At 43.1% G+C, this 72089-nt stretch overlaps 2 protein-coding genes and 1 long non-coding RNA gene across 6 annotated transcripts in view; 1 reads left to right on the forward strand and 2 right to left on the reverse strand.

Annotated features, from left to right (window-relative positions):
• LOC309701024 (myosin IXB) overlaps positions 1 to 12020 on the reverse strand; it is a 56964-nt gene extending 44944 nt beyond the window's left edge. For 2 of the 3 annotated variants that reach the window (XM_082524982.1, XM_082524981.1), the window contains exon 1: positions 11577 to 12019. The gene's annotated coding sequence lies outside the window, so the exon portion shown is untranslated. Of the gene's footprint in view, positions 1 to 11576 lie in introns of all 3 variants that reach the window. The other variant, XM_082524980.1, reaches the window with a different exon arrangement.
• Positions 12021 to 20600: 8580 nt separating this feature from the next.
• On the forward strand, positions 20601 to 23211 carry s1pr4 (sphingosine-1-phosphate receptor 4). Its single transcript, XM_082523494.1, has 2 exons — positions 20601 to 20812; positions 21467 to 23211. The coding sequence occupies exon 2, from the start codon at positions 21619 to 21621 to the stop codon at positions 22861 to 22863; it is 1245 nt and encodes a 414-aa protein (XP_082379620.1). The 5' UTR covers positions 20601 to 20812; positions 21467 to 21618; the 3' UTR covers positions 22864 to 23211.
• Positions 23212 to 32454: 9243 nt separating this feature from the next.
• Positions 32455 to 48817, reverse strand: LOC309700649. Of its 2 annotated transcripts, XR_014274709.1 has the most exons (3): positions 47559 to 48204; positions 32857 to 35340; positions 32455 to 32751 (listed from the first exon to the last, which is right to left on the reverse strand). It is a non-coding gene; the product is annotated as an uncharacterized lncRNA (long non-coding RNA). The 2 variants fall into 2 exon arrangements; XR_014274708.1 differs by having other exon boundaries at positions 32455 to 35340; positions 47559 to 48817.
• Positions 48818 to 72089: the final 23272 nt, after the last annotated feature.

Here is a 72089-nt window from a genome sequence, read left to right on the forward strand (position 1 = left end):
CTTGGCACTTGTGCTGTACGTAGCAAGTCACGCGACGTGACGCTGCGGCTGTGATTGGTTCGGCTCTGCGCTACTGAATTTGGATTGGCTGACCTTTTTTTTTTTTTTTTTTTTTTTTTTTTAAGAGGACAAGAGCGGCGAGGTCTATCGCGATAGCTTAATTTCTCTATCGAGTAAAACTTATATCGCGATACATATCGTTATCGTTCTATCGCCCAGCTCTAGTTGAACTTAAATGTAATCATTAGTTTTACGATGATTTTCTAATGACTTTATCTTCTCGAGTCTACGTGCAGCCGTTACGGGGAGCATCTGCACGGCTGGCCTCCATGCTGTCGAGAAAAGTGCCTTTGCTGTCCCGAGGGAAAGCGGAGCTGGGGCCGCCGAGGTATCCATCACCGCTACGCTGTCTCTGCATGACCTAACGGGGATGAGAGGATATGGCTCTTTGCCAAAGCGAGGCAGCATTGTGCTCTGTGACACCGACGAAAAGGAAGCTCAGATTCACTGTGTGTGTGTGCGTTTGTAACTTTGAATGTGGTTTCTGGCTAATGCTCACAGACGCACTCAGAAAGACAGACAGAGATTGCTCCTGCTGCTGCTGAGTGGTGGTAAATCAGCCTCAGGGCTGAGGCTCTATAGGAGGTGCAGTTGCACCCAAAATGGCAGTGAATGGCTCCTATTAGAGCCATGTGGTCTATTCAAAGACACAGCCTTTTGTTTAAAGGGACCAAAAACCTCAATCAGGGAATTAACTCATCCAACAGTCACCAACTGGGCTGAATAAGACAAGCACAGATATAGAGAGAGAACTGTGGAGAGAGTGGAGGAAGAAGAAGAAAAGGGCACTGAAAGCTCATCTCCTCCCCCTCCGTCTTTAAGCTCCCAGGCTGGCCAGCCACAAACAATAAAACCAGAGCCGAGGAGCATCTGCTGCTCCGTCTAAAGAGGAGGATAAAGGAGAGAGGAGCCACAGGGATCCAGTCTTTGACTTGATGATATTATCCCATTCATTCAACAGAGCTCACGGTCACAGTCATCTTCCCCGCTACATGGAAGAGAAGAGGAAGACATTATTAGAGATGATAAACTCAAACTCCGCTGAGAGATGATAAATATTTAACATGACAGCGAGCACCCAGTTCTTCAAAACCATAACCAAATGAGAGTTAGCCAGCAGTCCACAGCTGTGATGGACGGTGCTAATCAATTATAACATGGTCATCTGAGTGCACCGCATTGATCTGCTACTCCCAATATCATGTGTCTGAGTCATGTATTGACAAACGGGCAGCTGTTCATTTGACATCCCTCGGAGGAAGGTATGACCCCAAATCCCCCACAGAGGTTTAAAAACAACGTTACAGTCTTTGCTGTGTTCCTCGTCTCTCGTCCTGTGCTGTGGAGGAGAGCTGACATTTGTAAACTATTACTTCATGTACATTTCACAGCGCCGCAATAATCCAGGAGGCCCAGGCCACGGCCTTACACTCCCCCTCGTCTCACCAACCGTCAGCCTGATCTGCACTGCTGGGTTTGTAACCGCTCCCTTTGCTGTGCCCCTTTGCCTCCGTCCTATCATTGTCTGTCAGAGAGTTACCTCCAGCTCCTCCCATTCGACCCCCTGCTGGTCACCCCCTCTGCTCCCCACCGTCTAACATTTGGTGCTGCTGGTTTAACTCGGTCCAGATGCAAAGTCTCCTCGAGTAGAGGAGAGCGGACGAGCTTGAGGAAGCGCTCCGGACTATAAAAAGCCCGTGTTCAGGTGTTTCTGATTTACATGTAATGCCTCTTTACTAGTCTGTAACCCGGGCGGGTCAGACCAGAGGGCAAGCACCAGCGAGTGAAGCAGAAAGGTCAACAAAACAGTTACGAATGTAACACAAAATATTAGGAGTGTTTTTTATTTTTCAAACCTCGGGCATTGAGTTGCAACAGCGAAAACGTGATCTTAATGCAAATAAACATGCAAAGAGTATCCCAGCTTTCGACGTGTGCACTGCAATGAGGCTGTTGCATGTCTGACATAATGCAACCCAGGAGCTGCTGCTCGGTGCGATTGGCTTGCTGTGGGAACCACGCTGGCTGGTGGCGACACGTTACTCCGGAGGGCTTTCCGGACAAGTCATTGGAGCCACGTACGACTAATAAACCAGTTTTGGTCGGCAGTGAACTCTTCCAGGATGCTGGCTGTTTCTCCTTCCTAGACTAAAAAAGTTTATTACGGTGAACAGAACAACAAATACCAGCATAACCTCCTTTAATCCTTGAATATATTCTACATTTGACAAAATGGTCAATAACTAATAATGAAGTAAGATCGCGCTAAAATGTTTCCACTCTGTTACATTTTTAGTGATTTATTAAAAAACAAACACTCGCTTCATTTGATCAGATGCAACTTTGATTTCAGAAGCTATTATTCACCATTTGCTGACATTTGAATCACCAAGTGATTAATAATCTGATTACTCCGAATCATTCATGAAAATATCTGCTGACCTCCATGAATTTACTGTACTGTGTCCCATGTCATGGACCGGTTTATAAGGTTTGAGCATTTAATGAGATTTACTTGGAAAAACCCCGAGTTCACCAGAGTTCACAATAAAAGTTTCTATTTGGACTTTTTCCGCATTTAAAATAGGAAGTCATCATTAGCATCTTTCTGAGGGGCTTTCTGGTGTGAAATATGCTGCTTTGTGTTGCTGTGTCCACCTTCTGGATGCAACCTGGTTTACACAAGCCCATTTCGCTTGTGTTTATTAGATAGGAAACGCTTCGCCCCTTCTTAGCGCAATAAACTGCTATCGCAAGCACAAACCTACAGTATGTCATCTGGAGATGTGGGGCAGCTGCAGACAGAAATCAGGAAGGAGAGAAAAGGAAGCAAAGGGAAGGCGGCAAACAGAGGGGATTATTGTACACGCTCACTCATGTGGGCTACCAGCACTAAAAACACCTCCCAAACACATGACTCCATTGTAACACCAGAATAGTCGCTGCTCTGCACCAACTATATGTACAATCCCTTACTCCCACAGCCAGTTCACATGCCACACTCAAGACGCATGCCTTTGTTCATCAGGTGAAATTTAAACAGCCAGACAGGTGGGAACAATGCCACGTACTACAAAGCTGATCATAGTAGAAACAACACAGCAGGAAAGAAAGTGAGATGTAGTGTCTGTGGTTCACAACAGCATGTTTAAACCATTTGGATGCACCTTAAAGCCACTAACAGTACTCATCCAGTGTCTCGTACACGCTTTGACCTCAGTTTCAACTTCGAGAATCGTGTTGTTCAAACACAACCCACGTACATTTCCGCAAAGCTTAACGAACACAAACGTAAGAGCAAAACGACATAAATTTATGACCACTGCCACAAGAACCCCGGATTACACTCAACTGACGAGACACTAAAGCTATTTTCCAAACAGCACATGTTCTTCTCCAGTCCTCGTCTTCCATCCTTAATGGACCGCATCATGTCTCCTAACACTCCCACCTGAGCCAGACATCCTGAATGATTTCTGTGAGATGAAATGCAACTTACATATAGAGCCATTCATCAGTGACCAGTGTCAGACTGCACGGTAAAAATAGAGCAAAAACAAACACGGCAGACTGGAGTTCAGCCAATAGCGTAGCCGAGGTCTACTGTTCCTGCCCTCGGCTCGGCTCTTTCTTTCCATCTCTTGGCTCTTCTATGCCTCCCTCGTCTGTGCTCTTCTGTCTTTGGTTTTTTCTCTTTCCCCTCTCTTGTTACTCTCCACAGCCCTTCAGGCATCCAGTGGTGAGACTAAGCTGCAGTCGGCACAATGGGACACACAGTTCAACCCTTAAACTACAAAGCTGTGCCAACACGTCCACGCTACACACACGAAAATGAAATAAAAAGCTAACAAACGTAAGAAAAGCTGTACCAAAAAATAAATGCAGTTCTGATATGTGGTATTGCATTTTCCAAAGATCAAACTACGTCATGTTTAAATGGACATCTGCTCAAACTGAACAAACGGGATTTTACTTGTGTAAAATTCCCCGTGCTTCACCTGGTGCTGTAAGGAAAGCTGTAAGCAAAAGTCTCAATCTGTGCCACTTTTCCCAATGTCCTCTGTAACACTGGCTTCTTTCTACCCTGGCACAGGCAACAGGAATGATTTGTCACCTAGACTGCCCAGCCTGGATGAAATAATCCTTTTCTTTTTCCCCTCAGGTCATTCCAAAAGGAATGACTAAGGAATGATGCTAACGTCCTCTTCCACCAACATATAAACAAGTCCAACCCAGTTTCTGCTTTTTGCTCTTTGAAACTTGAAGAATCTGAGTGAAGTTGTTTAAAATGAGCTTTTTTTAAAATGGTAAACTAAAAGAAAAACAATTTAAACTGACCTTTCGTGGTAGCTAAACTACAGAGGTGCCTTCAGTACAACAGGGGCAATAGACACACATTTAGCACTTGAGATAAGGGACAAACGTGCTTTTTGGAAACAGCAATTAAAAATAATACTTAAATAATCTTAAGTCAAATGTATCTGTGACAAAGGTGATCCTGCTGGTGAGCATACAGGAGAACCAAACGGGTAGAAAAACTAAGATTTCACCTTGTGAACTAGGGCTGCCACGATTAGTCGACTAGTCACGATTACGTCGACTATCAAAATCGTCGACGACTGATTTAATAGTCGACGCGTCGTTTGAAGCTTTGTAAGATCACAAAAGACGCAGGAATAAGTAGCAGGATTTAAGAGTGTAATAACGGACTGAAACAGAAGATGGCAGCACTGCAAGTACAAGGATGCCAGCTGCCGTTAAACCCCGAAGAAGAAGAAGCTGTGTCCCAGAATTCATAGCGCAGCCCAGCTCAGTTTCCAACAATGGCGGCAGCTAGTTAGTTTTAATATTACTCTTATTATTCTTTCTGGGTCACAAAATAAACATTTAACATATTTTCAGGCGAGAATGTAGCTGTGCAAACCTCAAATATCTGCTCAGTTTATCAGGACACCGCATATTTTCAAAAGCGCTCCGACGTTTTCGGAGACGTCTGTTACCCACTAGCTCGATAGCTAGCCGGGGGCTAGGTCACTAGCACCGTGAGAACACCGGACTCCCGGCTAATCGTTTTCAAACCCACCGCCGTCTTTCGCTATTCAGGTTAAACATGACATATGAGTCACTTAGATAACTTTAAAATGTTGTTGTTTGGCTTTTTTTAAAATTTTATTTGTTCCTGAGTAAATCGGTTTGGCTGAGATTAAAGTTATAGTTTTTACACAGCTGAATAAACGTCAAACAGACAGCTGATTATCAGAAGTGTGAGATGCTTGAGAATTTACTCCGGTGTCCTGTTATAGTTTAGATAGCAAGGAGTTTATTAAACTTCACCGAAACAATCTGCAAATTTCATTAAAATTTAATAAACTATCATCTTGTCTTTATTGTTAGTTAGCACCGTAAACACTTAAAGCTGTAAGCTAATGATAGTTAGATAAGAGCAGATGCTGCTGGTGTATGCTGTACGTCCAATGGATGATGATCTGATTAGTCGAATAATCGGTGACTAGTCGACTATCAGAATAATCGTTTGTGGCGGCCCTACTGTGAACACACCATAGATTCACTCAACACAGAATGCGACTGGCTTTTATTAACCGTGCTTAACCATAACATTTGACACTCAGGCGCAGAGCAACAGCAAATAAAGCCTCAGGGTGTGTCCCTGTCGCCCATAATCCAGAGCCAAGGGACGGGATCAGTGACCACGCAGAGGATGGAGGGAGAGGTTACAGCTCGCCGCAGCCATCAACCAGTCAGGCTGACAGTAACCTCCTACACAGGAAGGAGTGACAGAAAGACTCCAGCCAGACATGTCAGACTGGAAATCAGAAAGCCGGCTAATATAACAAAACAGCCTCACAGCAGTTTGTGAGAGAAACACAGCCTCTAATCTATTGATTTGTATGTTTTCTACTCAGAGAGTGAAAAGATCCACATTTGATGGCATGAATCATTTCTCTGCTCACACCAGAAGCCACAGGGTTTTATTTTCCTTAGTTGCATCACTTTTATCACCTTATGAACTTAACAAATTGTCATTAAAATTTACGAAGTTTGTTAAGACAACGATCCGGGTTTGGGCTAAAAAGCTGCCGCGTCTCTAAAAGCCTGTTCGCATGGTTGCCATGGTGACGCAAACAGTCTCTGAATGTAAACAATCGTGATGCAGCACGTTGACTTGAACCCAATGGCATACGAAATCACTGTACTTGAACTGCTGGAGGTTTAAGTGCACCTTTTAGATCAATTTGCACTTTTACTATGGAAAATTATTGATTTGTATATTTTGGATAAACCAACAGATTATTACTGCGCCTACACTTAGAACATAAACTGGCACATTCGTCATAATCATAATAATCCAAATTAGACTTCTCATCTTGACGTGATGTGTTTGACAGCTGCAGTGATGACTGAGAGAAGAATAAGTCGCAGCAAACAAATGCACTGTAAGTAGGCCATCCATAAACGATCAGCCTGCCTTTTCCTCACTTGTACCCTATCATTACAGCTGGGACTATTTATAAAGCCCATAAATTGAGCTTACCACATTGAAAGAGCAGACTAGGAGAGTTACCAAGGACTTTTTGGAATTGAAACACTCCACCACTCGCCTTCATTTTGCGTCTCTTCGGCTGCTTACATAAACCAACTTGTTCACTCACTCCCTAGTTCAGTCTCAACAAAACCATGACTGCATGCTACAAATGTCAGCTAACAGTTTCTGCAGAAAGCAAAGCTTTTTGCCTGATGTTTGCCACAGAGAGGCCGGAGCTTTTCTGTAACAGACTGCAATGCACAGAAAGCACAAACATGGGCGCATGCTGGTGTCCCAGTTCTTCTTTCTGCATGGATTTGTACTCCCAGTTTGCTTTACCAAGTGAAAAAGTAACACTAAAGGGAATCAGAAAGTCGGACTCATCACAATCAGCTGATTGGTATGTCATCTTTGAGTGATGATGCTATAAAACTGCCTGAGCCCACAAAGAGTCAGAGTGAAGCCCGTCCTCTTCAGTAGCATTGTATGTGCACGCACGCACGCACGCCCGCGCACGCACGTCTCTACATGTCAGGCTCTCCTGGCCAAGCCCTTACCAGTGCCTTCTACACCTCACGCAGTATAAAACATTCAGGTTTTATACTGCGTGACTATGCTGCAGTATGTAGACCGGGTGACAACACACAGCACGAGCATGTTCAACAGCTAGAGAATAAGAGTGATTGTGTGAGCGCATTTAACAGAAATCTGTGCATTTTCCTTTTATTCATGACCTGTTGATGAACAGATATTATACTCAAACAAATCAAATCCCTGCTAACAAAACCAGTAATGAGATTTGATTACGACTTATGAGGAGAGAGTAAGGGATTTTCCTGTGAGGAACATCTGCTGTGGGTGCAACAACTTCCTCTATATATAATCACAGTTTGTACAGTACAGTTTTATTATCCACAGTAAAAGTCCCCAAAATAAATCTGTGATTCTTTCGGTTCAATTCAAGTTTGCCCACTGCTTACAGGATATAGAGATCGCCGCGGTGGCTGATCTAGTCGACCTACTGAGGCTGCTCTGCAGTGTCACGGGACTGCAGGTGTCTGCATCATTTCACAGGTAGCCTGTATATGCCAGTACACCAGCTGCATGTACAGACGACGCATGCTGCAACAGTGACTTGTTAGCAAACACAGCGGTACCACAGCCCGCTATAGCTCAACCTGTTCTCCTGTCCTCATTCTGTCAGAAAACTTTAAAAGTAAAAGAAGGATGCAGACACACTCTGAAAAACTGAAAACGCAGTGGATGCAGTGGCCATTTTAACCCAATTTCTCACTCTGATCATGAGTAGTGTGAGAAACCAAATAGCTTCTGAGTAATTCACTTTTAGAAACCCTCCCCCAAAACATGTGACCATGAAAACAGTTGAGATAAGATATACTAGGCAGAGGTGCTGGCCGATCCTCTGCAAGCTACACTGCCGCTTTAGCCGAGTGCCAAGAGAAAATAGCCTCACACGTCTCAAGTCACCAGTTCAAAATAAGATGATTATGAGTAACTAGCTAACCACAAGTAATCTTACATCACATCAATGTAAAAATATACCAGTATATTTGTATTTGCTTTCTACCCCTTCGTAACCTTGAAAAACAACTTCCTGGCTGTGGTGTCGCTGCAGAAAACAGCTTGATAAGCGCAGCGTTTAGAAACAACAAAAGTTCCTGTAATGTGGTTCACTTTAATGATCCCAATCAGCCACAGCTCTGCATTTATTTTACATACATTTAAAATAAGTAGGCCAATGGCTTTGTACAGCTCTATCGGTTTACAAACTGATATCTGTGGGAAGAACTAACACACCGAGTGACATTTAATCAGTCAAAGCCGAATATGAAAGCTAGCTCTCCCGCAGTCCGTGAGAAATAACAGCTCAGCGATATAGAAGCAAATCTTTTACATTCACAATTTTACGCAATTACATCCAACAGGATGTTTAGACAATTAAAATTGAAGGCTGATCTGGAGATGTGGCTGGCTTTAGGTCCCCTCCCCCATCTTTGAACCACTGTCAGATCTGCAGCGGGGTTTGGAGACAACAAACCATTAGTGGGGGCCATATGGCTCTTTTCTTTCAAAGGATGGCAGAGGGCCATTCTGTGGACTGGCTGAACGTTTACATGCATTTTAAGGAGGTCTGTATAATTTTGGGGGGTTTGGCCGTTTGCAAAAATTTAAGTTGGTGGGAATTTGGGTAAAGTGGGGGAAGAGTCCGAGTAATACTGCATCTCTGCTTTGGATTTATGTGAGAATAAAGAGCACGGTGTGTTCACATCTGAGTCACAGTGGCATTCATCCCATTTCTGGAAATAGCCAACATTTCTATGAATAGCTATAAAACAGGAAGCATTTTTAATAAATGCAAATCGAATCTTTGAGCTTTCTCTCGGGGATCGGGGGGTTCATTTAATTTTGAACGCGACAGACGGGGACACCGACGATATCCTGATGTTTAACTGGCATCGCTGCGCGGTCAGCAGGTCCCATATAATCAGATCTGCTGTACACACCCACAAAAGCTTCCCATTACAGCTGGAGAATGTGGTTAACACCTTGTTTCAGCAAAATATTACACATGCAGTGACTGTGCACAGAATAAAATTATGAGGTGATGTTTATCGGCTGAGCGGCACAATAAACAACATTAAATCTAATGAAGTCGTGCACATTGTTGTAATCTTACTCTGAAAACTGGTTACAGGCTGTCACTAAAGCATTTTTGTGGCCTCGTAAAGGACCTAACCAGATGAAATTTACAGGGTTAAAAAACTGCACTGTAATCAATTTTGAGCTTCAATATTATAGTTTATATTTTCAGCTAACCAGGTGATGCAGACTAACACAAACAAGCACTAGTCCCCTGCATGTTGGACCTGTTTTAATAATTCACTGGAGATAATGTCACAGGTCTATGTGGGATCAGCCAATACGAGATAAAGAAAGGGCTCCATTTCTCTTTTTAAATCCACATGTTCATACAAAGCTCATCTTCCAGTCATGATTCCTTCTATCCCCAAATAATTTTCAAATATAATGATCCAAGACCCCGCAGTTCCCACACAGTCTGTACTTCAGACAGATATTTATCTAAATAATAAAACTAATAATAAATATAAAGTCTATTCTTAAAGGGTCCAAGAGCTGTTCTGACACTTTCTTTTTGCATGCAGAAGCTTCATAATTCTATACTAATGATACTATACAAGCGAGTAAAAGCTACTCACACATGTCATTGGGACCATTTCCAAATGTGTCATTTAACACGTACAGCAACATTATTAATATTTCTATACTAAACCTTTTAATTAACAACATGTGAAAATTGTGACACACCTGCTCATGCAATGAAAACACTGAAAGCCTCCTGTCAACAAGTTTTTCCCCCACCCACTTCTATAACGCCTGGGTCACAAGGTAACAACTTGAAGCTGCGCACCCCTACACCAGCTGACAGCTATAATTTTCCACTTTCTGGTCTGTCCCCTTATTTCAACCCATTCCTGAGCATGTGATTACCAGCGTGTCAAAAGGAAGTGTGAATGCAAAATTGCAGCAAAGGACTTTCTAGTTAAACCACAATTCAGTAAATGAGAAATGGAAAGACAGAAACAAGGAGGGAGTAAATACTGCGCTGTATGATTACTTTTTCCCACCACTGAGACGGTAGCAGTCGTCACAGAGGCAGTGATCTGAAAGGATTCATTAAGGTTCTGCACACATTTGGACATGACTATACTTAAACAATACTGGGAAACCTCTTTATAAATGTTACCCAGATAACACCACCAGGCATTTCCTTTAAACTGAGTTAACAGTAGTTCCCCAAAGCAGATGCAAATGAGAGGTGGGAAAGTTATGCAGGGGTTGTGATTAGTGATATTACTAAGCCAGACAGTCAGTTAACTGTTTGAATCTTGGCTCGCTGCAATGCAGTCCTGAGATAAAGGCAATATTTAAGCTTGATATGAAAATAAAAGTACCACAGAATACTTTAATACTACAGAAAAAGTATGCGGTCATCTCCCATTTCTTTATATTTTGTCTCCAAGGAGCTAGACTTTCAATTTCTAAATAAATAAATAAATAAATAAAAGTTTTCTGGAGCTGCCTGCAGCCTTCATACCAGACCATCTTCTTATTGTTTCTTTGTTGTGTCACTGACCTATGAATCACTAAAGCATAAAAAAGGTACATAACTCAAAAGATGAATCAGTATCATCCCCACACAGCAAACCTGGCAAAGAAGCCGTTTGTGTCTTTAGGCACATAAATCGCTGCAACTTTTCCTTCGTTTTCCTACCAAAATACAAGAAACGAGGGTCGACTCGAGCTTTAGCACAGCTCTGTGTACGAGTAGACGTCACCTTTGATTGTGCAACAATAATGAATTAGGGCTACAATCTCTCATGTCTTCATGTGCCACATGCACGACAGTTTGCAACAACAGCTGACACTTCCTGGATAATTCTGGCTGGATTTATGTCACCCAACACAAAACAAGTGGGATCCTTTCATTGTGAGAAGCCCGGTGACAGAAACCTAACCGGGCCCGCGGACACTGCACTGCAACGAGTCTGCCTCGATTCTCGGACGTTCACACAACGGATGCAGCTCCGCTACTGGGTGTCACTGACATGCTTTGACAAACAGACATGCTGCTATCACCACAACCGGTCCAAAAACTGGGAATACTGCCTGATAGCGTGTCTTAAAATGGGGCTTTGAAGGGGGACGGTGAAAGGGTTAACGCATTATGAGCCGCCTCACATTAACTTCCTATAACAGCTCCGTCAATGATGTTCCTGGTAACCCTAAAAATAAAACACATAGCAACAGCAACTAAAGTAAAAACACTACAACACATTTAGGACTTTACTGTAAAAACGTTCTCATTAAACAAAATGAAAGAAGGAGCTCGTAAAAAGCTACGAGCTCAAGCAAACTGACTTTAACGTACCTTTGCCGTCTGTTTTTCTCATCGTCGCGGTGTAATCCTCAAAAGCATTCCCCGCGATTCAACCAACTGCTGACAAATAATAATAATAAAACAAAATAATAATCTACTCTTCTTCCCCCTCTCCTTTCTCCTCTGGTGAAAATAAGGCTGATTTACAGCACGCAGGCTAAGAACGGTGAAGTCCCAAACAGACAAAGCTCAATCAGTTTGAAGGTTTCAATCCGAGGAGAAAAGAACCTGAAATGAAAGAGAGGGGAACGCGAAGACCACTTAAACGCGCTCATTAAACAGCAAAGAATCGTTTGGGGGGATAAAAATTCCTCCTTCCTCGCAGGCGGTGTGATTTCAGACCGGCTAACCAGCTAGCCTGTCGCTACTTCCTTTCTCTGTGCCTAAATAACAGCAGCGGCAGGCTGAGCTGAAAAAGTTGAGGGAAAAGGCACACACACCAGATTCTATACAATAAAGACACCCTGTTGCTCACAGGGGTTTGTAGGAGAGCAGCGCCCCCTGCTGGGTTAGCGGTGGTACTACAGGTGTCACACAAAGGCTTTGTGTTTCACCCGCGTTTTCTTGTTGTTTGTTTGTTTTTTCCGCCTCAGTGGGAGGAGGCACAATTGACTAGTTCACGTAAGCTACATAAAATAGCAGCTATATAGCAAATAGCAGCTAAATAGCAGCTAAAATAGCTAATCTCCACTTTGTTTTGTATTATTTGTATTCTGACACCACTAGTTTTAGTGGAGCGTTCCGTTGTCCTAGCAACAGCGTCTGATTTTTTTTACCCAATAAATATACTCGGGATTCTTTGGACGTCATCTCTGTACAGTCCGTATGTATCTGCTGCTGGGTGATCTTTCGTTTACTATTATTCCAAAACCTTTACACCTGGCCTCACATACAGTAGCGGGTTTTGATAGGGGCGACACGGTCGTGGTGGGGGGCGGCATCACGGCTTCTCTGACGTTCATCACTAACCGTAAATTTCAGACTCACCACTGTGAGTTATACTCTCAGGTAGGACGGTCTGCTTTGGTAAGTCGGAGGAACTCTCATTTATACAGTTTTAAATATAAGGCGATTCTTGGGTCGCTGCCTTCTTATCTATGTTCCCTGCTTGTAATGAAACATGCTGGTCGGTATTCTCTTCGTCCGCATGGTTACTTGTTGCTTTCTGTTCCATTTGGTAAAAGAGCTTTTGTCCATTTAGCACACTCGGCTTGGAACAAACTGCAGAAGGAAAATGACTGAATTTATTTCATTAAGTGCTTTTAAATCTAAACTACGAATCCTTGAGGCCAAGTCCATAACATGCAACTGTTTCAATTAGATTGATTGTCATTTTAACTGATTTTTAAAAAAAATTTATTTATTTATTTTTATTTGAATTTTATTGAATTTTATTTTATTTTATTTGCCCGGGGCGCCAAACAGGCTAGGACCGCCACTGCTCACATAGCAGAACCTTTCAAGGATCAAGAGGACAATTTAGGCTTCAAAAATTTTATTAAATAAATAAATAATAGTAATACAATTGAACTGAGCCTCTATTTTATAATTTTAATGATAAATCCATCAAACATATATATAAACATATATGGAGAGAGATAGGATAATATCAATGTTAAATAATAATAATAATAATAATAATAATAATAATAATAATAATAATAATAATAATAATAATAATAATGGATTGCATTTATATAGCGCTTTTTGAGACCCTCAAAGCGCTTTACAATTCCACTATTCATCCACTCTCACATTCACACACTGGTGGAGGCAGCTACAGTTGTAGCCACAGCTGCCCTGGGGCAGACTGACAGAAGCGAAGCTGCCATATCGCGCCATCGGCCCCTCTGGCCATCACCAGTAGGTGGTAGGTGAAGTGTCTTGCCCAAGGACACAACGACCAGGACAGAGAGCCGGGGGATCGAACCGGCGACCTTCCGGTTACAAAATGAGAAAATAAAAATAAAACATAAATAATACAATTTCTTTATTCTATATTACATTTTACTTTAAATATTAAACTCTATCTTTTCAATAACCACACACTTTAGTTTTAAAAAATTATTTTCATATATTTGCCCAAATACACTATTCATATAATAATTCACACTTATGCAAAGGTGCTGTATTCAATTCTTGTGAGTTAAGAAAAACTTTTATGACTATTTAATTAAAAGTGATAAGAGGGCTGAACAGGACAACATGGCTAAGTGGCTATAATAAATTTATTTTTAGATTATCACATGTAGGTTATTGTACCTACTCTGTGTTCAGTCCACTTAAATGATCTTTAATAAACTGTTATGCTATATTTGTTTCAGTTCCTGCTGCTCTCTTGGCCAGATATCTCTTGAAAAACACATTTTGAGTCTAATGACACAGGCTCCCAGGCCTAATGTTTGAGAGCCCAGGTTCACTGTATTCTGCATAGGACCCGAGCTAAGACGGATGTGGCTCAGTTCTCAGCACAGAAAGGAATTTGCAGGAATACCAGAGGGGCCAAAACCAGCTGCTGGTAGAGCAATTGTTCAGACTTCAAGCCAATAGCAGACGTCACCATCAAGTGTGGGATCTACCAAGGTGCAGCTATACCAAGTGATAGCAACATCAGGAAGAAGGAACACCAGAAGCTGGAGAAGACTTAGAGAAGAGCTTGAAAACCCAACTCACAACAGACTGACATTAAACACAGTGTTGTGTACGTTCTGTTCTGCTTGCTACTTCCTGGTAGGAGGGACAACAAAACTCATTTATTTTTATTTTCCTTTATTCATTGCTTTAGCTTACTTGGCAGGCACCTCATTCTTATTAGCACAGAGATTTTCCAGATTAAGGAAAATCACCAGAATAAAAATGCACACGAGAAAAAAAAAGCACAAAATACACGTTTTCCTCACTTAAATGACAAAATGAAAAATGCACAGACTTCGTTTGAGTAAGGTAAAGCAGATGTATTGTCCCCGTTCCACAGGCCCATTTTGAACTTGTTCAAACTTGTGACCATCCTTTCTTTTACCATTTTATCGCTGTCTCTAACAAAGATTTTAAACACAAACCTTAAGTCTTTATGGGGGAATATGCTTAGCATAGCTCTATTGTGCATTTGTTTTAATTGTTTTTTTGTTTTATTTGTCAGAGTGTGGCGGTTTGTGGGGGGATTTTCCCACAGTGTGATAGAAAGTGTGCTGAGTTTACTATGAAACCACTGCTCCAAATATACAGATGTGAAACTGTGAGTTAAAATTGACATTTTTAAAAAACAAAACCAAATCTGCCATCCACAGCTTAAATAACTCCAGCATCCTAAAACAGTCCAGTGCCAACCTGCTTCTGTCAACAACAAAAAGCCAAATTTGTGGCTCATTATCTGAAAATTTGAACTTGGTAATTCAAACTTTTCTGTTATTTTCTCAGTTTTGAGTTTTTTTTCTCAGATGTTTGAGTAAGTAAGTCAAAATTCTGAGATGATAAAATTAGATTTTAAGATAAGAGTTCTTCACACAGTCCAGCCGTTTCCTGGATTCTTTTATTCTTAGCAGGAACATTGCTTTTCCACCACCAGATGTTGCTCTCTCAACACCAAACAGTCATGTTCACCTTCTGAAACATCTGTTGTGACACCAGCTGGTGTCACCTTCATAATCTATGGTGACAAATAAAGGCCATGAGTCATTACACTCACCGTTCTGCTCCTTCAGGCTCTTTGCACCATCAAGCTGTTTCTACGTTTATCTCGTAGATGTCAAAGGTGACATCAAAGACCCAACAATTAGAAGGATGGCAGGTCTCAGTCAGTTTGTAGAGTCTAAAAATGATTCAAGTATGTGATCTGAACTAGCTGGTGGAGTGCTACAGGTTACAGGCAAGTGTTAACCAATATCTAAGCTAATCCAAATTTGCAGTACGGTGTGAAGTTTTCGTGTTCAAGTCACTTCAATTTAATTTACACAGCGCCAAATCACAACAGCAGTCGCCTCAAGGCGCTTTATCTTGTGCAGATTTACACTAATGTGCAAAAGTCTTGAGCCACCCAATGTCTTTATATTTTGCTAATCTTTTTACAGTGCTCTTCAGCTTTCTGGAGAAGTTTTCTTTAGACAGTCTTTGGACCTGACTATCTTCAAAGAAATGTTTGCCGTGAGTAACTGTGAATACCTAACTGAAGGGATAAATCAGTGTTGTGAGTGCACATAACAGACAACTTTGCAAAGAACACATTTTAAAATGTTTAGACTGTTTATTGCAAAAACACATGATGTGTCTCCATTTCTCTGGCTGAATCTATGGAAAATGCCAAAACAGTCTGACAGGCGCAAAATGGTATTTTTGCACCAACAAGGTGATTCCCAATCAGCTGTTTGCTGAAAACTCAGCATATGTTGATGCAGTGTGTTCTTACAGAAACTGAGGAAACAGGACAAGTGGAGAAGAAAAGAGGTGTCAGCCCTAAAAATGATCAACAGCAGATAAAGTAAAAGTGAAGTAAAATTGTATTTATATAGCACCTTTCAAGATAAAACCACAAAGTGCTTTACAGAGGCAGAAAACAGCACATGAGAGTCGTGTTCCAAGGAAGTATGAAAAAGACCTGACGCGGGACCTGAGACTAGAGATGGCACGATACCACTTTTTTATGTCCGATACCGATATCATAAATTTTGATATCTGCCGATACCGATATGATATGGTGTTTTTTAATCAATAAAACTGTTTTTTTTATATCTTGCTGCATTTTGTATAAGTTCATACTCAAGTTTAAATAAACAACAACACTAAAGCTATTCTGTCATACCTGTATGCAAAAAATACAACAAAATATTTCATAGTTCAGCAAAACTGATCAATCTAATAAACTTAAACCTGCTCCATCCTCCCTATTCTGGTATTTTAAAGAGTACTTAGCAGAAATATTAAGCAACCTAACTAATAGGGTTGCAAACTCCCAGCAAAAAAAATAGGGAACCACCCTCCACCTCATGATGCTTACTCGACGTAATCAACTTTAATTTGATGCAGTGTGAAAAAAATGCACAGAAATAAATTATTTTTCAAGAATAATTAAATAGATTCAACATCTTTTTTCAACAGAACTGCAGACTGCACAGATGGTTCCCAAAGGAAAAAGTACTACAGCTTACTAGGGTATATTAGACTTATATACAGTAATGGACTTCTATACATCAGATTAAAACTTTGGGTGTAAGATTCGGATAATTATTTATTAAAAGCTCGACATTTTAAATGAGAATAAGAAAGAAAAGTATGTCTTTGTGCCCCCTTTTCCCTGTTAATGCCCTATCAGCCCCCCTGGCTAAACTTTGCTAGATCCGCCCCTGCACAGTTACAGCCGTCAGCTGTAGAAAAAGATCCTGGTGTAGAAAGTAATATTAAATAAATTCTAACAACAGCTGATCAAGCTTAAACGTGCTGCTGTTGTTCAGCCGCTGGTTTCCTCTTTCTGGCGCAAAGTGGGCCAAAAACAAAGAAGAGAGACTTTACAAACATTCAGAGATGAACTTGCACACTTGCTTTATTTCTCTCTGGGATCACGTCCTCAGAGATGAAATGCTGGTTTGGTTTGGACTACAAATACACACAGCCGCTCTATCACGTGACCACACTGCTCCAACGTGCTACGGTTATGAGCCGAGTTACGCCGTGTTGCAAGTTTTGTGAGGTGCTTTTCTGATATTTAATGGATCGGATTACATTTTTTATTTCTCCCCGATATCCGATCCAGTGATTTAGGTCAGTATCAGACCGATACCGATATGTAATATCGGATCGTTCCATCTCTACCTGAGACGTGCATCTAGCCCTGCAGTTGACCCAATCCACTGACTTTCAAGATCAGTCGAAGTGTTCACACTATATTTTTGCCTCATACACTGCATTTCCATGTATTTTTGCACCTGTTTCCCATTGTGGGGTGGCTGTAGCTCAGGTGGTCGATCAGCTCACCTACTGCTGGTGGTCTGATCCTAGTCTGCTCCAGTCTACCTGCCAAATATCCATCGTAGTATGAATGATGTGTGAATGTTAGTTAGGACAAAGTGCTTGTGCAAATGGGTGAATGAACAAGTTGTGCTGTGAGTGCTCAGATGAGTAGAAAAGTGCTATAAAAGAACAGGTTTTATTATTTCCTAGCAAAATATAAAGAAATGCCCCCCCCCCCCCTTTTTTTTTTTTTACAGCCAAAATGGTGATGAAGCAAATATCAGGGTCAAATCAGGACTTAATGAGATGGGTGACATAAACAGCTAGACAACAGACTGTCTATCCACTTAACTTGGAACCTGCCCAGTTTGTATCACAGGTGGTTATTTTAGCTGCCGAGTGTCATCGACTCACTATAGTGTCTGGTGGTCACGTCACTGTGAATCTCTTCCTGTGTGCACTGCCCGTTTCCCCTGCATTCTATTAAATGGTCAGCAGGCGAGCGACTGGTTGCAAAAAGATTAGTAGTTGCACAGGAATCGATGGGAGCCCCCACCCCTCCACCCGTGACTTCAATAAACCTGATGTATTGCTGGACTCTGTCACTAGTTTCAGGGAACAGTGAATATAAGTTTTTATATTCTGGTTATAAATGGAGTCAAAACGGGAGACTGTCAAGGCTTCGTCCATCAGCTGTGACTTGTTGATTAGAAGTTGTTAGCCAATAAGCATGGAGTGTCACTGCTTTCACAGGCAGATGTGCTCCTTCCTCATCAGGTCCACTTTCGAAATACCGAAATGTTGATGGTAAAATGTTCAGCTCGAGCTTTCACAACAGGTGTTCTCAAATCAGCAGGTGACGTCAGCCGGTTACAGAAACATCTTTCACAGGGTCCGTGTTGTGAACCAGTCTGTCTTCCTTTGTGCAGTGACTCTATAAACGACTTTTCTACTGTCGGTTTCTGTCAAAAGAACTTGGACTTAAATAAAATGGAAACACTGCATTGCTTGTCTTGAAACTGCACTCCAAGTCCTTCCTTGGGTGAACTTGCATCTTACTAACGAATACTGCTGTTATCACTACTTTGCTTTTAAGAATGACGCCTTCAGCAAAGAAAGCGCAGGTGTTTTCAATCACTCGTATCACTCATCAAAGGTTAGTGATGTCAGTGACACTGGCTGTGGTGAAAACAGTCAATAATCTGATGTAAAAACTGGCACAACAGCAATTTTCTGGGTTTTTTAATCTTTCATTGGTTAACCACTGCAGGAAAAAAACAACAACAAAAACAAGCCAAAGTGCACACTCCACATTTGTGTTAATTTCAACAGAAAACTTGAAAAATGCACAAAAGTTCACCATAGAAAAATAGGCCTTCAGGACGTTGTGGATTTCCTAACTCTGCAAAGTGTTTAAGGCATGAAAGTGCTCACCGTCGATTATATTTTCTCATGAAGAAAGAGAGGAAGTCTGAAATCCGTAAACAAAGACCTGGCAAGAACAAATTTCGTGAGTACGATATTGTAGCAACATGGTGACTTGTTCTTTAGAATAACTGATTCCCTATCAGCTGCTCTCCTCTGCATTCATGCATTTTCACCTTAGCTTTAGTTTGCATGCTGGTATAGGTTTTCCTCTGCAGGCCTGAGTCTGCTGCACAGGCAGCACACACACAAGTAAAAGATGCTTGGCAGTAATTTGGTGGCTGTCACTGGAAACACAGTAATATCGCTGGTCATAGTTGAGGACGCACTTTTGTTTAAATCCCTTGAAGTGGAGACCTGCAGAGCTGGACTGCTTATGAGTGAAGAAGAAAAAACACACACTCATGCAGTTGTGGCCAGATACGCACATTGTGGTTATGGAGTGCTTTGAAGTTGTATTTTCAGAGTAAGGGCGTTTTCAACAGTCGTGGGTGTTGTTGACACCTCAGGATGTTGTAGCTTGTTGTACATTTTCCGGGTGTTTTTCTTTTTCCTCAGTTTATTCACAATAACAGTTTCGCCACCACCTTTAGATCTATACAGAGTAACACAAGTCCTCTATCCACCATGATGGAGGACATGTCTTCAACACTAAAAAAGGAGAAGTTGTGTTACTCTCGCAGGGGGACAGCACAGAAATGATGTAGTTAATTACAGTACACACAATGTAGGTCAAATATATATGCATGGGCGACCTTGTCTCGCCGTTTGTTAAAGAAACCGTGCAAACTGGAATAATTCATGCAGACGCAGGCGACTGCGAGAATGAAAAGAGATATCTGCTTATAAGAATAATTGGGCGCCAGTATGATTGGTATCATTTGACTTTTTTTGGCAGCACAATTACAGCCTGCTTGGCTCTGGAGCATTAAATGTACAACAACAGCTCTTTGAAAACGTCACTCGTGTTCGGCCACGAGCTCTGGTTTTGCTCATATCTGAAATTTGGTTTCTTAATTCTGGGGTCTGCCTCTGCTTTCTGCTTCTTGCAGGGCGTCTCTTGTGTTTGTGTGTTTATGGTTTGAAAATGGTCACAGCTTCAGCAGTAATGTCTGCCTCGTGGCATGTGGTTGGGGGCCCACTGGTGCATGGTAGGGGGTTTGCTGAAGACAAGGGTTTCATGCGTGGTGGCTATGTGTGAACAATGCAAGTGCGGCCTGCACACCCAAGCCAACAGCCCCAGCTGCAAGAGAAGATATATAGTATGAAACCTCACTATCTACAGGGAGGGGCACCTGAGTTCCTGTTTTTCTCTTGTATTTTCCCTTTTATTTTACTTACTTATATTTGAGAAAAGAAATTGTCATAACTCAGCAAGAGGCCAGTGCAAGTGGGTCTTTCCCCATATCCTTATTGCATAGCAAAAATTTACAACTAGTTTACAACTGGCACGGGTTTTGAAACCGTCTTTCCCGTTACAGGCCATAGAGCGACTTAAGCAATAGATTTGATTGGCAGTAGCGGTAACAATGTGCGACGTCCTGGGAAACAATAAATAAGAAGGTTAATAAACCAGAAAAAAATGTTGGAGACGAGTAAATGATCACTTGTTGTTTCTCATTACACAGTGATGGAACATGTGCAGCCTCTCTGTTATGCATGTGTGAATGTGTGTGTGAATGTGTGTGTGTGTGTGTGTGTGTGTGTGTGTGTGTGTGTGTGTGTGTGTGTGTGTGTGTGTGTGTGTGTTGGGTGTGTCGGGCTTACTTCCCCATGTAAGTAAGACTGTACTGCAAAAAACTCTTTAGTCAGCGACAGCAGCTGCACTATCACACACTCAGCATCACCAAGAACGGCCAGAGGTAAGCACTCACCACTGCACCTTCACCTCACTGCAGCTCTGCAGTGAAGTCAAATTCAAATCGAATCAAATTTATATTATAACAGGAAAAAAAAATCAATTTACACCCATAACTTTTAAACATTAATTCCAATTAAACGCCAGTCAATTAATTAATTATAACATTTGCTATAAAGATTAAACTTGGTGTAAAATGTTCAAATATATATTTTTTCCACTCAGATATTATTGAATACAATTTCAACACAACGGCAAAGCTGCATTTCTTCAAATATTTTTGAATATATTCACATATATATATATATAAAGAAAAAAAACTTTTTTTTTGTTGGTAATTATTTATTATAATTTCGCTAATTTTAAACGTGCGAATTTTAAGCAATTATTGTTTTGCATTCTTGATAAGAAAAACCATGTTTTTCCTTCATGTGGTGATTTAAATGCCCCCATTTCTCACTCATCCTGTGTTAACCGCAGATAGGTGGAGACTGTAGCGTTCGGGAGACATTTAAATGAGGCCTTTTAAACTGACTGAAACTTTGCAATGAAGCGTCTCAGAGTGCAGTACTGAGAGTGAGGGAAATTTCGTTCATGGCTTTGATTTTCATACAGAAATCACTATTGTTTCTTTGTTTTCTTCTGCTTTTATTCTCAGGTGTTTGTTGCTCACAGGCAGCGAGCTCCAGTGGTTAGAGTGCGCCCATAGCCTGTTTATTCACAGGAGTTTCGCACTAATTCCCGTGCAGCTCAGTTCAGCCTGTTCTCACCCAAAACCTTCATCCGACCGGCCGGCTCAGTTTTCCCATCATGTGTGCCTTGGCCTTCCTCACGTCCCCTTCCTCCTGCCCTCACATGTACAACATACCCACCTACCAGAGCAACAGCACGGCACCAAATGCCACCAGCGCTGCAACTGGGATCAACCACGTGATCCTGAGGCATTACAACTACACCGGCCGTCTGCAGAACAGGACCATCGCGAACTCCCAGAACCAGATCAGTGCCTCCGTGGCCGTCTTCCTGTTCTTCAGCATTATCATCATCCTGGAGAATCTCCTGGTGCTGGTGGCCGTCATCTCCCGCATCCGCCGCAGCCGTCGTTGGGTATATGTTTGCATTGCCAACATCACACTCAGCGATCTCCTCACCGGAGCCGCTTACCTGGTGAACATCTGCTTGTCTGGCAGCCAGACCTTTCGCCTGACGCCTGCTCTGTGGCTCTTCAGAGAGGGCATGCTGTTTGTGGCCCTGGCAGCCTCCATATTCAGTTTGCTGCTGATTGCTGTGGAGCGTTACACCACTATGATGAAGCCACTTCCCCAGAAGTCAACCAGAAAGACCTACTATCGAATCTATGGCTTGGTGGCGCTTTGTTGGGGTTTGGCGCTGGTTATTGGCTTTCTCCCCTTGCTGGGCTGGAACTGTGTGTGCAGCCTGGATGGATGCTCCACCCTGCTTCCTCTCTACTCCAAGACTTACATCTTATTTTCTCTCATTATTTTTTTCCTCATCCTTCTGGCTATCGGTGTGCTGTATGGTGCCATCTACTGCCACGTGCACAAGAGTGCTCAGCTAGCGCCCCAGCGCAGTCGGAAGCGCTCCTTAGCTCTGCTGAAGACTGTTATCACCATTGTCGGGGTCTTTATGCTCTGCTGGGGGCCGCTCTTCATGCTGTTACTGGTAGATTTCTTCTGTGTCTCCCGCCAGTGCGCACTGCTGTTCAGCGCTGAATTTTGCATCTCCCTGGCCGTCTTCAACTCGGGCCTGAACCCCATCATCTACGCCCTGGGCAGCAGCGAGATGAGAAAAGCCATCGCTGAGCTGCTCTGCTGCTGCTGCCTGAGGGTTGGCTTCTGCCACCCAGACACATTCACATCAAAGGAGACCAGCAGCACCTCAGAGAGCAGGAGGGACAGTCTGAGGAACAGTTTTAATAAGGTCAGGAACCTGAGTGTGGCCTCCCCGCCATCCACCCCAAGCAAAACTCGCAGGGCACCTAGAAAATATAGGCTGAGCACCACCACCAGCTGCCTGTCAGTTTCAAGTGGTTAAACCACAACGTTCCCCTCCCAAGTAAACCAACCTGTGTGCACTGATACACATCTAACCGTTTCCTCACAGTTTTGGTTTGAATGTTCACTGCTTCATGAAATGCACATGCACTGCTGACTAAACGCTCCAGTAATATCCTCAAAATATTCCAGTTTGCAACAATGTTACAAGAAATTTTATTTTTTTTGCATAACAATGCATTCTTTTGTAACTGTAAATGATATTTTACATTCACCGTACTTTTCTATTATTGCACTTATTGTTTATGTGAATATAAAATATGTATGTTTAAGTTGTTTTTTGTACTTCTTCTGTGTAAGAAATATAAATAAAGTTTATTTTGCTTTATCCATGCGTGCCTGCTCTTTTCAGTAGGATAGTACCTCTGCTTACCTCTGGAGGGAGGCACCTCATCAGAGCTTTGACCCCCTCCTGCAAATGATCAGATGATTCAGTATCACTTAAACCTTCATAGACTGAAAGCGGACATTATACAGACCTTAATATCAATTCTAGATTTACTAAATATACCAAATATACAAATTCCAGCTCGTTTAAATGATTATTTTAGTCTGCCTAAAGAAGGCTTAATCTGTATTCTGCAGGCATGTCGCTGTACATGTAATGCTTCTTTCTGTAGTTTCAAAAGCTTTTCCTAACAGGCTTTTCAAGAGGCCATTTCCAGCCTGCTCGCCATTTCCTGCGTTTCTGACAGGATGACTGATTGGAGTTCAGTGGAGGAGGTGAGGGCTGGGACTGCAGCCCCAAGGGCATACGCAGCCAGGGCTAATTGATAAATTCATTATGACTGTCTGGCAGCACGAGGAGATAAGGTTCAGCAGATAGTATGTACCCTTAAATTATACAGGCTACTGTACTGTACTGTATTTCTCCTGCTGACGCACACTGATCTGAGATGGAGGAAAGTATTTTTACAAATCAAAAGTAGTCGTCTGCCGTCCTGCAAAGGCGCAGCATGCCAGCAAGTGCTTTATTTGTTTTTACAAAAGAATCAGTGCAATCACTCCAAGCGACAGGGGGTTTCTCACTAGCTGTAAAACTCAAAGCGATCTGTGGTTCAAAAGATTTGGAAGTTCCCACTCTTAATATAAGATCATGGTTAATTCTCTCAGGTTTTTGAAGTATATCCTAAAAGAAAGACCTGTTTACATGATAAGTCCTCTTAAAGTTAATGACCAGGAAAGAAGCATCTCCAGTTATTATTTATCAAGCAATTCTCTGCTAATCGTTTGAAGGCTGGTGTTGTTTGAGCAGGCACAGACTACATGCAGTCATCACGCTGTGACTCAACTGTTGCACGAAAATGACATTCTTGGTGCAGCTGGGAAGCATGTCCCGTCTGCCTGCAACGCTAAAACGAAAATTGCATTTAAAAAACCTCTTTAAAAATGAAACGGGTACAGCGTTAGAAAGTGAACGACTTATTGAAACAGTAGGAACGATGGATTATTACAAATTACTGCAAGTGGATTGGTGCACTGATAAGAGCCAGTGTGGTAAGTGAGTCACAAACCCGTGTTGGCGATAAAAAAAAGATTAGGCAAGATGGCAAATAGGCTTAATCCCTTTCCTAGAATTTCCAAGCTAGATTTTGCAGACATTAAATGCCTCAAAGTGTCCCCGTAGGCCAGAGCAATAAAGCCTTATACCCCGAGAGTTAGCCTCAGTTCCATTAGGCTCCCCAGGAAGTGTGTTTAAAAGCTCAAACATGATACTGGGATTTTCTGTCTATTGTCTAATAATGACCTGAAGTAGTTACTGCACCAGCACACGGTCTTTCAAAGACATTTCATGCTGGGTGAGACTTCAGTCTTATAACACATGATATTAGGCCGATCAGGAGTTATTGCCTCGTCTTTCTTTGTTTCACACACCTGGCACGACTTCCTGAAGTTAAAAACATTTGCTTATCAATAACGATTTCAGAGATGTTCCAGGCTCCTGGCAGTCTGTCATGCAGGCATTCCCGTTCATGACATCTGAAAGCTGCACGGGCTCGTCAGCGTCGACTGGAAATGTAGTGGTGAAGGTGAGGAAGGAAGAATCCTGCTTTCGCCCACGCAGAGCTTGAGGTGATTGTGTTGTGGCAAAATATGCAGGAAGCATGCACACACACACACACACACGCTCATTATTCAGCGTTAAATCAATGTAAAATGACCAATAATGACATGTAGTCGTGCACATAAAAGATGCACGTGCACACGCTCAAGGTTAAACATGCACAGATACCCTAAGCTCTCTCGTCTGCTTTGTTTTTGTGGCTGGGGAACCGAGCAAGTTATAGCTAGTTGTGTGTGTGTGTCTGTGTGATTCCCCCCTCTTCATGAAATCCTGCATCTCTGCCGTTAAGTGCAGGGGATAAAACTCCCTCATCCTTGGTCCTGGCATGGCTCCAGGTCTGGCTGCCTGATGAAAAAGCAACAGCAAATTCCAGGCTTTATTAGCTCGAGCCTGAGAGACATTTGTTGTATCATTTCTGTAACGTGTCACGGGCTGATCACCAATCCATGCTGCTGCTCTCTCGTTCTCCTCTTACAACAACAAGGCCTTTTCACTCTTCTAAATGAGGTACGATGGGTTAATGACGGTTGCGTGCAGACGTGGCTATGCCCTCAATAATTACCTTGCTGGCTTTGCCTCCAGGTGTTCAGCAGACAGCTAATGATGTACTGTCTGAGGAGAGGGGAAGGCAGCGGGTGAGGCAAAAAAGCTACACGGGGGAGCTTGTGATTGGTTGCTATCAGCACTGCGACAACTCGGTGGCACATGTGGTGCAGAAGGACTGGGTGTAAGAAGAGCCCAGAAAAGAAAAGAAAAACAGGAACTCACTCGGGATGTGCTCGTAAAGACAATCCTGCTACATGTCCGTACAGCCGTACTGCTGAAGGGAAATGACACCGTTTTATAAACTGTCTTTCATTTTCAGCCTTGACGTCATTTCTGTGACACGTTTCTAGTTTCCTTGCAGAGATGCGTGGCTGACTAATACAGAAATCAATATCAAGGAATACTCCACCCAAAGGCCCGTCTTCTGAAAGTGAGTCACAGGTCATATATAGAATTCAAGGGTGGATCTAAGAAGTGTGCAGCATGCTCCACTAGGTCAGCGCTTTTTAAGATACGTTGCAGATCAGTCCAGTTTCATATTATCCAAAATATCTTTATCGACTCTTAAACCAGTCCTGCATTTTTGCCCAAATATGATGAAATGCACAGTTCATGCATTCTGCCCCAGCAAGACAAAGTTTGGAGTTTAGTTCAGTCCTGAAAAACAGCAGCATACACTATTGGCCAATGACATGGCAGCAAGTCCATGCCAAACAAATAAAAACAAATAATGATAATAATAATAAATAAAAATAAACTGGTGGAGTGGTGCAGCTTTTGAGGGGAGGAAATGTGGATGTTACTGTTATTTTTATTTCACAAAAGGACACGAGCACGATGGTAAAGTGCAAACTGCACCCAGGACAGAAATAACTGCATTATACAGTGAATGCAACTCTTTGCAAGCATCTGTTCTGACAGCATGCTAACGCTAAGCTAGTGATGATAGAGCTGCGTGCATGCTGGCCCAGGTAACAAAGGCAAGGATCCATGTCTGTAGCAACACTTCTGGACCCCTTTAGTATCAGCTGAGCATGGTTTAAATGTCACAGCCTTCCTGTGTAACTTTGCTGGTGTTCACCTGTTTAGAATTAGAATTAGAATTCAACTTTATTGTCATTGCACATGCACAGGTACAGGGCAACGAAATGCAGTTTGCATCCATCCAGAAGTGCTTTAGTGATATAGATATATTACAATATATATTAGCAATAGTATAGATATGTAAGATATGTTTACCTGCTTCCTGCAGGACAACACACCATGTGACTGGTTTCTTGAACATGACGATGAGTTCACCGTCCTCAAACGCATGCAAGGTGCACCTAATAGAGTGATCAGTGAGTGTGACTGAAACAGAGGTGGTCTTTGTGTTCGTGCGACGAACCCAATCTGTACATGAAGTCAGAGTTTAGGTTCACATTCTGCACCGTCCGGTTTCTCTCTGTCGTCCTACAGCCGCGTTCGTTTGGAGTTTAAAACCAGATGGTGCTTTCAGAAGATTTAAGGAAGTGATCAGTTGAGGGCCAGGTCAATTTTCTGCCTTCCTTCAACTCAGTAAACATCTTAGGATGCATTTCACTAAGGGCACAAACAAATGATCTGCTCTGAGGCTGAAGGAGAACGATAAACGATATGTTGTTGGGACACAGATAATTCCAGGAGTGTGTCTAAAGCTTTTTATCACTGTGAACAAACTGACCACAAAGTATTTCAGCCCATAATGGATAAAAAAAACGTGTAGCAGCTGTTTCAAAGCTACAGAAAAGGATCTTCAGAGATATGATTTCACTGCTGTTCAGAGAAACATGAGGACGTATTGATGCTTCGGTCCAGACAGCAGCATGTAAGCACTGCACATTGTTTAAAGACAGGGTGGGATCCGCCTCTAATGTAATAAATGTCTGAAATTACAGGAACGAACTGACTCACTGTTGAGAGGGGGAAGGATTATCATTCCTGTTGTGCTGATATGTTGTCATGCACACCCACAAAATCTTGTTCTGTTTCCTTCTGGCTGAATATGGAGGGAAATCACATCAGAATACTCGAGATAATCCAGTTGGAGACGGTCAAACTGTCTCATTGTTTTGCTATCGTAACACATTTGCATAATCGCAACCTGGCAGTCGATTTAAGAAAAGTTGACCCACACAACAAAGTAAAGCTATTTTTCGGCTACGAGCCGACAGGGACCCCGCCGTATTAGTCAGAGGTCCCTTTACTACAGTTCAGAGTCGCGGACCTTCATTAACAGTAATAAATCACACAGCAATAGTACATTCACGTTGTTGTAAAAAGCATGATAATATATTAAGTAATCCAAAGTATTCAGGATATGTTACTGTCATTGAGTAACGTAACGGAATACGTTACAGAATACATTTTGGGGCATGTAATTTGTAATCTGTAATGGAATACATTTTAAAAGTAACCTTCCCAACACTGGTTACAATGTAGCTGCAATAAGATCATAAAACTACATCGACTTCAGTAACGTTCAGTATGAGCCAGGAACTGTTAGACGTATAACTGTGTTATACATGAATGTAATAATTACTTCATGTAACAGACGTGGCTGCTGTTTAAGTAACCTTTGATAAACCGACACACAGCACGATCCCGGCATTTATTTTATGCAGCACGTCTCTTTTGTGTGCAAGCGTGCACGCGAGAGAACATTCATGTATAGTTCTTAGAGCGGAGCTGACATCAGTAATGGCCAGACAGTCGGTATCTGGTCGTCTTCACACACACACACACACACACACACACACACACACACACACACACACACACACACACACACACACCTGGCAGCAATAGGGAACTTTAGGCCCTTTCCTATAGGGATAAACGCCTCCCTATAGGAGTAAGAATCCCATTTATTTAGAATTTTGCTTACAATTCAGCAGCCAGACATCAACAATGGCTGTGCAAATATCCAGTGTCGGGGTTATAATTACACCCAATCAATCAGTGGTGCTTGCCATTTTCCTTTTGGCATGTCAACAAGTAGAACAAAGACGACGGGCGTATTCTTTGCATGTCCGGATGGAAAACTCAAACATTTGCATACAGCCCTCTTTATCCTCACATGGTGGTTTCTGTTGACTGCACCTGGCTGAGGAATTCTTTTCGGAGGAATCCGGGAACACTTTTGGATCTTGCAATGATAATGCGCTCAACTTTCTTTCTTTTTTTAATGAATCATGTCTGTAGCTGTGCACAAACATACTGTAGCTCATCCACACACTATAAACTGGGAAAGAAAGCAGACGAAGAGGAACAAGGGAGAACAAAGAGACGCCTAAACAACAAATTGTGTTCAGTTGCTTCCTAATTATAGGGGAATGCGCTGCATGTTGTCTTCATTGTGCATTTTACGCTGTATCATAACAAAATAATAAGTAAGAGAAAAGGCCATTGTGGAGAGATCTAATCTGATGCCAATATGGGCAACATGTGGACGGCGCTCCGAGACCAGCTGTTTCCTCTTTATCAGACTCTGGATAGCTGGACAGCGGACACAAAGGAGACTGGCTCCAGGTTATGAGATATGAATGAATGCAGACACACACACTGACAACACAGAGGCAATTATTAAGCAACTTTTTTCTTTTTAATTTGATAATTTCAGACAAAAATTTCCTTCTTTGTTTAGTGTGGAATAAAATGACCAAAGACAACCGTTCTCTCTTCAGGTGCTGGATGTCGGCCATCTGCGCTGACTTTGTCGTCAACCTTGGGAATATATGTGAGCGTGTTTACTCCCTTTTCTTAATCCTCTCTCTCGGCCTCGCTGTGCTGTGGCGGAGTAGCGTGACCACTTAACTAATTGTGCTGTGCAAGATGTTCCAAGGGTGATGATTTGGCTTCGGTTTCCTAAAGTTTCCAAAGAGAGGACGTGAAGAGGGCTCTGCGGGAGACTCCTTTGGAAATGTGGAAAACAATCTGAGGCTTAGTGAGGCTAACGTGCTCAACATGTCGATGTCGAGTAGGTAACCTTAGCGATCCATCGCTGAATAGCTACCATTTTTGCTCTAATGCAGCAGATTTAGGCAAATACTGATTTGATGATGAGGCTTGCAATTCCTCCTCCTCATCAGTGTGTGATCTACATATCGTGGTACTCCAAACACCATCCAAAAACCTTGGATATGAGCTACACGCTGGCACAGATACTGCTGTTATGCCAAAGTGGTTTCACAGGCTTTGAGTTTCTCTGTGAGTTTCTCACAGCAACCAACTCGTCGCATATAGACGCTCACAAAGGCTCACACTTAAAGAACTAGGTAAGCATGGATTAATCTTGTGAAGGGAGGCAACCTTATCCTAATCTTTAGCTTCTGACAGGCTGACACGAGAACCTTACGTAGATGCACAGACGTGCGAGTCGCAAGTTGCTCATGTTGAGTTTTGTGTCGCCCTTCTCGTACGTGACATTAACTTCTGCTGTCCTGCTGTTTGGTTTGGTTTAGGAAAATGTTGTGGTTGGCTCACAACACCCCTCCTTTACAATATTAACTCTGCACACGATACTACAGAGTTAATCGTGTGCAGAGTTTAATGCCTTAAACAAAGGTGCATATGTGACGACTGTGAGAGGAGGATCGCTACTTAGGGTCAGAGGTCAGTTACAGTTACATAAACCACTTGTACACAACGTTTCTGTATATCTGGCTTCCTGACAGCAAAGCTTACTTTTAGACTAGGACTACAGTCAGACTGAGGAAAATGGTGGAAAGCACACGTGCAGTGAACTTGTTGCCTTGGCTGCTTTGAAGATCTGTGAAAACTTGCAGTCAGCTGACTGGACGGGGATTAAAAAATGGAAATAAAACAGAGTCAGTCTGGTGCACACGAAGAAGGAAATGGTTTAGTGGTCGACAGCTTTGACAAGTGGAGATATGAGCATTACTTTGGTTTTAGTGCATGAAAGGACAAAAGTACAATGGTGAAATTAATAAGCAGCCATGCTATGATGCTAACGCAACTTTACAAGCGTCCACACAAACTGCACGCTAACGCAAAGGCCGGTTTATGGAGTAACGTCAAACGAAATGTAACGAGTAGTGCAGCAAACGATTCTCTGCGCTGAGTAATCGATAAACATCCTGCGTTAACAACCCCAGCACTGGTTGTAAGGTGGCTGACGTCCTGCACAAGTATGCTCATTTTTATGGACTTACATCCGTGATAAACATGTTTGTAACCGTGCACGCGCTGCAGCTCCATAATAGACGTGTTCTGAGTGTCACTTTGTCTGTGGCACATGTGAAAACAATGAAGCGTTTTTAGTCAGTCGAACAATAAATCCTACGCGACTTCATAGATTTGGGTGTCGTGTTTCAAAGAATCGTCACTCTCTCATCTCACGAGAGGGTTGAGGCTCCGAGCGGTGACTTGCAGGTTTGATGTTACGTAGCAGCGAGCTGACCGCTGGCGTCGTTTGTTTCCATGAGGCCCGAGGAACGGAAGGAGCTAAAGCTTTGTAGAACAGATGTTCCTGCTCAGCTTTAAACCAAATTACCCAGCCGCGCTCGCAGCCATGGGCCAGAACCACACAGACGCTGATTGAATGGCGAAGGGGGCAAGAAAAGTAGATCAGGCTCAATAAAGCAGCCACATCATGAAATCTGGTCAGCCTTTGAGGCCTGAAGATAAAAGGGATATTGACATTGCTATGGAGACTAAGAGGAGAGCTGGCGGCTTCGGTCTGGGTGCCTGAGACTTCCTGTGTGTTTTCATGTTTTTCATTTTGAAGCAGCCGTTTTAACTCGCTTTAATTCAGACGGAAAGTTGAACCTGGACTGATGTGAAATGTAAAAAGCCTGGAAGTTGTAACAGAAGATGAGCTAAAATGTAAACTGTTGTATTTACAGCATGTTATTTATTAAGTCAACTTTACATTTAAATTGTGTTTCCTGAGACGGCGAAATCAAGAATCTCTCCTCTGTTTAAAAGCTCGGTACTGTTTAAAAATGATTACTGACGACGTTTGTATTCACAACCTAAACACAGCGTTGAATCACTAAAGGTGGATTCATTCACAGGCCTCGGTGAGCACTAACACATCTCTGCTTCAGGCGTGCGACTCATGGCTCCACCACAGGAATAACATTTCTGACCCTCTGACTGAATCAGCAGACACGTTCGTGTGACTTCTGGCACTCGCTACGCCGTCACGACGATGGAAAATGTTGCGTGGGACAGATGTGGCTCAAATGTCAGGACACACCTGACATCTGGACCACATAAGGTGAAGCTGTGGTTTATGTGACACAGCTACACTCACCCCGAGTCCAGCCCATGAGTCAAGGCCATATGTGGCTCTTAAGCGAGCAGCAGATGTGGTCTGCTTTCGGCCCGTTGCTTTCTGGGAGCTGTGAGTGGTGGAGGTGCGTTGTGGGTTAATGCTGGCATGGCAAGTTGATGAGGAAGAAGAACGAGTGGGAGACTCAGCAGCGTAAGATTAAGGCCGGGTGTCAACAAAAATAATATCTGTGCTGAAGTGGCAAAAAGTTCCTCCAACAACCGCTTGAGGCTGAAAGGAAACTCAAATGTCTTACAGCCTGATACAAGACCAGCTATATTTTTTATGATCTACACTTTTAAGCTTTAAAGGCATGCATTACTGAGGGAAGGCCTGCTTTGACTGACAGGTCGACGCTGACACAGGAGGCTGGAGCCAGAGGCATTATCACCGTGTTTGTGGTGTCGGTGCTTTGCTGTGCTGAAGCCCATACTGCACTTTTTATGCTTGTGTTATATTTGTACGTTACTCAGGACTAAGTAGCAGATATCCATGTGATGCTATCATCAGCTAATAACTTAAAAATTCGCCATCTTGCTAGAATTTGGTCACTTTTCTCTCTATAAAACCCAACGTGGTTAAAATGCTCAGAAGCATCAGCGTGACTATGATATCTTTCATATTCACAGTCATTCAGAAATAACTTTGATCCAAACATTGTGCGTCTTTTTTATTTTCTTTGTTTTAAAAACTCTGTAATTATCTTCCATTAACCTCTTCTTGTCATCCGTTAGGCTTAGGTCTCGCCTCGTCTCCTTCCCGATTGCCGCTATTGTCTTCGTCTTTGTTCTTTCCTGCTGCAACATGCTTTTTGTACCCGGGGATAAGCGATGTTATCTTTTGACACTGAATAGAAATAAAGCAATGCCAGAATTCTTTCTCAGGCTCATTTAAACTTTATTGCATTCAGTCAGTGCTGGGTTTGTGCTGGAACGAAACACCTGCAACATCAGAATAAATCATGCATTAAATGAACATGCTGACATTTAGAAGAATGCACTTCATGCACCATTTCTACTCAACACTTTGTTCAATTGAACACTTACACAAATCATAGCCAACTTGTCAGTGGTACCACCTGGCTGAAACAATGCCCTGAAGTCGGCATCACCGATAGAGAGAAACCCCTCTCTAACCTTTTCACTGGGTAATCTCCTCCAGGTCTGAATGGAACATTTATCTGCAGAAATTTCAAGTAATGGAAACATAATTTTATGGCGGCAGCCAGGATCAGTGGAGGTGCCGGATAAGAGCAAATTCATCACGCTTACTGATGAGCTTCCACTTTCCTCTGGATATGAAATTTTCAAGCACTTTTCCTTTTGTGGCTCCAAGTTGCACACACTCCCATTCGCTCACAATGTGGGGCTGCTGGTTGAAATCCATTACACAGACATAGCAGACATTTCACTGGGATTAGCTCACAATGAGCCCTAGTCTCAGTCTGGCCTTTGATGGCACAGACAGAGAGACGACACAGGTGAAGCTCGAGGGGCGTGTCTGCAGGCGTCTCAGGAGGAGAATGCAGGAGAAAGATGAAGGTTGAACAGAACAACAGGATTGGGTTCATTAGCATGTACGAGTATTCACAAACACCAACCCATCGGCTCATGAAACATTTACACGTCGACGAAGGAAAGCACAGTCGTCTAAGTCGGGACGCACTTCCACGGAGACGTCAAGCTTCAGTCTGACAGGTTTGGGGACTCTGGTTTGGATTTCATCACCGCCTTTGACTCGAGGCGAGCATCACGTCAGTTTGACACAGCAACCAGCAACAGCTGAATCTCGGTCTCGCTGCTGTCGCTCGAAGCTGTCGCATGTCTGTAGGCTCCACTCCTGTTCCTGCTGAACTGAGCCAGTTTTCAGGTATAACACTGATACCAGTTCAGTAGGCACAGGAGGGCAAAGCCCAGAAACAACTGAGTGCTGCAGCTTATTTTTGCTCACATCATAGCAGCACGCAGAGTTAGAACAGCAGCACCAAGTTCGGGGTGAATTACGCAGCAATAGGCAAATTTACTGCAGTCACGCAGCTCACAGTGAGCAGCAGGAGAATTTGTGATCACTTAAGACACTTTTATTTCAGGAAAAAAGGGTTTTACTTCTTAGTTTGCACTGGTGTTAATTTGCTAAAAATCCACCCAAGAAAAATTAAGCGACAGCTCAGACCAACATGAAATCAATCAGCTAGTTTATCGTAGGAAAAGCTGGGAGACTTTCAGCTAAGGGTGATAAAGTGTGGGAAGGTTAGTGCTAAACACTGGCACTGACGTCCTAAGCTACCTCAGTCGGACGTGAAGTGGCACGCCCAGGTACAGTTGACATTTAGCACCACATTCCTAATCCAGATGCAATCTGAGGCATTTGCAAGAACACATTAAACCTGGGTCACATGGCCTCGCTCAAACAATTTCAAATATATTTGGCATGCACCATGATTCTTGCCAGATGTTAGAGGTAAGAAGACAGTTGTTGCTGCAGGCAAATGAAGAAACAGTACAGCTTGTCTCACCTCTGGACCATATTGCACAAGCACGCTGCCTTTGGTCCACAGAAGCAGGTGAGCCCACATTAGAGCCGTGAGCCGAGCTTCTCCCTTTCCCACCTAATCTCTCCCCCCTTCTCCTCCCTCCTTCTTTCCTCATATCCGAGATCATCAGGTTCTTTCCATTCAGCGGAACAAATCCCCCAACGTCGAATCCACTATTTCACCTCAGGCACTGAACTTAGCCACTGTGAACAACACATAGCAGGGATCAATGCTCACCAATTAGCTAAGCTCTGTGCCTTTAGCAAGTGGGTGGCAGGCTTTCGAGGGACCAGAGCCTCACGCAGACCTTTACGTGACTGCTCACCGGTAAAGTTGGTGGCTTTAGCGCCTGCGGTGCTTCGGATGTTGAGGTTCGCTTTTGTGTTTCGGAGCGTGCTGCCGGTGTAGGATCAGGGCCGCTTCCCTGTGTGTTTAAATCTAAAATCCGAGAGCTGAAACGTGAGCTGACTCCAAAAGTTAGTTCTATCACGTAAAGCTGCACGGCCCTCACGTGCATTTACATCAACTTCCTGTCGTATTTGAAAGACGAGACGTGTGAAGAGTTTGAATTTCAGACAGCTGCACGTTTAACGGCAGCCTCGTGAGCGTTTCGACACTTTCTGTGCTATGTCACAGCTCTCCTTGTGAGAAGTCTGCTGAGAGTTGATCGCCGTATCTAACTTCACCCATATTTGACTCCATAGCAACATCCAGCATCAGAAATCAACTGAATCCAATCAGAGCAGCTAGGACGGCTACACAAAAGCAACCCGCGATGGAAACAGTGCGGTGGGTCACCAGCTGAGCTGTGAGGGAGTGGAAATCCCTGGCAATGTGATTTTTGTTTCTCTTTGTGCATCAAATCACGGTGCCAGGAACCCTCCCCACCACAGCCGAGATAGAGAGGCTGCATCCGCCCTCCCCTGCCCTTTGTAAGGTTACGTCCTCGTGGGCTCCAGATGCCTTTTTCCCACAGCAGCTGTGAAGCACCTGTGACCTAAAAGAAAGGTGGAGAAAGGGAAAAAGAAGATTTGAGATACTCCTGGGGAATAAAAGCTGTATATCAGAGCTTGAACTGATCTGATAATCTGTGATTCGCTTCATCTCGCTTTTGTAACCCTGGAGTGACAGATGATGCAGCTTATCTGTGACAAAGAAATAAAGATTACATTTGCAGGGTGAGAGGAATGACTCTGCAGACTTTCTGCTGCACAGATCAGCAGGAAGCAGCAGATGTGGAGACTAGTCGGAACATGCAGAGCCAGCTACCTGGTCAGTTTGTTTAAAGGAACTGGAGGGCAAAAATAAAACATCGCTTGTTTGAAATGGCAAAGGCAGCGCAGAGCGTTTGGTCCTCCTGGAGTCAGTATACACACCGTGAAATGTCAGCTCAGGATAACAGGCACCAGAAGGAAATCTGCTCCTTTTTAAACAGAACAACAACAAGTACAGCAAAGGGACTCGGTTCTGCTTTGTGTCCAATTAAACTGGAGGGTTTGGTCCCCCCCCCCCCCCCCCCAAGTGCAGATCACGAGACACAGGAGAAGAAAAAAGTTTTTTGTCTTGTTTTTTTAACATTTTTTTTATTATTCTTGCAAAATGATAACGTCACCATGTATTATTATCCTTTGTTGTTCTTGTTTATGCTGTTTTTCAGGGAAAATTCCAGGCCCACCCTGGTGGGGAAGAAATAATGACAGGATTGTTGAGCAGCACTGAGGGGGAGGTTAGGGCAGAGTCTCAACAGTTTCGCCTTTATTGCTTTTCGTACGTCGCCGCCGTCTCCTCTCCCTCAGTTTTAGAGCCGAAACCATGGAGACTTTTCTCCATCATGCTAATCCAGATCAGATGAGCGATATAACCCAATTGTCTCATGCTCATTCCCTTTGTTAGCTGGATGAGAAGCTTGAAGCCACTCCTCGTGTCTGATCGTTAACTCTCAGGCTAAAGAAAGCAGCGAGTTCACGGAGAGGCATTTCTAAGCCTCGCTGATTAACGTGTTATGGCTGGTTTGTTAAATCTCACTTTTACGGTCAGACTACATCTTGGCAACTTCTTGGAGTACCTGGTGGGTGAAAGGGTGAGCCACAAAAAGAAAAATAGTCCAACACAGGTACATAAAAGACACTTGCTGTGCCTCAAATTGTGTACCATTATGTGCGCACACTGCAAGCACAGCTGCACAAAGGTCACCACAAGAACCTGTGTGGTTTACCCGTAACGATCCAAAGCCTGAGTGTGGAACAGTGCACACTTCACACCTTCAACAGTTGCCGTCCAATTAATTTTCTCAGGGAGAAAATTCTTGGAAATTTCTCCCTCACAGTAGGCGGACTGTTGAGGGACTGCTGGGTTTTTTAAACGCAGGTTTTCTTTTACCCAGTGATGACAAATGATGATAGCACCACGCCAACCACTTTCTCCCACCACAGGGACACGACACGATAGGTTAACGCAGCTGATGAAAAGAGATTGTTTAACCAGGAGTTTCACTTCCTGGTTAAATGGATGTTTAAGTAAAAGCAGGTAAGCAGAACTCGAATGTGTAATGGAGACAAAAAGCTGAAGAAGTAAGAAACAGAGTAAAACTTACCAATAAAGTGACTGATCAGACCAAAAGAGACACGCGGGGGAAAGAAACACTAACAAATTAAGTAATTCGTTACTCTGAAATAACTAAATAAACAAGTGATGAGTCAAAAGAAATAAAAAAGTAAATCATTACAGTCTCTAATTCTTCCTGCACTCAAAAGTGGAACATGTTTTACTCAATCCTGCTAGGCAACCCACCCAAACCCCAACCGCCTCCGGTAAACCAAGAAAAAAGTGTTACCAAAGTTACCAATCAAGGTGCTTTCAACTAATAAACACAAGTATGTTAAATGAAATCACATGCCACTGGTGCATGAGGTTACTGTTTGTTTGGCATGGAGTATGGAGACAAACTGTTCTGTGTAGAGGAGGCGGGGTCAGACACTCAGCAAGCTCTAAATCTTTGCAAAACACCCGGAGTCAGATGCTGCAATCGCCGTTTAGATAAGGGCACAAGCTGCAGTGTTTGATTGGAGATGATGATAACCTGCACTGCTGAGTACACATTGTGTAATATAAGTCTCAGTATGAAACACAATGAAAGCAGAATGAGAGACAGAGCCTCGGACACTTTCTCTACATTTAAGATCAGGCACGCCATCACAGGCTCAGGCTGCGGAGTGATTCCCATGATGCACTGCGTTTCTTCACTCTGCGTTCATACGTCACCACTGTATTTAATCAGTAATAATTATTCAACTTTACCCGAAACTGGTCGCAGCAGATGGCCCCGCCCCTCCCTGAGCCTGGTTTTGCTGGAGGTTTCTTCCTGTTAAAAGGGAGTTTTTCCTTCCCACTGTCGCCAAAGTGCTGCTCATAGGAGGAGGGTGTGATTGTTGGGGTTTCTTCCTGATATTGTAGGCTCTTTATGTTAGAATATAAAGCACCTTCAGGTGAGTTTTGTGAGTTTGTGCTACATAAATAAATAAATGATGAGCCCACAGGCAGGGCTGGACTGGGACAAAAGATCAGCCCGAGCATTTTGACTAGTGACCGGCCCACCATGGTATTAAAGCCATAAAGCCTTTATAATAAACTTAAACCTACACCATCCTCCCTATTCTGGTATTCTAAACAGTACTTAGCAAAACTATAAAACAACCTAATTTATAATTACATATACCTCACTAATAGGGTTGCCAACTCCCAGCAAAAAAAGAAAAGAAAAAAAATAGGGAACCACTCCCCCACCTCTGCCTTGAGATGCTTAACTGACAAAAATGTTTTTAATTTAACGCACTTATAAAACAAATGCAAAGAAATCGATTATTTTTCTCCAGCAATTAAATAGATTCAACATCTTTCTTCAGCAGAATCGCAGCCTGCACAGATGGTACGTTCCCAAAGGAAAGAATACTATAACTTACTAGGATATATACTAGACTTAATATTTACTGAATACACTCGGTAAATTTTTCATTTTACATCAGATAAAAACTTTGTTTGTAAGATTCAGATAATTATTTAACAAAAGCTAGACATTTTAAATGAGAATAAGAAAGTATTTCTTTGTGCCCCCCTCTCCCTGTTAATGCCCTACCTGCCCCCCCTGGCAACACTTTGCTAGACCCGCCCCTGCACAGTTACCAGCTGTCAGCTGCTTAAAAAAGGATCCTGGTGTTATTTGTCTCTCAGAAACAGTTCATAACTTCAACTCATTCATGTCACCTAAAAGGTAAACCTGTTTCTCCATCACCTGTTCAGCTCTGATGATCCAGTAAGGACATCTCCTGGTTTCATCTTCATGTTTCCCTCTCACCACATATCCAAACCGACATCATGACCAGCAGCTTTACAGCTGTGGCTCCAGCAAACATCAGCTGATACTAGAAATTAATATTAAATAAATTCTAACAACAGCTGATCAAACGTGCTGCTGTTGTTTAGCGCGACATCAGCTGGTTTCTTCTTTCTGGCGCAGAGAGAAAAGCCGATCAGCTGATCATTAATCAGTTTCATGATTGAATTTCACCTCAACTTTAAAGTTCGACCTCCTCGGCTGTAATTGGTCCAGCCCAGAGTCGACCATGACCAACTGGCCAATCCACCACCGTTCATTTATACCGTTAAAAAAAAGAAAAGAAATAAAACACCATCGGCCCATAAAAACGAAAAATCACGAGCGGCCGCCCGATGACCAGTCCAGCCCTGCACAGGTCACTTGGGAATGCCACGTTTCATGGGAACCGTTTTGAACTTTAAAACATGAATGTAGTTTTTTAGCACTTTGTACTTGTTTTAATGGCTCAGCCTAACCAGAGGTTAAAAATATCTGCGCCACAAGTCTCAGAATGACCCCACGGCTAACAAAAGACATTACAGGACCCCAAAGGCCTCTGTACACATTTTTAAAAATGGCCTGCGGAGCCCGAGTACACGCTGTGCAGCTAATGAAGGCGTGTCGAATCCTTCCAGACAGAGAAATATGTCTGCCCTGTCAGGCAGAGTTAACACTCTGCCCCTCCCTGCTAAGGAATCATGAATAAATATGTTTGTCGAGCTTGTGAGACGTTGAACATAAAGTTGTGCTTCACTGAACAGTAAAGTGGAATGAGGGATTGTCTTTCTGCACGTGCGTGCGCGCGCGCCGTTCATTTGCATGCATGAGCTGCAGCGCGTCTGTGTGTGTCTGCGTGCATCTGTGTGTGTCTGTGTGAGAGAAAAGGAGAAAACAGTGAGTGCGAGTGAATGAAGGGAGTGGTCACGTCCTCTAACAAATGTGAGTCACGGTTTGTTTGCAGGGTGTGAAGCTCGAGTTGTGAGAATAGCTGTCGACGTTACTGTCAGCTTTAAATTACTGGTGATATATTTTCTGACAAGCGGGCCGAATCACAGGGTGGCACGCGGAAGTTAGACGCGATAATGGTGAAAATAAAATGTCACCTCAAAAATAATCATTAGAAGGTGCTCAAAAACAGCTGCTTTCCATCGTCGTTGTTGTGTAAATGTGATGCCTCCACGTTGTGTGAGTGTCCACAAACATAATTCACAGCCTCAAGGAGCTTCTCGTTGTGCGTGAGGCTGGAGGTGTGAACCAGTCACCGCATTTAGAAAGCGCAAAGTGTGCACTCTCAGCCGAACAAACTGACCTCATTCACGCAGTTTAGACGATCTGCTTGTTGGGCGAAAGGCTGAAGGAGGCAACGCTGAGCTCGAGAGCCAGGTGAGGACACACACACACACAACCCCGTTCAGCTATCTTAGTGAGGACCTTCATTGACATAATGCTTTCCCTAACCCTACCCTAACCATTAAAAATGAATGCCTAACCATAACCATAACCAAATTGTAACCCTGACACTAAAACCAGATTTTGAGCCTCAAAAAGGCCTTTAAATGTCTCCAAATTTGTGAGGACCAGGTTGTGTGTCCTCACAAGTGACTGTTGGTCCTCACAAAGATAGCTAGACAGGAACACACACACACTTTATCTATAACATGCAGACATGAAAAAATCCACAGCATCTGCTAAAAACAATCACTTTGTTGGGTAATTCTACTCTGTCGGTTGGCTTTGTTTTTGCAGGGGAGATGTCGTGATGCATGTGGTGACCAAAGGTGTAAGTTTCACACGTGAACGCTGAGCTGACGTCACCCAGCATCTCACACGCTGGTGCCGCTGTCATCTGTCAGCCTTCTCTTATAAAACGCAGACAAAGTGCTGAGAGCGAAACATGGAAACAAGAAAGAAAGAATCGTGTGAGAAAGTGCAGCGTTGGATATCGCTGTTTCTTTCAGCATAGTGGTGACTTTATTTATAATTAGACTTACATTTGCCCCTTTATTAGAAACGTTCTTCAGGTCCATATCGACATGGTTTGAAAAAGATTTCTTGATTCCATGTTTTGAATCTCTAATTCAACCACTTCTCTATTGAGATCTGGTGAATGTGGAGGGCGTTAGCGTGCACTGAACTCATGTCCTGTTCATGAATCCAGGTTAAAATGACCTGAGCCTTGTGAAAAGGCATGTTGTCCAGTAGAAGAAGGGATAAAGATGGTCAGCAACAATACTCAGGAAGGCTCCGGCATTTAAACAATGCTCACTTTTCACCATGAGACTCGAACTGCTGGAAAAAAGTTTTTAAAAGTGCCTGAAAATATCCCAGTGTGGTCTTCTGCTGCTGTAGCCCATCTGCTTCATGGCAGGACGTGTTTTGCGTTCAGTAATACTCTTCTTCGTGTCTTGGTTGTCACTTGTGGTTATTTGAGTTACTGTCGCCTTTCTTTGGCCTTGAAGCAGTCTGGACATTCTTCTGTCTCTGACTCCAGGAAGGTCTTTTTACCCAGAGAGCTACGACCGTCCTCCATGAACCCTCCAGACCTTAGTTTGGGGAAATCGCAGCAGCTCATCAAACACTCAAACCAGCCCGTCTGACACCAACGACTGTGCCACGTTCCAAGTCACTTTTTTCCCTCATTCTGAAGCTCAGTCTACAAATTCCTGAGCTGCTGCCGTGTGATTGGCTGATTAGATATTTCTTAACAAGCAGCTGAACAGCTTTAAATTTTGACTGTCTGTCATTTCATTTTGCAAACAGCTTCAAACTGCCAGTTTCCTTATCGTGTAACCACTCGGTCACAAGTAGCATCTGCAACAATCCAGCACCATGTGGTGGACGACCAAGCAAATAAAATGCTGGACAGAAGGCCAGTAACTGACATTTTCTGAAAAGACTGCCTGCATGATCACCTTTACCGAGTACTCGGTGACTTCATTCTTCCTCTTAGAGCTTTTTTAATTCAGCCACACAACATGAACTGAATGGGGTCGTTTTAGACCAGTCATGCAGTCGTGCACTTACAGTTTCTCCCAGGACTCTTCAATCTGTGCTCTCTACAGATTAACTAACCTTTGCATAAGTGTTGAAGGCATATTTTAGCAGCCCATCTGCAGACATGCTTCCCAAGCATTGCTCAGGCTCTAATGGCTGCGGTGTGTTGGGATGCTTCATGTTACAAAGCTTTCTCTATACAAGCAAATAAAACAGATTGCATTAGAAACGTTTTGGTTTATGGATGCCATATAGTCAGGCTCAAGCTCCACCCTTGCTCTTTTTGATGCAGCAGTCTATAATATGACAGTTGTCTCCACTAAGCTATGATTAAAGTGCGTGCTGTGTGCCCCCCCCCCATCTAAAACTTGTGCAACTTTACAGAACTGACGACCACACCGAGCTCACTCAGTCACGGATTTCAGCTTCTTTTTTCGTTTCCTCACACGACTTCACGTGTGAGCAACCAAGAGAAACGCTGCCATTGTCTTCAAGGAGCGACTTGACCTAAATATGTATCACTGTCAGCATATTGAAACGATGCCGCTGCTCCCGCCTTTCGACAACATTGAGACGAAGCTTTTCACCCTCTCCTTTCAAGTGTCGCTGTTTGGAACAAATACTTGTAATCTGACATGTTACACTTCCTTTCAAGTATGCCTCTGCTTTAGAGGTGTCGGTAACTTTCCTCGTTTTACTCAGGAACTGGTCAACGTCGCTGAGCAAAGCAGCTTCGGGCTGTGAAATCTTTCCAAAGGTTTTTTCCCGTCTTTAAAAGAAACGGTGTCGTTTTTTGTGTACAAACAAGAGCCACATCCTGTGAACGCCTCTGAGGAAAGATCGCTGTTATTCTTGCGTTTCAACACCTATCGCAACTTGTCCTTCTCAGTAACCGCTGGCTTTTAGTCTCCACCACCATTATCTCCAACCCCTTTTTACATATAGGACACAGCTGACAGGTAACCCCCCCTCCGAGCTCAACCAATCTATCGTCTGTAGGTAACTAAAGACCCCACGGGCATTAAAAAGTCATTACCAGTGTTCGTTGGGTCTGGGCTTCATTATTTAGCTCATTAGATCACTCATTCTCAATAAACCAGCCCTCACATGTGACTGATGAAAGGAGCAGACATCAAGCTGGAGCTTTTTCACATGTCCCATTAACAATAATCCACTTTGCATAGCGTTAATGCAATTTGGCAGAGATGTAATTTCATGCAAAATCAATCACTACCGACATTTTCTTGGAAAAGCAACAAAAAAGGACAGAGACTAAACAGATTTGGGAGTTATACGTTAAAAAGTACCTGGTGCTAAAGCACATGAGTGCTGTCTTTAAAGAGGAGCTCACTCACCTCATAAGAACACAGCAGAAATGAAAAAGACAAAAGATCTGGTCCTCTGCTCTGAAAGGAACATGATCGATTATAATGCATGAACGGAAATGGCACGGCTGCATTAAAGCCTCTCTGAATCTGATAGTAGTAGCTATTTCAGCTATTAGCTAATAGCTGTGGCTGCACTGATAACATTTTGACTGGAAGGGAAAGACTCTCAGCAAGAACCTGAGAGGAGCTGAAGCCTGGGGGAGGCATCGGTGCAAACTGAGACAAAAAATGACGCACAAATGATGGCACAGTGTGGTGCTCGAGGAAGAAGAGAGGCCAGGTGACGCAGCACTCGGGGAGATAAACGCAGACATGGTGACATTAGATTGCCGGGTTCGTCTGAGGACGGCGGGATTTATCATCGCTGCAATTAATAAAGCTAACTCTAATAAAGCCTCTTACTGCTCCGAGCTAAACCACTCACTATTTTAATTTGTGCCACACCCTAGAAGTGGTCTCGCTGTACTTTTAGACAGCTCGAAGAATAAAATCCTGACCTAGCTGCTTGTGCGACTGCGAAGGAGGCTTGGGAGCGAGCCCCGACTGACTACTGAGATGCATCCGTCAGCATGGCGTGTGAGAAGGCCAGGAGGAGTTGGCGTGTTTGGATTGTGACCTCTGTAACCGACAAGCTCCCTCCCACTCCAAGCATGCGATCCCTCCACAAACCGAGGCCTGTTTTTCCACCACACATGGCTTCAATTGAAGGCTACTGCTGCCGCTGCTGCTGCGCCTGCAGCTCTGAAAAAAAAACAGCAGCAGCAGCAGCCAGGCATAGCACAACAAAACTGATTATGAAATCAGTGACCAGCAAACAAATGGAGCTGGCGCTGTCGCCAAGTCGTTGGGCAGAAGAGGAAATGGCTGAATTGATATTTTGAAAAGTCTTTGTCAGTTTGTGCACAAGCTTTTAAGCACGCGTGTGCGCGCTGATGTATCCGTGCCGATGTGTGCGCTTGTGTGCAAACAGGCCTGCATTTAAAGTCTCGCTCCAGCGCCAACAAGGCAAGCTGTTTACTACTTGGTTGGTCATAAAATGTAAATATGCATCAGTCGGAGCGCTATCAAAGGCTCCTTCATTTGGTTCCTGGCTAAGATGGCTTTGGATGTGCGCTGTAATTGCCTCGGTTCAGACAGAAATTCTCTGTGGTGGCGAACGGCTGCGCTGAAAGAGCTGAGGGAAACCATGCTGTCCTGTACGTTCTAAAATTCTGCAGTTGATCTGAGGGGAAGCAGCGGGCACACAAAGTGCAGGGAAACCATCAGAGAAGAGAGAAGGACCATGTGGCTGCACACACGGACACACACACATGTGCACAACAAACTACTGTGGAATCACACCAGAGTGCATTTGCAGGGGAAAACACACCACACGCACACACGCGTGTTCCCACTCCCACACAGACTCTATCAAACGACAACAAAATTAGCAGCTGAGCCCAAATAACAAACATCTGCTCATTGTTCAGGAGACAACGCCCATGTCAACATCTGCCTCGAGCAGGAATCTGAGCTGTTCGGCCTTTTTCGAGTTACAGCGTCGCCGTCTAAGACCTCAAAGGCAAGTCTGGCTACCAAGCGGCCACCTTTGTAACACCCCTGGGGAGTTACCAGCTAACCAGGCCAGGCCGATGTTCAAGTAAAGAGCAGGAACAACGGTAAAGCTGCATGCATAACACACACACAGACGCTTGTTTGAATGTAATAAAAATGGTTAAAAGGTCGGTGACTTGGCCTAATATAAGGTTATACAACGTTTAGCCTAGTTTTTGATGATTCACAGCAATAACTTCATTTTATGGCTCAATCCCAACAATCATCTCTGACGCGTCTCTGCGTCATCCCATCAGAGCACTTTAACAAATACTAATTCATGCTATGGATACATTAAGCCAAGAGTTGTCATTCAAGGCAATCGGACGGCGTTTACTTGATGCTTCTAGTGAAATATTTGGAACAATACAGCATAGAAATATGGTCCAAATGTTGCCAGGAGCCGTGGATCATTCAGACTTCTCTGTCCTTATTCTGGCAATGAGTCACAAACCGCGCTCAGAGGCAGAGACGAGAGGATAATGCGCTGATTGCATTTTTGTAAAAATCTCAGTCCCGATTATTTTGCATGTAATTTCAGTTCAAGTAGTTTCTCCTAATTTCCTGCTGCTCAAACGTTAAGTGAGCACTCACACATCTGCTCACACATCTGACTCCGATGAATGAAAATATTTACTGACACGTTTGTCTGTGGAGATGAAAGTCAGGTAATGAGTTTGAAGGCCGGATTTAAAATCACACACATACAAATTATATGTATAGTATACAAACAGCTGTTAAAGGTGGCTGCTCAGAGTAAACATGGCCTAACATCACAAAGAGGCGATAACCTCAATATGGTAATCTCAGGGCACAGCTATGGCAGTGACGACAGAAGCCCCACCCCTTTATTGTTCACGATCTTTTGTTTCTGAGGTGCAACCAATCAGAAGAAAGTTGGCATAAAAGGAGGGCGGGTCTTAGAAAAAGAGGAGCTGAAACCTGTTTGAGTCGACAGACTTTACAAAAAAAGGACGCAAGAAGGAGAGGGCTGAAAAGTGAAGCCAAGGTGGGAACTGAGCGACCGCGTCGGTTTCAAAAAGCGTATAAAAGTCTGCAGACTTCAACTTTCCTGCTGGGTTTATGAGCTCAGTCGCTCATTTTGGGCAGAATGAATAAAACGTTGAGGTCATTTGGTCAGTTTTAGTCCTGCTTTAGAAAGTTTTATTCAGGGAACGTGCGCTGCCTTACAACGTCTGACTGACAAGTCATTAGCAAATGAGCGTGCGGTTTCATTGTCAGTCCCGCCCCTCGCTCGTCACATCTGGTTTCAAAACAACAAGATGATGATGATGGTGAAAACAATCTCAAGGCTCCAGAAACCAGCGGGTGACATCACGGTAGCTACGTCCATCTTTTCTAGCGGCTATGTCTGAGGAGGAGGAGGAACAGGGCCCAGAATAATCAGGATGACTCTGATGGTTTCCAAGAAATGATGAGCTGTGAATAAGAGCAGGTTCCCCTTTAAGTCCTTTAATTTAACCATGCGTCGCATGTAAAAATAAAACGTCTGCATCTTGATTGTGTCTGACCGGGTTTAGGTCACGCAGGCTTTAAGAGTTAACTCTTTTGCAACAACACAGCTGGCCTGATACATTTCCAACGTTTGGCTTTCATAAAGCAGATCGTGTTTCCGGGCGGAGGGGGTGAGAAATCTGTAATATCTGTAATATTTGGTGTGAGATCATTTTCCCAGACATTTCTATTTTTTAAGTGTTTTTTTTCTCCCAGATGTTCATTTATCCGGGTTGTTATATTCTGTTTCGTGCTGGGCAGGTGGCTCTGTGTTGCTCACTTGGTTTGGATAAATAGTCGCTGGTTTTATACTGGAGGGCTGATGAGAGCTGCGAGACTCAATTATACGCCTCAGCTGGGCAGGAAAACAAAACTAATGGCACAAAGTCACAAAAAGATGCTTACAGCTGCAGAGTCGGGTATTAATTCATGCTCCGATTAACGTTGCAAGTGCTCCATTAACTTTAAACTCTATTCATTTCTTTTCTATTAGCTCGATCAACCATAAAGAACTTAAGACAATATCGCACATATATACTGCAGAATTTAATTTAAATACTATACATTTCCATTTAAACAGCTTCTCTGAGCACGTTAGCCTTGCCCTTGTGTAACATGTCTCTTGCACATGGGAACAACTGACTGATTTAGCAGACCCAGATAAAGCCTTGGAGCAGGTTCAAATATTTGAACTATTTGTCCAAAAATGTTCTGTGCACTTGGCTTTAGGGATAGTTTATCAAATCAAACTCCTTCTCCAAATAGTGCTGAGATTATGGCGTTGTACAAAACCTCCCTCAGTCATGAGTTTTCTGAGAAAAAGTGCTGTTACAGCAGCCTGAAGTCATGCAGGTGTGTGTGTGTGTCTGCACGCAGGTATGTGTGAAATATCTGTTCTTCTCTTTGCAGGGATCAAAAATAAAACCCAGGTTTATTCAACTTTTATAAAAGCCTTTATTGATTTAGCATCATAAAATCCACAGTGTTGCGCTTTAAAGTAGCCTCGACTAAAGGGAGATGATAGTTTCCATTTAAGCCGAAACAAGCAGCCAGATTAAACCGCCCGTGTGAGATCTCTCCAGCTGAAAAACCAACTACTTGTTTGTCACACAGACAGATGCACCGTCTTCCCTAAAAGATCAAACCGTGGCAGGATAAACGCCGTAACATCACACCGATGGCTTTGATCAAACGTGTTATCTCGCGTTTGTGAAAAGTCAGCTGCCAAAGGAAGATGCATGGAAGGAAAAACACAAAGAGAGCACAACTAATATCATTTGGAAAAGGAGCACCGAAGTCACGGAAGGAAGACAAAAAGTGTGTGAGAGACAGAGAGGGGTGTTTGCCACTCACCATGCCCACAGGTCCGCTCTAGCTACATGGCAAGTCTGAGTCACCTCAGAGTTCAGATGAGGGTATGCACTAAGAGTTGACTCTTTGGGAAGGACCCCACTGACCGATTCCCCGGCTGACTAACTAACCCTCTGACTGGCTAATGACTGACTAGACAACTGCATCGCTGCCTGACCGACAGCCAGGCGGTGCCAGCGAGGTCCAGTCACTGCTCGGCGGTGAAATCCTCAGAGCTCGGCTCTCCCACTTGAGATCTCGCTCCCAAAGCTGTCCTGTCCTGTCATGTCCTCCTCTGTCCCCGAGCTCGATGGCCCAGCCAGGAGCAGCGAGAGTGGGGGAAATGAAGATCTCTCCTCGTTCCCACAGTCAGCCAGGAGAGGAGAGGAGATCGCTCTGTTCCCATAGAGGTCAGATGTGGAGTTAACACACCCGGCCAGCTGGTTGGTAACTGCTGCCTGCCTGCTACTGGAGTTGTCTCCCTCCCCCTCTCTCCCTCTGTCTCTCCTCCCTGCAAACCTGATAAATCACTCTGGAGACACAGCAAGAACAGCGAGCCACTCAGCCGCTCACACACACACACAGTCAGGAGTTACAGTAGAGAGAGACTTTCAACCATTGTCCCAGGAGATCCATATGAGAGTCTGGAGGCAGAGCTGCCAGATCTCCTCCTTCCTCCCCTCCCTCCCTGCCTCTCCTCTTACATTCCCCTCTCTAGTTTTTTTCTTTTTACAGCCTCCGCTGAGACGCTCTTATTGTGTGGCAATTGCATTAGCCTTTAGTGAGCGATGTATGGCTTTTAGTGTCTAATGCAATGTTGTGTCTCCCCTTCTTTATCTCTCTGCTTATCTTTCTCCCCCCTCTCTCTCCTTCTCCATCTCTCGCCCAAGTGTCTATCACTTTGACATGTACACGTATGCATAGACACCTCCTCTCCTTCCTTCTTTGCAGCCTTTCCTTCTTCCTCTGTGAGTTATCCCTTAAAGGGACACAGTCTTTCTTTCCTTCCTTTTTCCTCACACAGGTGCTTGGGTACTCTGAGGGAGTCCAGGTGCAGGATTATGTTTCTGGAAGCTGAGAGGCATCGATTCTGTTTCTCTGTTTGCCTTGCGATTGTCTCCAATGTTTACCCGCTATTACGGGACTAATGGTCTAATGTGCCTTTGCAGGAGATAAGTCTGTTGAATCAATGAAACAGCAATGGGCAGAAAAGCCATTTAACCACTTATGGTCGCACTTATTTTCACAAATTCTAAAGGAAAGATCAGATGAGTTGTTCCCACTCATTTCACTCGATAATGGGACTATGCTAAGTCATTTTATTTAAAAATGAAGTCAATTACTGTGCTTTGATGGCATGCGTACAGTCTACAGTGTGAAAATGTGAGTTCTTTAGACCACGTTTTTTAAAAAAATCCGTTATAGGCTGCTGCTTTGAAGCCAGATATGAAGATGCTTGAACGACAGGGTTTTGAGGCTTTGCAACTGAAATCAACTTGTTACACACACCTACACACCGGCCCAGCAACCACTGGTAGTGAGCAAGCGATGGGTTTGATGTCAGGCCTCTCCTCTTGCATACGGGACTATTTCTTCTCTTGGGAATGGACCAGTTCATGTGTAGGGCCTTGAGCACTCAAAGATCTTTATGTAGCACGTCTTATACATGCATTTAAATAAGCACTTTCTACGTCTAATTGCGCGCTCTGAACGAACGCAACTAAAACGAACCTTTGCTGCACATCCAGGGATCAAACCACCAAATTTCAGATTAGTGGCCACATCCACAGGAGATGCCAACTTGCCTGCTAACTGCTCTCTGAGCGAATCTGTGCAAAGTGTGACTTAGACAGTCCTTCCCTTAGCTTTTAAAGTAATGCTTGTTTACCGCTGTAGGCGATGCCTCCATAGTGTAGTGGTTCCTGGTTTGAGTCCAGCTGCTTAGATATTACCACATTATTACGCTCTTGTTTCCACCTTGTTACCCAACTATTACCCCTTTATTATCAAGCTGTAATAGAAAGTGCTACCAGAGAAAACAAAGCTTTTCATTGGTTGAGAGGGAAAGATTTAACAACTAGCCAACTCTAAACCAAAGTTTACTTTATCCACCTAAATCAATGTGTAATGTGCAATTAATCTCCGATTTTGTAACTTAGAATCATGGAAAAAATGAACGACCTCCACTTATAGTCCAGGCATCTCTGTGTCCAACCCAGTAAATCACTCTGTCAGCTCAGCCGGCGGAGGGTCGGCAGTGTTTCATCAGCAGGCACGATGCAGCAGTTTGGGACGTGGCCTTTCAGTCTGACACCGCAGAGTGACAGGAGGCCCTGCAGATCTTGTAAGTAGAAAGTCACGACTTTTATCCCCAAAACAGTGAGTCCAAAACAACTTTCCTGTCCTTATTGAAGTGTTTTTACAGCACAGTCACTGCCATAAAAAGTAGGTTTTGATAAAATAGTTCAACTTTGTTAAAACGTAGGATTTAATGCCACTGAGAAGAAGATATAAGGAACACGTTTTGTATAAAATGCAGCAAGGACATACTAATGATGCCCCTCCGAGCTGGAAGCAGCTTGCAGTGGCTCCAACTGCTCCCTGTGTAAATCTAAAATGATTAGAGGGCAGCAGCAAAGATTAGACAGTATTTCAGAGGGTATTACGTGTCCAGACATAACATTTATTAATTAAACTCTTGTGTTCCCTTTGAAGTTAGATAATATCTTACAGCAGCAGTTTGGAGGACGAGAACAGCCCCTGCAATGTTCTCCTGTTTCCTACAATAACTCACAATTTCATACTTTATCAGTGCAATCTGTCATTTCACTGCACAAAATTAGACTCCAGAGTTTGGGGGTTTTCAGTCCTCACTTTTCTAAGTGCTGACCTGATAGCAGAGGAGGATACTGGTGCACTCTGTTTCTCCAAATGGCGTTTTCTGCGACAGTCACTCAAAATTACATAAAGACATATTTTCTTATTTACCTCCAGCTGTACCTCGCTGTCCACACATTGTAGGTTTTATTTGCACAGGCGTCCACACAACAATTTGGTTTGTGGTTCGTAAAGCTGTTCGAGTGCGCGCCACCAATGTTCTGACTCAAGCTGTCACAGACTGACGTTTTTAGCCTTTATTGGGATACGACAGGAAAACTAGGAAGACACTCATGGAATTGCCTCAGGACACAATCAAACCTGTGCTTCTGGATCAGCGAACTATACCAGCACCTGGAGACTGACTGTTTAACAGGAGTCACATTATAAACCAGCGGGAACCCCCTTTTATCATTTTTCCTGTGCTTGGTGCAGGGTGATCCAGTAGGAGTCCCTCACCATCAGAAATAGACACGAGCAAAGGTTTGGCTGCTGTCGTTACTGTTGCAGAGCACGTAAGGACAGTCAACAGTAGTAATCAAGGAAATGTTGCAGTTGGTAGAGGATTACTTTTTGTTCTACGTTTAATTTTATGAAAGGTTGTATTAGTAACCAAACAATGCCATCCATCCATCTTCTGCCACTTATCCAGGTTGTGGGGAGAAGACTTCCTTCTTCTCAGCCACCTGCTTCAGCTCTTCCAGAGAAACATTAAGGTATTCCCAAGACAGTCGAGAGACCTAATCTCTCCACTGTATCCTGGGTCATCTTTGGGTGTCCTCCCAGCAAATCTTGCCCAAAACACCTCAAGTAGAAGGAATCCAGGACATGTTAGATGTCAAAATGATCTAAGTGAGAGCCCAGCCTTGGAAGGAAACATTCCCACTGCTTCTATCTCCCATCTCATTCTTTGTGTCACAGCCCATGGGGCCATAGGTGACAACAGGAATGTAGATTAACAGGTAAATCAAAAGCTCTCTCTTTACCTTAACAGACCGGTACAACAACTGAGGGCATCGCTCTAATCTGTCTGTCCATCTCCCCCTGCCCTCCTCCCTCACTCAGAAATAAGTACACCAGATACGTGAACTCCTTCACTTTGGGTTTTCTTTGTGAAACAATGAAAATGAGACAATCTCATAATTGAAGTATAGTCTGTATTTTATCTGTGAGCACCAGTGATTCGTTTTGTCATTCTGTGGCCTGCGACAGTCGATGCTGTAAATGGCTACTGCTCGCTGGCTTTGGGCACCCCGAGACAAGGCTGCTGAGCGATGATGGGAGGAACATGCTGAGCTGTTTTAATGTTTTTCTGGCTTTCAGTGCATCAGTGTTAGCTTCAGAGATACATTACTCTGAAGTGATTGGTGCCTATAAACAAGGGTTTAATTGACCTGCAGCACCACGAGGCGTCCTGAGGTGAGTCCTGCATTGATACAGCACTTTTCCATATTAATATTTGACCAGCTAGTAAGTAGTAGTAAGCTAGTAAGGGGCGAACGTGGCTCAAGAGTTGGGCAGCCACCTTGTACTTGGAAGGTTCCTGGTTCGAGCCCTGGCTTGGACAGTCTTGGTCGTTGTGTCCTTGGGCAAGACACTTCACCCGTTGCCTACTGGAGGTGGTTGTAGCTGCCATCACCAGTGTGTGAATGTGTGTGTGAATGGGTGGATGACTGGATGTGTAAAGCGCTTTGGGGTCCTTAGGGACTAGTAAAGCTATACAAATACAGGCCATTTACCATTTAACCACAGGGGGCCGCAGTGTTTAGCAGCTGGAACAAAGAGATTTTTCTCATGAGTTTGTGCTCTTGTTGTAAAGTCGTCATCTCTGTGTTTCCCTGTTAAACTACTTCCTGTTTTAATTTGGAGGTCCTTTGTCTCACTGTCAGGGATTGGTTTCACCCTGTTTCCTGTGTCTCATGGCACACACACACTGATTAGCCCTCAGTGTGTTTCTTACATGACATCACTTGATGTGCACATTGTCCACCACATGTTATACAAGCACTGGTTGCTACAGAAGTGGTTTTTCCCTGTAGTTGTTCATGTTTGTCTGCAAATCACTGTCTGGTTTGGGAGCTGTGCCATATCAGACCGCAAGACCCTACAGCGGATAGTGGGAACAGCAGAGAAGATCATCGGGGTCTCTCTACCCTCTATTGAGGACATCTACACCACACGCTGCATTCGCAAAGCCACCAGCATTGTGGCTGATCGGACACACCCCTCTCACACACTCTTTACACTCCTGCCATCTGGAAAAAGGTACCGAAGCATTCGGGCACGCACATCCAGACTGTGCAACAGCTTTTTTCCACAAGCCACCCGTCTCCTCAGCAAAAAGGGACTGACTGATAAACACGCACACACACACATACACTAACATTATCACTCAGCTTAACTCAACTACCTCAAAACATTGAGACTGGACTGACTAACCAACACAAAGCACAAACACACTGACCTACACCACCAAACCATCGCACACACCAACCTGTAAATGCTCTTTTGCACCATATTATTACTAGATATATTATATATATATTATTTTTTTTTTGCACTAACTTGTCTTGTAGCACCTTGGTTCCTGGAGGAACGTTGTTTCGCCTCACTGTGTATTTTTAAACTGTATATGGTTGAAGTGACAATAAAGTTGAACTTGAACTTGAACTTGAGCAACAGGAAAACATGAAGCTAATGGAGGTGGTTTGCATTCAGATGAAAGTTGCAGCATCTGCTGACCTGCCTGTTCTGTTTACCTTCTGTTGGACTTTTGCATTGTGGACGTTTCTCGGCCAAAATAAAGGCTTTCTCTGGGTTAACTCGGCCTGCCTGTCATTCTCTGCATTTGCTAACGAGGTCAGTATGTCAAGTCTGTAACTTAAAAAATACATCACTTTGTTCGCTGCCCTCATGTGACCGAAAATACCAACAAACATCTATTAGCAGTTTAACTTTCTGCTAAAATATCTGCATGCCAAGCTGCTTGACTTCATTCAAGCAGCTTGGCATTGAATGAATGCCAGTCACTTCCACCTCCATGGAATTGACTGAAACACCCAAATTCACGATTTGGATGGGTGAGTGACCTCTGGCAATAAAGTGCATGAGAGATGTTTGGGAATTGTGCTCACATGCTATTGTGACCCTCATCACACTGGTTCATTTTTTTTAGGTTGTCATTTAAGTCTAGTCCAGTAACACAGCCTTTCAGCCTTCAGATGATATTTTTCGTAAACAGGAAAACTTGATCATGGTTGTAGAAATATTTCAATTTAAGCATCATTATTACTATAATCGTGCCCTTTGACAGCTGGGAGAGCATCCAGCCCCCTGTGACCCTAAGATGGATAAGCATGTTTTTCTGTTTCCATCTTTCTGACAAAAGTATAGGAAGATCATTGCATCCTCATGCCTGCCTACAAATGTCTTGGCTCAGCTGATTTTCTTATTTGGAAACAGTCTTCAGTAAAAATCAGAGGGCACGTGGGCAGAGATTCAAGGAGCCGCCAACTGTGCTCTAGGACTGGCTGCGGTGACAAACTGCGGACAGCGTTTTCTTCAGATACTCAGAGGGAAGAAAACACTGGCTCAAAGAAAGTAAAAGTAAAACAAAATCTCTGTGTTGAGGTGAAGGCAAAAATGTACAAATGTTTATAAGACAAAGTCAAATAAAGCCTGACTGCAGTTTATTATCATCTAGCCTGAAAACTAGAAGCACTCATCGTGATTTCTGAGGAAAAAAGCTTCACTGGATGAAAGCAGACGTGGCACAAATACATGAAGCGATAACGTCTCTGCGTAAAACGACATGTTTCGGGGCACAAATGGATGCTCGTTACTCAAGCCAAGGTGCCGATGTCGTCTCTGTGTTTCATATTTTCCCACTGGACTTATTTGTTTGTTGAAACTGACGTGAAGCATTCAGAGTTTCCAGCAGACTGAGCCAGGATAAAACAAAGATGCAGGGTGAACGACCGGGATCAGAATCTCTTTTTCAGAGTCTGAAACCAAACATTTACTGAAATACCAAGCAGAGTGGATTTGCAGCACTTAGCTGCACATGGCCATGTTACAGTATATACACAACGTTTCACATTGTTTGTATGATGAGGTCTCGTTTTCTTTTAGAAAGAAAGTCATTGGACGGTAATGTTTTCCTTTTACGCCATGAACCAACATTCGTGCATATCAGGGTGCTAACGACACGGTGCCAAGCAGTTGAGTTTTCTTGTTTTCCCATGTGACTTAAATCAAGATATGTTCTTTCCAAAGGTAATTTTTCACTGAAAAACTCGGGGCTTTGTTTATTTTATTGTTGGTGGCAATCTCCCAACTCAATCTTTGGTCACAGCTCTTCTTTGTGGAGATTTAAGGCCTTTAAAGAAACTTCTGCTAATGCAAAGATGACATTATTGGCTGAAAATTGGAGTGGTTTAACCCCCTGAGGATACCGACCGTCACTAACACGCGTCTCAGATCCTCCACGTTCAGCGATTCGACAGATCCGTGCGAGACGGCAGAGTAGGAACTTATGGCAGTCGGGGACTAGAAGGACCAAAGGCAGCTGATCGCACAGACGTGGACGAACCAGTCAAAGGTCACTCAACAATCAGTTGACTGTAATCCACGAGGAAAGCGAAGAAGAGGATGCCGCAGACAGACATGGATGGGAGCTGCTGGGCGACGGCCACAGTAACAGAAGTGGAGACCAACCGTTGAAGGTGTGCTCCTCAAGGTGTAAAAGAGGACTGAGCAAGTAAGCAGCCCCCTGAGAGTGGCACTGCAATGGGACGCCACGAGTCCATTCATGAATATAGTGTTTGCAAAGAGGAAGCATTCAGCGAGCACAACATCAGTCATTAAGTGTCAGACCAATTAAAACGGGGCTACTGAGTACTGAGGCTCCACAGTGAGTAAAACACTCTGCTGACTCAATAACAGACAGGCAGACATGCTCACACTTATGGTCAGTTTTGAATCTCCAAGTAACCCTCAAAGCTTCTTTACTTTCCACACAGCTTGTGTGCCAGACAGTAAACAAAACATGTAAATAAAGAAAAACAAAAATAATAATCAAGCTTGCTTGCATTACCTAATTGAACGTAGCGCTCCACCTTTTGTGGGTTTCCTTCAGATTCAAGAGTCCACAATGGAGACGGCCGTAATGCCAGACTAAAGGTATTAAACACAGAAATGTTTTAACTAAAATGTGACACAGGTACAAATTTAATGCACAGGTACAAAACACAACCTGTACTTTTTCTAAATGTTCTTAATTATTTAAACATCTTCCAGTACCCTGCTCTGTCTGCACACTACAACCCGGGCTTGTTTATTTGTACTTTAATCTTAATAACTGTTCAGTACTCTGTTTTTATAACTGTTGTCCACGATGTAAATATTTGTTTCTGTAAACACTGTGTGTGTTTGTTTGTATTTGTGCTTTTTTCTTTGCTGCTGTTACAACCAAATTTCCCCTTGTGGGACAATTTAATTCAATTTTATTCATACAGCACCAAATCACAGTCGCGTCGAGGTGCTTTATATTGTACAGCAGATCGTACAATAATAGATACAGAGAAAACCCAACAATCATATGACCCCCTATGAGCAGCACTTTGGCGACAGTGGGAAGGAAAAACTCCCTTTTAACAGGAAGAAACCTCCAGCAGAACCAGGCTCAGGGAGGGGCGGGGCCATCTGCTGTGATTGGTTGGAGTGAGAGAAGGAAGACAGGATAAAGACATGCTGTGGAAGAGAGACAGGGGTTAATAACAACAATTATTTTAAGTAATTAAGCAAATATTTAAGGTCTTTGCTTTCAAAGAAATACATAAAGTAGCAGATATCAAGTCATACATCCCTAAAAATGAGGAAAATCCATTTTAATTATAGGTCACATCCAAGTTTTCTATGATGTTTTGTGACTGAGCAAATGCTGAAAATAAATATGACACATCATTTAAATTTGTTCACTTGTCAGGGAAAATATTGTCTTGCTTCTGTTTTTTCCTGCCTTCGTGGTTTGATATAGAACTGCTCAGTTTTAGGGCAGAAAGATCATGAGGTGAGGCTGATGAAAGGCCAGAGGAGACAGGCAGCAGCAGGGTGGGCTGAAGACGTGCCAGCAGGCTGCTGTGCCAGGAAAAGAAGCCTACGCAAGAAACGTGGGAGGGAAACAAGCTTGCATGCACAGACACATATTTATGCACGCACTGGCTTTTCACTGAACAGAGGCATGAACCAAAAATTTGCAAGCATAAATGCAAAAACTGAACAGACACATGCATACAAGGATTTCAGTGGACGCCCAGCTACACACTGAACGCGCGCGCACACACACACACACACACACACACACACACACACACACACACACACACACACACACATAACCTATGCAAATAAGCTCCAGAGGCTCCATGGCATGTGGCAGATGCCCAGTTCTCCAGCCCACATCCTGTTTCCAGACCAAACCAGACCTCGCCTCCTCACCCAGGGCAGCAGCAGCAGCACATGAGAAAAATCAAATTTTTAAAAAAGAGTCTATCATCTCTGCTTCTGTGCCAGATCTCTTTCAGTTGATGTATGTTCCTGTGCATGTTTCTGGCTGTACAAACTTAAAGATGTTCAGAACCTCTAAGAGTGTTGGGGTTGTTTCAAGCATGGCGGAGGCTTGCTTTAATCGGACGGACATCGTTTAGTTAAAGGCGGCCATATTGCACGGTGCAGCTCCAGTTTGCAGCAACAGTTATTTCACTGACCGTTAAAGCACCTTTTCTGCAGCTGTACTCTATTGTTAGCCAGATACAGTGAAAGTAACTGGAATAGAGGCCAACACACACACACACACACACACACACACACACACACACACACACGCACAAACAGAAAGAGGCTGATAACTGTTTCGAGTGAAAATCGACACATGTGTTCCCCAAAGCTCAGGGACTTCTTGCTGTAAGCCTTTAAAGAGAGGGATTGTGTGTGATACATGCTGCCCGGAGGGCTCGCTGTCAGACCTCTCACTCTGTTCTTTCCCATACTTCTCAGGCAGGAGGTCATCTGTAGCTCAGTTTATAAGAGACACCGCAGCCATATGTGTGTATGTTTCCAATGCCCTCACTTACTTTCTGTTTACTTTGACCTTTTTCTGTTTTCTTCATTTGTCTTTTTGCCAACAGACATTTTCATTTGTCATGGTAGCAAAAACACAGGTGAAACCAAGAACAATAACAATGGCTCAGTTAAATTTAAGCATCTCAGTTTATCCATGACAGTGAGTCATCACAGTGAGCTCCGTGATGATGTAAACATGTAAAATTAAACTTCAAATGAACAGAGAGGCAGTGAAGTGAGGCAGATTAGCCACTGGGACAGATCACAGAGGCTTTTCTGTACCCTTCAACCAATACGCTCGTTCTATTAGCGATCCAGCTATAAATCGGCAGCAGTTGGGAATTTAAGAGGCCTCTGAAAGGGCAAAGAAAAACTGAGATATAAGGGACAAGGGTAAAAACTAGAAGGAGGTAGGAAATGGGAGGTGAGATAAAGGTAGTTATAGTGTGAAGTAAAGGTGTACAGCAAAGTGCCATGTAGGGAGGAGTGAGCAGGCAGGGAAACAGATGAGAAAAAGCTGCATGGCTCTTCCCAGCGGCCCTGCCTGTATGAGGGGCTCAGGGGGGAAAATCCTCAGGGACTAACTGAACTATTTGCTCTTCTGCCGCCACATCTGGATGACACACCACTGCCCAGCATCAAAGGAAAGGACGCGGTGGACAGCTAGACAGGTGCTGGAAGAGTGTGCCACACATACTGTACACAGATATAGATACAGTACACATGCACACTTATGTACAAACGCTGCCAGCTTTTTAATTTTGTGCCAGACACTACATTTTTATTCTAATGGGATGTGACGACCTTCTGCACCTGTTTATCCTTCAGACGAGCACAAAAGAGAAGAGTTAGTGAAACACGAAGGTGGATGCCATTAAATAAATACATAAGAAGGGTGGTTCAGTCAAGCAGCAGCCTCTGTGCCTGGAAAATGAAGCTAATGCAAAAACCGCAGTTCCTAGAATGGCCACTTGAGGCTGGCTATAAAACGTGAGAGGCCATCAGGCAAAACATTTATTCTCTGACTGGTTGGCAAAGAAGGTGCTGCACCAAAAGATGCCACACTGCTGCCAGCAAACACTTGCCAACTGCTAACTGAGAGGCAGGAAAACTTGGAAAAGTGTACCGCAAACCAGAAATAGAGAAGGTTTGCCTTCAAAGTAAAAGCTTTGCCTTTTATTTTGAAAGGCAAAAAACCTCAATTTCTAGTTTGTGCCATGCTTTCCAGTTTCACTGGACAGTGTTTGTAGACAAGTCCATTCAAGCTACAATCGTAGCAGGTTTTTGGTAACCGCGTGGGGAACAAATGTTTTTCTCTAGCTGCCAGAGGAGGACAGAGGGGGGCACTGACTGGTCTGCAGCTCTCTGTGACTGCAGCTTTAGCAACCATTTTCCCACTCCACCACTTTTCCAAGTTTTCTCCATTAAAGTATCAGAAAATCAACACAGATCAAAGATCCGAGGGATCAATGCTTTTTTTGTTATGCTACATCACAGACGGACTCATTTCTGAAGTCTGGCTACAGCTGTGTTTCTTTCACACAGCTGTAGCCAGACACAGAGCTCAAATGTGTCTTTTAGCCCTAAAAATGTAACGTAGCCGTCACCTGTAGTGCAGTTATAAAGGCTTAAAAACCGCTGTCAGTTTTATTCATCCCACTGTACTTTGAGTAACATTTCAAAAGGTTTCATAGTAACATTTTACAGTGCTTCATTAAACATGACCAAAATAGTGAGCTGGTTTTAAGGCTGGTCTTGTGGTCCAGTTCTTTGAGTGAGCATCTAGTATTTTATTTGTATGTTGGAGCAATAAAAAGTTTCATGACATCGGAAAAGCAAAGAAATAAAACAAAGCTTTGATAGTAAAACAGACTTGACCTGCCATTGATGGGTCAGAAACTCCCCACCTGGGCCCTCCTCCAATGCCTCAACATCTTTTCGTTTTGTTAAATCAAAAGTTAGGGAGCTTTGGAAAGTAAAGAATGAGTCCTTCCTGGGTTCTGATTGTACCGGCTCTTTCTGCGGGTGTGATGACATTAATAGATTTTCTGTAACCTCTGCCTATTTTCTGCTTTTCCCAATCTATCACTTCAACACGTGGATGCTGCACAGGTTAAACTAATCACTGCGCTACGCTACAGGAGGCTCTCCGAAGCACATGTTGGACTGAGCACCCTGTGGGGTACTCGGAGCAGAGCGTTCCCCAGACAGACATTCCCAGGTCCCCCCCACCCCCGGCCCGGCGCTGCTCCTCTGCCTGCCGCCGGTGATGGATGGGCTGTGAGGGATGATGAATCGGCTCCTGTCAGGTCCTCAACACATCCTCATCTGGGATTCAGCCATAAGGAGAGAGCAGCAACACCACCATCACCCTGCATTGTACTTTAAAATGCAGCTTCGCCTTGAGACAAAACGATCACTGACACACTGCATCACGAGGCTGCGCGGGAATAATGTGTGTAAATGCTGATGCGAGGTTGTTGCTCTTAATGACGGCAGCTGAACTGAAATACTGGGTTGAAAAAAAATTGACCGTGCGATACAGTTTCAACCCCGAGAAATTACAAACACATTTAACCCGCTCTTTGTGGAAACAATACCTTTGCAGCGCCTCATCCTAACCACCAAGAAAGTACCTACCTCACACTTACACTACACATTACATGCTTTAACTCGTCAGCCCGTCTGGTGTCCAAGCCTCTGTAATGCAACATGCATGATGCGTCAGCAGTACTGGAACTGCAGGAGAAACCAGGAAAGTAGCATTGATTCTGCATATTCAGAAACCTGTTCATAGATATTATACGTCTCTGGCCCTTTTATTAGGTATACCAGTTCAACTGCTCAGTGAAGCAAAGTTCTAATCATCCAAATCACATGTCAGTGAATTTAGGCTTCTAGACATGAAAGCTGAAACTGAGCATCAGGAAAAAAAGGTGTTTTGAGTGACTTTGAATGTGGCATGGTTGTTGGTGCCAGATGGGCTGGTCTGAGTATTTCAGAAACTGCTGATCTGCTGGGATTTTTCCACACTAAGGTCCACAGAGACTGATGGGAAAAGAGAAAATATCCTTTTAGTGAAAACGCCTCAGAGGAAAACAGCCAAACGTCTTCAATCCAACAGTAAGTGAAATAACCACTCATTATAGTCGAGGCATGGAGAAGAGCATCTCTGAACACACAACAAGTAAACATGGACCCAGATGTGCTGCAGCAGAAGCAGAAGACCACAATGAGCACCGCTCCAGTCAGCGAGGAGCAGGAAGCTGAGGCTCATGGAAATGAAAGGACGGAAAATTGGCACAAGGTCGCCTCATCTGATGAATCTCCATTTCTGCTGCAGCAGTCAGATGGTGGCGTCAGAATTTGGCATAAACATGATATGGGGATATTTTCTCTGCACACTTTGGGTATTGTTGATGAGCATATTTGTTCCTTTATGACCACAGTGCACCCATCCTCTGCTTCCAGCAGGATAACACAGCAAAGTTAAATAATCTCAGACTGGTTTCTTGAACATAACGATGACTTTACTGTCATCTCATTCCAGTACAGCACCTTTGGGATGTGGCGTAACAGGATCATGGATCATTGATGCGAAGCCAGCAGATCTGCAGCAACTGTGTGATGCTATTGTATCAATATGGACCAAAATCTCCGAGGCGTGCTTCTTGAATCTGTGTCGGTAAGAGCTAAAGCAGTGCTGGAGCCAACAGGGCCAACCCAGTCTGAGCGAGGTGTGCCTAATAATGTGGCTGGTGGATGTCATGTTTGGTAAAGCTGCAGAGTTAGATAAAACCTTTCTTCATTAATATTATACTGCAGATAATCAGTTCGTGTGGTGGCTGGTGAGTGTGTCATATATAAAATGATATGACAGCTAACTTGGCTCACATGAAGGATCAGCTTCGACTTTACTGTTTGAACCTCATCTTTCTCCGCTTTCCTCACTCATTTCATCACATTTTCTTCATTTCCTGTGTGCAGTAAGTAGATGGATGTGAGTTTTGGCTGGGGCCTGGGTGTTATCTGTGCTGAGTGAGAGAAGGGCTTCAAAGCCAGCAGATTTTGAGCTCTTTCAGACCACAGAGTCTCACTGTTATCCTGAGTGCTGTTTCCCACTGAGGTGGTCAGCTGGCTTTATGAGAGTCAGCAGCACAGATGTTTCGTGTTTGCGTGGGGAGATCAGGTTAGCGCGCCGTGCTGATATCGTGTAAGCAGCTAGATCGATAATCTGCGGGTCAGTGCTGAGATATCCACTGAGAGAGACAGAGTCAGAGGGAGGCGAGTCTTATTTCACACAAAAGTCAGTGAAAGTGCGAATAAAAGCAGAAGGAAACCATTCGTGCTCAGCTGCGTGCGCTGGTCCACATTACTTCCTTCTTCCTCCCTCACATTCTTGCATCTGTCAAACACCAGCCAATATTTATATTCATAACAAACAATGACTCTGAGAGCAAAGGAGAAAATGATGCAGAATAACTCAGGGAGTGTGGCTCGGGAAGCAGATACCCCGCTGTAGCAGCCATGCTGTGATGGGCTGCTGGCAGATATTGGACTTATAAACCTCATAAACCTTCACTGGCAGGCTGAAGAGAAGACAACAAAGCCTCCAGCAGTCCACTCAGCCCCTCGTATCATCCTTACAGTAGCACGCCCAATTACAAACCAGATGCAGCAAAAGCTCAGAGATCAGGGCTTCCTGATTGGAGCAAATTAACGTCTCACGTTTGAGTCGGGCTTTTGATTGAAGTTCTGCTGAGCTGATCTGAGGGCTAACTCTGTGTCACCCTGTCTTGAGTGGTGGAGGCAGGCAGTATTTATAGAGATGGCCAGACTGAAACCATTACTTACATGAGGATGTGCAGACGCAGTGCATGGCAAATAGCTGTAGGCCATATCGTAAATATTTTCCTCCCTCTATCATTTTCATGTGCAGGCACGAGAGCCACTGTGAGGACTCGTGTATAAAAAGCCTTTTTGCATCTTAAACATTTTGTTTAATTGCTGACAAAGCCCAGAAGCTAATTACATTTTAATTGGGTTAAAACTGCTCTGCTAGAAAACGGTGGTTACTGGATATAACCCCTGTGCTACGAGTACCAGAGCAGGTACGAGTATGAGTAAGATTTATCCTGGCTTAGACCCTCGCTGTAACAGGTCTGATGGTGCCAATCTTACCCACATGTTTTGGACTTTCTCTGCCCTGGCAAATCTTTGGGAGGTTTTCTGCACTCTGAACAAGGCTCTCAATTAGTGGGTACAGTGGGTGAGGATGATGAGAATATTACCTAGGCGTGCCATTTTGATGAGGTGGAAGGCCACTGCCCCATCCACCCACGTTCAGTGGTTGATCTCATGTCGTGCCTCAGTCTGGAAAAGATCCACTGCTTCATCCAGAACCAAAAGGGCACATTTGATCAAATCTGGGGTCATTTACTGTCAAACTTCTCTAACCTTCGATTTAAGGATGTTCCTGCTGACTCTGCTTATTCCACAGAGGCCTGATGTGTGTCTGTGTTAACGGGAACATGAAGCTCAGTGATGCTGCAGCTGACTCTGTGCTTTGTAAGGAAAGGGTTTGTTAGTATCAATCGGCGCTCCTGGGTTGTGTTTTTTTTGTTAATTTCTTTGTTTGTTTGCTTGTTTGTTTGTTTTCTTTTTTCTTCACCTGTGTTCTAACATGAGAAGTTCTGTTTTGTATTCAGTGTAACCAGATTCTGTGTTTCCCTTTTCTTTTCTTTTTGTCGTTCACTGTATCCACTCACTAAAAATATTTTGAGTTACAAAGGCAGCCTATTCACAATAACAGCCTTTTGTTTCTTGTCTTTTTTTTTCTGCATATGAACTTGGATCTAAAGAATATTGAACAGTTGCTATTTTAAATAAATGCAGGGAACAGAAGGTTTGACAACTACAATAATTGTCCAAGCTGCAAAAATGAGAAAAAGCATCATGCTAACACACGCTAGATACTGATATTGTCCTTGTGTTCATAATCTGAACCAACCTTATATGTGTACACATGTTTTTTATTTGTTCTCAATGCACTTAACAGAACAGACAACCACAAAAGCAGAGATTAGCAGTTTGACACATACAAGAACAACAACGAAGCGCCAAAGATGTTGGAATAAATCAGGGATGGATACCTGGTTACGTTTTATATAAACAGTATTTAAAATAGTAATAGTAAATATAGTGTTAATCAATATACTGATTTTAAATTGCACATTACTACCAAAACAACTTTGTTGCTTTGACGCGTCATTTCAGAGAAGGTGCTCATTGCAGCTATAAATCCGACCATAGTTGGACTGATTTAATACAGCTGCTCTTTGCTTTTAGTCTTTACGGTTGTCACGGTTTGTGGAGACAGACCGTGCGGAGATGTGTGTGGTGGACCCAGGTGCAAACACAAGTGAGGATACGGGAGTGAACTTAAACAAAAGCGAGCCTATTATTGTGGCTGATGATCACGAAAGAAACAAACAAGAATGAGGGCAGCAGAAGAGCAATAACTAAACAGAACCCTAAACAAACTGTGAAAGCTAACTATGGCTGTGACTCTGACTATGGCGAGAAAAACAGACGACCTGACGACGAACAAAGGAAGACTGAGGACTTAAATACACACACGAGGTGATCAGGGGAGGTGGAGACACACGAGAACACAGCTGACTAGAATGAAACATACAGGAGAGAGTAACACTAACTACAATGAACAAAGGACACCAGACTCTTCCAAAATAAAACAGGAAACATGTGAAGAAGACAAACTTGATAACATAAGACATGCAGTCAAAGCAGCCTCACAGACAAAGGGTGAGGGAAACGTAAGTACAGGGGAAGAAAATACAAGAGGATTCGAAATAGACAAACGAGCTTAGGTAATCTAATGAACTTGAAAATGAACCATAAACATCAAACATTACCTAAAACTTAAAACGCTGGGTCAAAGACCCAGGATCGTGACAACGGTAAGCTACGTGAACCTTAAACATCAGGTGTGAGGTCTGGCTAGTAAATGATATCAAACTTAATCAATAAAGTCTCAGCATGAACTGTTCACTCAGGCTCTTAATTGGGAAGAAAATAATGTGTCTGTATCAGACAATAACACTGTGGAATTCTTCAGTGTCTTGCACAACTGTTTGAGATTGCTTCACTTCCCCTTTGCTTGGACCCGAAACCTTCACCTCACATACACATATTTCTTTAAGTTGTTTGTCCAGGCCTGTAGTTCTCTATATGCAGCATGACTCAAATTGCCCCCCTCTGCCACTCCAAAAAAAGAAAACCTAAGGATAGTAATAGAGGTATAATAAGTGTTTTCCATGACACACTGCTTCACGTGACAGTGTGTCTGCTGGAAGAAACAACAGCCCACTGTAATGATAACGTATGACCAGACACTGAGCTCTAAAAACACCAACGCATGCCACTCTGATCCCAGTCCTGATTCCTGCTTCTCTCCCAACATCCAAACAGCCTAAACCTCGCCGGCAATCAGACGGCAATCAGCCAAAGCAAACAGCGGGAGGGTGAGCAATGGTCGGACAGTGCTCCCACAGGCCTGATGGGACCTCTGGATGGGGCGGCCTCATGACTAATTGGTGTTTGAGATCAATCACAGCCAGCACACTTCCTACTCCTGTGGGCCGTCTAAATGGCTCTATTCTCCCTGCTCTCTCCCTTCCTCTCTCTCCCTCAAGGGTCTCCAACCCCCCTTCAGTCTGTCCGTCTGGAGGGAGGCACCGTGGGAGTTTAATTGCTTCGTATTTTCCATGAAACCAAGTTCATTACATTAACAGCTCCGACCCACGCTGCATACTTTCAACCTGCTGCAATTTGTTTTTGTATTTATTAGGCTGGCAGACAGGCAGCTTCCCGCTCAGCTGGGCGACGCAACGAAATTACGGATGGGTGAGGGAGAAGGTCAGAGGGCGCTCGGCAGGCGCAGGCATCCATTGTGATGCACCAGCCAGGCAGATGAAAACATGACGGAGACGCGAGCGAGGAGGAGATCAGGGCCGCTCTGTTCGAGATGCAAAAGCACGAAGCAGCGAAGGAACGAGGAGGGGAAGGTCGGAGGCAGTGCTATCTCCAAGTGTAAACATCAGTTTTAGGGGGGGTGGAGGACACTTCCCGAATAAATTGTCAGCGGTATAAACAGGTAAACAAAGCAGAGAAAACTTTTATCCCGACTGTAATCTTCCTAATACGTCAACCACTACAGGATTATTTCTGTCACTTGAATGAATCGCTTCATTTGCACGATGACTATTGACAATAAATGAGCTGATTATATGTATTGTAATGTTAATGATGGTTAGAAATTACAGTGATAAACCTGCAGAGGTTTTATTTGCCTCAGCCAGCCAAGCAGCCACATCATTAGGGAATATTACATTGGACCCCCATTTGCCTTCAGAGCTGCCTTAATGCTTCGTAGCACAGAAGCATTCCTCACAGATTTTGGTCCATATTGACATGATAGCATCACATAGTTGCTGCAGCTTTGTTGGCTTCACATCAGGGACACAAGCCAACAAATCTCCTGTTCCACCACATCCCAAAAGGTGCTTTACTCAATGGAGATCTGCAGACTGTGGAGGCCTTTTATATACAGTGAACTCATGTCATGTGGTCTTCTGCTGCTGTAGCCCGACTCCTCCAAAGCACTGTGTACTCAGAGATGCTCTTCTGCAAACCTTGGTGGTACCACGTGGTTATTCTACTTACTGTTGTCCTCCTATCAGCTGAAAGCAGTCTGGCAATTCTCCTCTGACCTGTGGCATCAACAGGATCATTTGACCCAGATAACTGCTGCTCATTCTAAACTTTAGAGATGGCTGTGTGGGAAAATCACACCAAATCAGCTGTTTCTGAAATACTCAAACCAACACATTCAAAGTGAATTAAATCACCTTTCTTCCCTGTTCCGATGCTTTAATGTACCTAATTAAGCAGCCGGCCAGTGTATAATATTAATGGGACAACTTTAAGTGATAAACAGAGATGGACAGTAACGCGTTACTGTAATCCGATTACTTTTTTCAAGTAACGAGTAAAGTAAGGGATTACTATTGCAAAAACGGTAATTAGATTACCATTACTTTCCCGTAGGAACGCTGCGTTACTGCGTTACTAAAACCGTGATTTTTTGCGAGAATGTCTCATGACAGTGACGTAAGCGAGTGCGACGTTCGTGACAACAGCTGTGTGCAGATCAACAATGGATCACATATTGAGTGCAGAGAGAGTATGAGCGTGCAGCGTTTAAAGCGTGGAAGTACTGACCTTACTTTGAGTTTGATTCCATAAAAAGGGACAAAAACATTAGTGTCCGCTGTGCGTGGGAAGAAAACTTCTTTTTACAGCGAAAAAACCCCTAAACTTCCAACAAGCACCGAGTAGCTACGACGTAATGGGAAACTCACAGAGAAACTCGCGGATTCTTCCACTGACCGCGGCACACCTGCACCAGGGTAACCCTCCGCCTGCCCCACTCCTGCTTTACAGGTGAAAATAGAGCAACAGGACCGCTGAGTCTTTGACTTTATTTATGTTCTGCTGTGTTTTACTTGCATCTATTTGAAAGACTGAGTGTAAACACAAAAAATATTTTATTTTATGAGCTGGAATGTGCAGAAAATAGGTTTAAATGTTAAACTAATTTCTTCCAGTCAGAGAATGTTGCAGATAATTAAATTTTTGCTTGATGCATAAAGTTAAAAGATTAAAACTAATAAAACAAGTTTTAAAAAGAGACTTTTCCATCTGATTACATTTTGTATGATGGATTATGCAGAAAAAGTAGAATTGGGCTGAAAGATCTATCGCTTTATCAGCTACTCAGGTTGTAAATCATGTTTTTAAAAAGCAACTAAGTAATTAATTACTTTTGAAAATAAGTAATCAGTAATGTAACGGGATTACTTTTTGGGGGAAGTAATCTGTAATTAGTTACTAATTAGTTTTTTCAAGTAACTTGACCAACACTGGTGATAAACGTGAAGCAGCTCGGAAAGACTTTAGCTTTACAGATTTGGTTCACTGTCGCTACCGATAGAAGCTAATTTTAAACAGCAGGCAGTTTTCTAAGCAGATCGAAGCTCTAAAAAACCAAATCCCAACTTATAAAACACATTTTTAAAGAAGTGCTGCGCTTTAAACGAACAGTTACACAGTAAAATAAGAGACGTCATACATACACAAACTCATATCGACAAACACAACAGCAGTCTAAATTACCTACGATCTCCCGCTTTGTTAAAAGTCAGAGAATAAAAACGAGTTTTAAGGCGTACTTCAAAAATGTGCTCAGTGCGGAGCAGCCTAACATGCAAAGGTACTTCCATACGTTGTGAAATGAGTTACGTCGTGTGTAATGAGGGAACTTCTAGTAAGAAGGTGAGCAGCAGCATTTTGGACCAGCTGAAGGTGTTCAAAGGAAGGCCTGATTTATACGATCATAAAGGGCATTACAGTAAAAACACGTACGACTCTCGCATGTTTAAGACTCGTTTGACCAAACACTAAACAACAGGTGAATATTCATTTTTTAAGCTGCTAGCTTCCAAGCAGAGAGTCTGTGTAATCTCTCTTTGTGCTAATTTTGGCAGTTTTTAAGTTTTCTTCATGCATCCTGATTGCTACACGCAGCACCTTTAGTTAAACCAAAGAAAGTCATCTCAGTACAGCTCGGCTGATGCAACATATTTCCTGCTGTGAGAGCGATGTTCTGAACTGTTACTGTGCAGAGTTCACGCGAGCTAGATATTGTTTCTGCTGATTATTATTTTAAAAATGTATTATTTATTTCTAGCAAATTGTTGAACGAGACTAAAACAGAGCAGCCAGATAGATGCTTTCCCGTCCTGATGTCGGACAGAGCGAGTCGACAGTTTTCACTCTTGCATGAACCACTGATCACTGAAACACCTTTTAATAACCACGACTTCATTAATAATTAATTATTTTGAATTTAATCAGTGAAATTAAGGAATTTACTTTAATATTGTGGCCTTTATTAAAGCCCTTTATTGAGTCCACATACCATGACTGTATTTTTGACTGATGTATCATTGAGTCGCTTCAACTTTTAAAGTTGATTTTATGCAAGATTTGACAAAAAGTGATCAAGTCAGTAAAGATGGGCCACAAAAAACAAAGTACATCAACATGGAAGCAACTCTGAGTGTCTTTGACGCTCGATCCTCCAGGTTTCTGAGATCAGGCTTCTCGGTCACACATCACAGATCAGTGTTGGCAGACAACACATCGGCTTGGTCCAGCTATTGATCTGTGGTTCAACACAAACTATTCTTAAAAGAAACAAAACTACGACTACCTTTACATGGAAAGCTGCAAAAACATTTCCCACTTGACCTGAGTATGAGTGAGACACACATCCCCAACTGACGTCTTTATTTTTAGCTTGTTAGTGAAAAACTGATTCAAGTCAAATGAATCCATCCAAACAAAAAGGAATGAACGACTCATATTGTGTAAGCTTTAAATACAAAAAGAATAACAAAAGAAAAAAATTACATGACCCACGAAAATTACAAAATACATCCTCCCCTCAAAATTTTGTGTGACCACTGCAAAGTGGACAGATGGTCGTGGGAGATAATTCCACAGTGGCCTCTAATGTGGCAGAAACAAACCCCACTCTACACTATACATTTCCATCGTTACACACAAGGGTGATTGCCACATGCAGCATATGCAAAAAGACACACCCATGTCTCCATTCATGAATTTCTCTTTGTTCCGCCTCCCAAAATGTAAAGTTTACACTGTACAGATAGTAGTTCACATTACACGCGCCTCTTGCTCAAGCCCAGAGTTCCCAGTTTGCCACACACGCATGTTGCACCCACACGGTTGCATAGTATTTGGGAGGCGCACAAATCTAAAAATAATATTCTAAGAATCTGGATTACAAAAGTGTGAATCAGCCACAAATCCCTCAGAGTAGTAAATCAGAGACAATATGTACCCCTTCGCCTTGTGCAATGATGCTGCAAGATCAGCTAATCTGAAACAGCAATGCCCGTGATCGTCTGAGACTCAGCACAGAGAAGGAAACAAAGGCTAAAAAAAGGCAGAAACTCTGAGAGAAGAAAGGAGAAAGCAAACACTCTGATCTGCTGAAAGACTTAAGAGGAAGTTAACTGCAGAAACGGAGACGATGGGAAGAAAGAGAGAGAGAGAGACGGGGAGATTGGTTGAAGCAACCAGCCAGCAAGAGTGAGCGTCTCTGAAAGTGGATATGAAGGCGGATGAGCCACGCCAACCTCCTCTGACTGCATTAACGAAACCTAATGGAACGGCTGGCTCCGAGAGGCCTCGTCATCCATTATCTGACTGTTGCCCTGCGCAACCGAAGAGGCTCAGGGTCTGGGTGGCTGCAACTCAGCTGTCATACACCATTTTCTCCTTTTTCCTGTCTTATTTCCACTGGTCCTAATGAAAATGACCAATAGTCAATTGCCTGTTACATAAAGAAAACAGGGTATTATTGCATCCACCAGGCCACAAATCACTGTAAATCAGCAGGAGGAGAAAAGAGAAGGATGGCCTGTTTTCTACATGTAGTAGAACCACGAGGTCTTTATAGTCAAATATATGATGTCACAGTAAACGCGGCACCTATGGCACGGCCCTGCCAGCACTGGTGGTTATTAAGTGTTTTATTTTAGATTCAGGTGCTCTGTGAATCCTGGTATTTGTTTAATCTTATTCATTTATGTTCGTAAGATTTCATTTTACTGATTTATTTATCTGTTTTCAACCGAGTTTGTGTGTTTGTTTGGTTTAAGCTTTTATTCAAGGTTCAAGGTTCTTTATTTGTCACATGCATAGTTATACAAGTATAACACACAGTGAAATGTAGCCTGACACGCTCCTCGACATGTGCAAAAATTGGGGGGGGGGGGGGGGGGGTGTAGAGGAAGAACATTATATATATATATATATATATAGTATATACACTGGGTGAATGTGCAGTAGTAGCAGCAAGCAGGTGAATTCTGTACATTAATATGAATAGACATCTGACTATTTTACAGGATAGACAATATAAACATATTTAAAATTAAAGGAATTGAAATGTACATTGTGCCTTGGTTTAGTGTCTGGAAGAGAGTCATTAAGACACAAATTTAATTTTTTATTCTCTGAACTGTTTTAAATTTTTATATAATTGTTCTAATTCATAACTTACTTGTTTTGTGATACCATATTTATTTAAAGGAGCTACTCTGCCCTATTAAAATTATTTAGTTGTTGGTTGTATTTAAAAAGTTTTTACTTTCGTTTTTATTTGCTTAGGAAGTCCCTGCAATTAAAATCTTTTTTCCTGGTCAAGAAGACAAAGCGTTGCACATTATACAATCAATTATTACATAAACACCAAAAAGATTTTTTAAAAAAACAGATAACAAAATACAAAATATAATATTACGAGACGTCTTTATCAGAGCTGTGAACTGAAGCATGTAGCTTCAGCTTGTTCTGAAGGTTATTCCATGATCATTTGTTATAATTAATAATGAAATATTATTAAATAAATTGGAGATATTTAAAATAAGTGAAAGCATTCAGAAATTACTGAACAATCGGGCAACAATTTGTGAAGATGGGAGAAGAGAAATGTGAATATTTAGAGGTTGTGGGTGGCGTCCCACAGGGGTCCGTGTTGGGGCCAAAGGCATTTATTATGCACATAAATGATTTATGTTAAGTGTCTGATTTGCCAACAATACAAATATCTTGGATCTGATTAGAATTTACAGCAACCTTTGAATTCGTTCACCTCAGAGATTAATAAAATATTTGAAAAATGTTTGAAAAAAATAAGTCAGCGTTAAATCGGAATAAGATAAAAATGCTGCTATAGAAAAACATAGTGTCAACGTAGAACGTGAATTTATTTAGTCAGAAGTGGGACATGTTAACGAGCAAAGCACGTAATAAATGAGAAATCATTCACATTCTTTACTGGTGCTTCCGCTTTATAACTCCTTTATGACTGCTGTTTGAAATGTTGTAAAAGTGAGAAAAACAGCTGTGAACTGCTGATATTGTTGGATTTGTTGAACACACTAATTTTCTGTTCTTACAGTCAAAAACTGTAAAATTCAAAACCACACAAACAACAGAATAAAATAAAGTAAAAACGAAGCTTGGAAACAAACGTTAAACAGCTGAATAGAAATACAATGATATTATTGTTACCAGGTAAGGAGACGCACAGGTGTCCAATCAGGTTAGTTTGTGAACTGCATGTTGGATGTATGTGTGTGTATAGACTTGTGTATGCTTATGTATGCATACGTGAGCTGCTTAGTTCATAATTCATGTGCTGCTCCTTTTCAACAATGTAAATTTTCTGCCTATTTTTTATTACATGTTCAAAATCAAGCGATCAATCGATCAGCCAAAGAGGAGCCGTCTAATGTGAGGCCAATCACAGCAGCAGTCTGTGAGCGTTTGCAGGGCTAAGAAGGGCGTCTCTTTATG

Source organism: Aulonocara stuartgranti, assembly GCF_965226115.1.
Source record: "Aulonocara stuartgranti genome assembly, chromosome: 23".
Classification (NCBI taxonomy): domain Eukaryota; kingdom Metazoa; phylum Chordata; class Actinopteri; order Cichliformes; family Cichlidae; genus Aulonocara; species Aulonocara stuartgranti.

Excerpts from the sequence above, each read along its gene's own strand:
- s1pr4 (XM_082523494.1), top strand. The coding sequence starts at position 21,619 with ATGTGTGCCTTGGCCTTCCTCACGTCCCCTTCCTCCTGCCCTCACATG.